The following is a 72,089-nucleotide window of genomic DNA, read 5'->3' on the forward strand; positions in this document are numbered from 1 at the left end:
ATGCATGTGCTTTCTGCTCCTACTTGCCATTATTATGAGAGAGGAACTATATCTCCACCTCTCTATGTTTCCAATATGATAAAATTGCAAGAAACTGCTTATACTATGCATTGGCCTTTACTAGGTGTGCATGAATTGTTCTTTTATGACATGCCAATGCGTAGGAAGAGAGTTAGACTTTTTTGTTGCATGATATATGTTACTTTGTGCTCACTACTAAATCACAAATCATTGTTAATTGAAATTGGCTTTGATATATATACCTTGGGATCCGGGTGGATCCATTACTTGAGCACTATATGCCTAGCTTAATGGCTTTAAAGAAAGCGCTGCCAGGGAGACAACCCGGAAGTTTTAGAGAGTCATTTATTTTGTTGAGTGCTTTTATATAGTTTAAAAACAAAAAAATAAAGAGGGGAACCTAAACTTTTCAAAAAGGAAAGTGAAAGTGAGAAAGACAAGCACTGTTGAAGTGGGAGAGCTCCTTGAACTTTGTTCATGCTCACGGAAACTTTGTGAATCTTGATTACAGAAACTTTTCAATAAAAATAATTATCCCCTTGTACAATTCCATTGTATAATAAAAATAATGTTCCAAGGTTTGACTTTAGGATGTTTACAATGCTTGTTGGTTTGTACGGTGCAGGACAGAAACTTTGGCTGTAGTGCGTGATTTTTAATTTTTTACTGAAACGTCAAATGGTTCGGATTCTTCTTGCACTGTCTTTCTATACAAATTGGTTATTTTTCCTAATTTTTGTAGAATTTTTCAAGTATCATAAGTATGGTGAATGTTCAGATTGTTACAGAATGTTCTGTTTTAGACAGATTCTGTTTTTGATGCATAGTTTGCTTGTTTTGATGAAACTATCAATTTATATCAGTGGATTAAGCCATGAAAAAGTTATAATACAGTAGACACAATGCCAAAAAAAATATGAATTGGTTTGCAACAGTACTTAGAGTAGTGATTTGCTTTATTATACTAACGGATCTTACCGAGTTTTCTGTTGAAGTTTTGTGTGGATGAAGTGTTCGATGATCGAGGAGGTCTCGATGTGAGAAGAAGGAAGAGAGGCAAGAGCTCAAGCTTGGGGATGCCCAGGGCACCCCAAGTAAATATTCAAGTAGACTCAAGCGTCTAAGCTTGGGGATGCCCCGGAAGGCATCCCCTCTTTCTTCAACAAGTATCGGTATGTTTTCGGATTTGTCTCGTTCATGCAATATGTGCAAATCTTGGAGCGTCTTTTGCATTTAGTTTTCATTTTTCTTTTACGCAACATGCTGGTATGAGATAGTCCTTGGTTGATTTATAGAATGCTCTTTGCACTTCACTTATATCTTTTGAGTATGGCTTTATAGAATGCTTCATGTGCTTCACTTATATCATTTGAAGTTTGGATTGCCTGTTTCTCTTCACATAGAAAACCGCCATTTGTAGAATGCTCTTTTTCTTCACTTATATTTGTTAGAGCGTGGGCATATCTTTTGTAGAAAGAATTAAACTTTCTTGCTTCACTTATATCTATTTAGAGAGATGACAGGAATTGGTCATTCACATGGTTAGTCATAAAATCCTACATAAAACTCGTAGATCACTGAATATGATATGTTTGATTCCTTGCAATAGTTTTGCGATATAAATATGGTGATATTAGAGTTGTGCTAGTTGAGTAATTGTGAAATTGAGGAATACTTGTGTTGAGGTTTGCAAGTCCCGTAGCATGCACGTATGGTGAACCGTTATGTAACGAAGTCGGGAAATATACTCGGGGGCCATAGTTTTCACTAGAGGCTTCTCTCTTGAAGAAAGCATATGGTGGATAAACAAATTACTATTGAGTAATTGATAGAAAAGCACATTGTTATGATGATATCTAAGGCAATGATAATGAATATAGGCATCATGTTCGTGACAAGTAGACCGACTCCTGCCTGCATCTACTATGATTACTCCACACATCGCTCACTATCCAGCATGCATCTAGTGTGTTAAGTTAATAAGAACGGAGTAATGCCTTAAGCAAGATGACATGATGATGTAGAGGGATAGATCCAAACAATATGTTAAAAACCCCATCTTTTTATCCTTAATGGCAACAATACAAATACGTGTCTCGCTACCCCTACTGTCACTGTGTGAGGACACCGCAAGATTGAACCCATCACAAAGCACCACTCCCATTGCAAGAAAGATCAACCTAGTTGGTCAAACCAAATCAATAGATTGGAGAGAAATATAAATCTATCTTAATCATGCATAAAAGAGTTCAGAGAAGACTCAAATAATATTCATAGATAATCTGATCATAAATCCACAATTCATCGGATCTCAGCAAACACACCGAAAAGAAGATTACATGGCTTGTCCGTTTTTTGATGTCATTGCTACGCTAGATCATTGCACATCCCGGTACATCGCCGGAGGCATTCATATAGAGTCATATCTTTGTTCTAGATATCGAGTTGTAATATTGAGTTGTAAGTAAATAAAAGTGTGATGATCATCATTATAAGAGCATTGCCCCAGTGAGGAAAGGATGATGGAGACTATGATTCCCCCACAAGTCGGGATGAGACTCCGGACGAAAAAAAAAGAAAGGCCAAAAAAAGAGAAGGCCCAAAAAAAGAAAAAAAGAAGAAGAGAAAGAAATAAAAAAAAGTGAGAGAAAAGAGAGAAGGGGCAATGTTACTATCCTTTTACCACACTTGTGCTTCAAAGTAGCACCATGTTCTTCATATAGAGAGTCTCTTGAGTTATCACTTTCATATACTAGTGGGAATCTTCATTATAGAACTTGGCTTGTATATTCCAACGATGGGCTTCCTCAAATGCCCTAGGTCTTCATGAGCAAGCAAGTTGGATGCACACCCACTTAGTTTCAGTTTGAGCTTTCATACACTTATAGCTCTAGTGCATCCGTTGCATGGCAATCCCTACTCCTCACATTGACATCAATTGATGGGCATCTCCATAGCCCGTTGATTAGCCGCGTCGATGTGAGACTTTCTTCTTTTTTGTCTTCTCTACATAACCCCCATCATCATATTCTATTCCACCTATAGTGCTATGTCCATGGCTCACGCTCGTGTATTGCGTGAAAGTTGAAAAGGTTTGAGAACATCAAAAGTATGAAACAATTGCTTGGCTTGTCATCGGGGTTGTGCATGATGTGAATATTTTTGTGTGGTGAAGATGGAGCATAGCCAGACTATATGATTTTGTAGGGATAACTTTCTTTGGCCATGTTATTTTGAAAAGACATGATTGCTTTATTAGTAGGCTTGAACTATTATTGTTTTTATGTCAAATGATAGACTATTGCTTTGAATCACTCGTATCTTAATATTCATGCCATGATTAGATACATGATCAAGATTATGCTAGATAGCATTCCACATCAAAAATTATCTTTTTTATCATTTACCTACTCGAGGACGAGCAGGAATTAAGTTTGGGGATGCTGATACGTCTCCGTCGTATCTATAATTTTTTATTGTTCCATGCCAATATTATGCAACTTTCATATACTTTTGGCAACTTTTTATACTATTTTTGGGACTAACATATTGATCCAGTGCCCAGTGCCAGTTCCTGTTTGTTGCATGTTTTATGTTTCGCAGAAACCCAATATCAAACGGAGTCCAAACGGGATAAAAACGGACGAAGAATTATTTTGGAATATTTATGATTTTTGGGAAGTAAAATCAACGCGAGATGGTGCCCGAGGGGGCCACGAGGCAGGGGGCGCGCCCTGGACCCTCGTGGGCACCCCGTAAGGCGGTTGACGCTCTTCTTTTTCCACAAGAAAGCTAATTTTATGAGAAAGATCTGGGCGAAAGATTGACCCCAATCGGAGTTACGGATCTCCGGATATAAAAGAAACGGTGCCAGGGCAGAATATGAGAACGCAGAAACAGAGAGAGACAGAGAGTCAGATCCAATCTCGGAGGGGCTCTCGCCCCTCCCACGCCATGGAGGCCAAGGACCCGAGGGGAAACCCTTCTCCCATCTAGGGAGGAGGTCAAGGAAGAAGAAGACGAAGGGCCCCCCTCTCCCCTTCTCTTCCGGTGGCGCCGGAACGCTGCCGTGGCCATCGTCATCACCGCAATCTTCACCAACAACTTCACCGCCATCATCACCAACTCTTCCCCCCTCTATGCAGCGGTGTAACCTCTCTCTTACCCGCTGTAATCTCTACTTAAACATGGTGCTCAACGCTATATATTATTTCCCAATAATGTATGGCTATCCTATGATGTTTGAGTAGATCCGTTTTGTCCTATGGGCTATTTGATGATCGAGATTGGTTTGAGTTGCATGTTTTATTATTGGTGCTGTCCTATGGTGCTCTCCGTGTCGCGCAAGCGCGAGGGATCCCCGCTGTAGGGTTTGCAATATGTTCATGATTTGCTTATGGTGGGTGGTGTGAGTGACAGAAGTACAGACCCGAGTAAGTAGGTTGTTTGCGTATGGGATAAAGAGGACTTGATGCTTTAATGCTATGGTTGGGTTTTACCTTAATGATCTTTAGTAGTTGCGGATGCTTGCTAGAGTTCCAATCATAAGTGCATATGATCCAAGTAGAGAAATTATGTTAGCTTATGCCTCTCCCTCAAATAAAATTGCAATAGTGACTACCGGTCTAGTTATCGATTGCCTAGGGACAAATAACTTTCTCGTGACAAAAAGCTCTTTACTAAAACTAATTTAGTTGTGTCTTTATCTAAACAGCCCCTAGCTTTTATTTACGCGCTCTTTATATTCTTGCAAACCTATCCAAAAACACCTACAAAGTACTTCTAGTTTTATACTTGTTCTAGGTAAAGCGAACGTCAAGTGTGCGTAGAGTTGTATCGGTGGTCGATAGAACTTGAGGGAATATTTGTTCTACCTTTAGCTCCTCGTTGGATTCGACACTCTTACTTATCGAAAGAGGCTACAATTGATCCCCTATACTTGTGGGTTATCAGTCATCATGGAAACTGGTCGTGGATAAATGCAGTCATAGTGATGAAAAGGAGATATTATGTATCTAGGTTAATCTAGTTGTTACAGAGCATGTCACAGCCAGATACCATTTAGAGACGGAAAGATACCATAATCATAATATGTTGTAGTCTGCTTGTCAAATACATAGGTACATCAGTTAGCAACGCATGGCTAAACGAATGAGCTTCACAAGTACAAATCCATTACAAACCAAAGCACTAACTGTAGAGTATGATTGTTCATAGACAATAAGGTGAGGCCATCCATGAATGGAAAAATGGAACACAACATTATAAGTAACAGGGCATATGAAAAGCGATGCTAAGATAGAAGAGGCCTTTCCATCCAACACGCGATGAAGACCAGTAATTAACATTTACTTTTTGGATTGGAGGACGATTCTTTGAACTGAAGATGAAAAAACAGAGGAGGAGCATTGACGATAGAAGTACCGATACAATTTTTGAAGCTTGTTTTTACGTGTAAGAACCAATTAGCATCAGTGAGCGGTTATAGCATGCAACTCATCAATCATATACATTGTTGTTTTCTTACCGAACAAACATCAAGTGGAAAAACTACAAACAATCTTCACTGTCCATCCCCGCGGCACATCATCATTCTTGGAACTAGAAATAAAGCAAGGTCTAAATTGGCAGTAATATGGTATGAAAAAGAATTAAATAGTACTCAAGTCCAGCAGATTATATAGCTTACACTAAGCAGAAAAATACACTCAAATGGGGTCATGCTTTCTACTCCACAATGCTTAGAACCGAGGGGAGTTAACAAATCAATAATGGTAAATAGGCTCAAAATTACAATTTGTTATTATCGTCGTTGGACGACCAAAATTAGCAACACAATCAGAGGGCCGTGTAGGCATCTACGTTTAATACCAAAAAAGGTAGGGGACGTGTAGGCATCTACTTTAATAACAGAAAAGGTAGACATTAAATATACAGAATCATGAGAATGTATGTTCTTACATTGAAAAGATGTTCATCGCCGTCATTGGAAGGAGGCACAAAGAGACACCTAATTTTCAGATGTATAACAGTATAAGCACATTTTACACTGACTATGATATAAGCAGAAATGGATCACACTATAGTCCGTTTACTACATGTTCTCAGTCCATCTACTATATAGTCCAGTTAATTACTGCATGCTCATTTCCTCTAAATGTGAATAAATATGTAACATTGAGAACATGATATATCTGTCTGGGATAACACATCTAAATCCTAGGTAGACATCCAGGTCTCCTATAAAATTAGGAATAATAAAAGCAGAAAATACCAAGATTACTATGATTTTGTTTAACTTGGGGCATCAAATGTTCATGCAAAAGATAAGATCATAATAGAAAGGATCAACATATTTCCAATAGAACTCACCTTCTAATTTTTTTGAGGATTCTTTCAGTACACAACATAAGCCTTCAAACATTTGAGCACATGATATATCTTGAAAACTGCAGCACCTTGTGCAAACCAACCTGCACAAAAGACACAATGCATTTTCTTTTCTTCAGAAACACCACTTTTGGCAATAGAAAACAAATTATAGTGGAACTAAATAAGAACACGTTGGCATTTTTTGGATTCTTGACATGGTAGCAAGGAAAAAGAACATGCTCGAGCAGGCAAATTAGAATTGGCACGATTCTAAGAAGCACAACACAAACTGATCAGCAGTATAATCTTATTGGCATCCCCGAGGTAGTACGCATGTATACCACTGCAAACTTATTGGCATTCTAAACTGCAGTTGACTCATACACCAAGTCACACATACAGAACTGCAAGTGTATTTTATTTTCATAGATAAACAAACTTAACTATCTCAGAAAGTACCAAAACATAAATGATCTCACTATCTTTATCTAGTCATACCAAATAAAAATCAATACCAAAACTAAATCAGAGTCAATAGATCTGGAGTATTCTCTCCGAAAAGGGCGTTCTACTGGACCATGAGACTTTCACAACAAAAACTATAGCAACTACTGTCAACCGATTAGTATTTTTATATACAGACCAAAGAACAACACTACAGAAATATGGAATCTATAAGTTGCCGATAGCTCGTGTTTACCTTGTTCATTGGTGGCACCATGGACTGGATTTTCCTTGTTCCTGTTGCCGGCGCGGTGGAGAAGAGCTCCCTCCATGTGCTCTTGGTCCAGTGCTCCAAATAGAAGACCCTGCAATACACATACAACTCAGCTGCGAGCGCCTAGCATAAGAGCATAGGCCAACCAATAAGGATGCCAACCAACAAGGGATGCCAACCAATAAGGATGCTTACTCCATTCTAGCACAGTTTAAGTATGAGCAAAAGAAAATACATAACTGAAACCCCATTATAGTACTGCTATCTTGTCTACATATAAGAAAGCAGTCAAAACAAAATGACCACATCCTGTACCTTGAAGCGAAGCAAAAGCCCTTCTATAAGATAACAACAATCACCAGACTGCAACTATCAGCAATACCCCTTGGCAACCTTAGACCAACACCCGAATTGCTTCCAAGATACAAACCATCGGAGTCATGAGAGATGATACATTATGTATGTGCCTGATATCTGAATGTTAGAATAGCAGGTAGACTTCCTTGTATCTATTTGGAGTGCCAAAACAGCAGGAATTTGTTAACTGGAAATCATATGAAGTTACATCATGACATTTATTTTAAGCACTCTTGCTTGCAGAAGTGGCAAAACATAATGGAATACCAATTTCAAACCCAATAAGGTTTAAAAAGTGTATGTCTAGTAACTAATAAAATAGATTACTAAAGAAAGGGATCGATTGTTAAAAGACTCGAAAGTAAAAAGAAGAAGAGACATGGCCATTTGAGGAATGATAGTACGTCTAATGGGGGCCATTTTTTAGTCTTTTCTCTAGCCGACAGCCTAATTGTATGGCTGTTGAAACCATTTAAAAAAATAAAGGCTAAGGAAGAAGTTTCAGCCTCAAAAGAACATGACGTTGCTACCAGCTAATAGATGACCATGGGATCTTGTATCATAGTTGTATTGTGATCTGGTCCTAAATATAGCCAACCAAATACTCACGTCCCCACAAGAAAGCATAATTGTTTAACTAAAACAAAAAGCTACATGCAAGCACATAGCAAGAGAAAAGGTTCGACATAATGACCAGCATTTGTATCAATCGGTCATATATACAATCATTTTGCCGCTATAAACAACATTGTAATGGTGGAGTAATCACCCGAGAAAATTTAAATTACAAACAAAATATCTAAGACTAAGCTCTAATCGGCAGCACGCCTTGGCGCGAGGGTGCCGGTTCCAACGATGTGCCCAAGCAAATAATGGTGAAGTTCGTAGAAAGCCAGGCTTAGCGTGTGGATTCAATCAGGATAACAAAATAAAAGAAGAAACATTCACACGTAATCAGAGCAAGACATCATCGATGGATACCAAAACTATAGAACAATACGTCTTCATAGCCGCCAGATGATAGTACAACACATTTGAAGGATGAAATGTTCATATACAGGGTAAATTAAAGGATGCAACGTTCATACACGGTAGATATTGTTGTTGGAGGAGTGAGCACTAGTAATCTGGATACGTGGTGGACAGGTCCTGTCGTCTTCAACATCAGTGTCAGAGAGAACGATGACACTCATCATGTTCTCACTGAGCCCGAGTCTCAGATGACACTCATCATGATCTACTTCCAAGTTTTCCTGATAAAGGCCCGCAAAGTGGCATACCATGCATGTAATAAAGGATTGGAGTTTAGCAAATTGATGGCTCTTATAAGCTATTACTCAAGTGAGAAAGCAGGGTTAATGAAAAGTGGCTGATATGCTATTTATCAATAGGAAGAAACATAAATACAGTGACACCCGGCTTAATATTAGCAATCTTGTTTCAAGAACAACGGTATGCAAAATTTACTTGCAATAAACTATTATAATATTATCACGTTTCTACCTTTGCATAAAGATTAAGTACCACATTCACAATTAGGGAATTATCGTCATAGCAGTTACTTCAATAGGGTGCATAGAACTCTACAAAAATATATTTCAAGGAGGGACCGATGCTAGTGGTACCTAGTCACATCATGTTCTGCCTAATAGAAGGAAGCAGCAAATTGCAATTACGTTTCGACAACCTTCCTGAATGAAACAAATAATGCATTCAAACAGCCCGATAAAGCAAACAATCTACATAGTAATTATCAACTCCAACTACCTACATGGACTGATATTTAACCACAGTAATGTTCACTTAAAATTCATAACCTAATTGACAGACAATGAATCAAAGACCGACAACTAATGGTATTATCAGCAATGAAGACTAAGAAACACATATTAAAACCATATACAGAGCGGAGCCGGCGAGACTGCTGGTGCCACCCGACAACCTCAAGGCTATCTACTTGTTGGATATGGCTCTCGACAATAGTTTCCGATGACACCAGACTCGTGCTAGCCAGACCTACACACATGGGCTCCTCTAACCAATGTAATCTGAAGTAGGACGACCAAACAGACAGACTAATATATTTTCCACTGCTATGATGGAACATTTAGATGATGGCTAATAACAGTGTGGCATTGTAGACATGTTTTAAAGTCAGATCAAATATGTTTTGTAGAGAAGAGTGCTCTAGCTAGAAATGAAGTGTCAAGCCACCTTCTGTTCAACATAAATAAAATAGAAACCCTAGTTTTGTGTATTCTACGTGATCACGGTACGAAGATAGATTCAGAGCAGCAACCGGTACATGATCTACCTTGCTTGCCGGGGATACGGTCGAACAGAGACCCCTGTGCGCTGGCCACTGGCATCTTGAGAAGAGCTCCTTCTGTGCGCCTGAGTTCAAGCATAACAGAAGAGACAAAGTAAACATACTTTTGGCGCATACTTCAACTATGCCTGGCATTAGCTTAAGATACACAAGAAACAGTATAACATTGAGAAGGAAGTTCTCTAGAAATGATTGCCTATGTCAAATTATGCCACATGTGACCTTTTGATTTACTACAACATTTAGCAATGCAAGATGTAGATTTTCCGGAAGATAATGGCTTGGGAGATACGTATTTAGGCATGGAACTTGCCTGACATGTTTACTAATAGAGTCAAGATCTATGCTTGGTGCCATCACTGTTATTTTTTTATGATTAATAGACCTTCTAGCAGATACATATTATCATGTCAAATTAACTTAATTCACAGAAGGCAAATAATTAACTCCGTCCCTTCACAAACCAGTCTAATCTTGTAATTCTCACAATCAAATCTGCAAGCATAATAGAGCAAAACTGAATCTCGCCTGGAACTAAAGCTCAGGGACGACATGTCCGTGCCGACGGCCACCTGTACTTGTAGCTGAAGTCAAGCTTCAGCAGCCGCCATTGACATGTTCGCAACGCGTTGCCACCGGCACTCACCCATTTGCTACACTACAGAACACACGAAGTGCCAAATAACTAACAAATTGCATCAACAGTCAGTCGGTCGGCAGGGAGATCATCACACTTTGGTATATTGCATTATGTAATGAGGGGGTAAGAGTTGAGAGATGCGTGAAACTTACACAATAAGAACATAACCTCCCCAACCACTCAGGCAATCACAATCAATAGAAGACAACAATGCTTGTGAGATTGTCTCAAATAGTTCTTCGGGTTCCTTTATCAAATAAATGATTAAAAAATTGTTATATTTACAGTACAAAACCTGACAGGGAAATTACTATAGCATTTTTCATGAGGAAATACATAAAAGAAATTAGCGAGTACACATCTCTCGAGCAAGGGAACATACCATGTCTGGTTTGTACATGGACCCACAAGCACCATATAATGATTCTGAAGCAGTATTAAAAACCACAAAAATCTTTTGCCAGTTCCCTGCATAAAGGAATCACTCTTGATCAGATTACCATCTATCTACAGATATAATAGCCACATGGGAAGCCAACATAGGGTTCACAAGAATCAATATTACATGAAGCACCGTGGATGGAAACGGTATATCAGCATACTGTCTACATTTAGAATACAACTTTGTACTACTTCAGTTCTGTGTTTTTGAAGAGCAAACATCACATTCTGTCAAAGTGCCAACGAACATAATAGCAAAAACAAAGCGGGAGGCAGATAAACCAATTACTCGAATGCATGAACTCCGACTCCAATTCGAGAGTACCGTAATTAATACCAATTAGAAAAGATTGGGTATCTTGAGAAATTCGGCAATCACCACATCCCAAACAAAACTTCCTACTATAGAAAAAATAGCACGGCTCGATGTATACTGTAAAGGAGAGGGCAGAGAGGAAGCAGCGGTTGGCTTACCTAGGACGTAGTAGAAGAAGAAGACGGAGAGGCAGGTGAGACAGTAGCAATCCTCTCATCTACCCTCTTCCCCTCTCATTCACACAGCAGCACCTGAACATGACCGCATCCAGGCATCAGATCCAAAAAAATCACCTTCATCTCTCACCAGATCCACCTACTTATCCAACAACAACAACAATCTAAAGGGGCACACCAAAGCACCAAAGCATCTCCAGCGGTACTCCTAACTATCATATGACTACTCATCCAACAATATCAATCAAAACGGGCACACCAAAGCACCTCTAGGGTACTCCTAATTATCATATGACCTCAAGACTGAACCTCTCCTTGACTTCAGAAAAAGAAATGTTTCTAGATCTAATGCTCCCTTGGACAGCAAACTAATAAAACAAGATAGCTCCAAAGAGCCCCTTCCTTGGAACCTAGCTAGAGTAGTAAACGAATAAAAAACCACAACTCCTTTACAAAAACCTAGCCTTCCTGCATGCAAAAAGGAACAAAACCACCAGAGTTCCTACCAATGTCCAGCCAAGAATAAAAGGCATATGTCCACACCCCACTAAAAACAAGCACAAATTCTATTGGCCCTTACCAGAATCAAGACAAAAAAGAAAAGAGTACAAAAAGCACATGGCCGTACATTTATACATCCAACCCTAGAATAGAGGAGTGAAAATAAGGAGGAGGAGAAGGGTTGAACCACTGATCCGTGAAGGCCAGATAGAAGGAGGCACCGGCGACAATGGACGAATCTGCAAGAAAAGAAAGACAAAAATCAGAGGCTTGCAACAGGCAGTGGCAAGCGCCAGGGAAGTAGATGTCCTTGTCGGCAGCGACGGCAGCAGCCCTTCTCCTGTTGAGGCGGACGCGGGGGAGAGCGCTCATCCTCCTGCCCGACCCCGATGTGGAGGAGGAGGAGGAGCGACCGACGATGGGCCGGGGAGGAGACGATAGGCTGCGTGAGGTCAAGGATGGGGGCCGGGGCGAGCGCCGTCGTGCTCCTCGTCCTCCTTTCGCTGCTGCTCGTCGGCCTGCTGCTGCTCCACGCCGCCGCCGCCGCCGTCGTGCTCCTCGTCCTCCCTCCGCCGCTGCTCGTCGTCGTTGGGAGGGGGGCTCTGTTGCGGCGGATCTGGTCGCCGACGGCGCGGTTCGAGGCAGCGGCGGTGATGTGCGCGGGAGGAGAGGAGGCGCGTGGGAGGGGAGAGGACGCGCGCGGGAGGAGAGAGGAGGCGGCGGCTAGGGTTCAACACAGAGCGGCTGCCCTTTAAAAACCTGCACGGGAAATGACCAAAATACCCTCGGTGGGGCACTGAATTAACACGCGGTGGCACAAAAAAGAGGGAACTATTTATTGTAGCAGTGTCCGTTTTCGATCCGGCGGCCCAGATCGTCCGGAAGGGAGATCTGACGGTCAAAATTGCATCAAAAAATCGATCCGACGGCTGACAGTGGCTAAGCTCTCGAGTTCTCCCTAGATACTTATTCCCTGATACATTTACGGGGTGAAACAGAAGCCTCACGGGTGATTTTTCGTGCCGCTCTTGTCCCTCCATAATTCCTCACCATTTACGGGGCAACTAAACTGCTCGTGTGGGGGCATACATGTTTGTAGGAAGATTTAGTTTGATATACAATAATGTATTAGACAGGACACCTGACCGAATATTGTATTTCCTTGTAATATGGGGAATGCAAAGACAGGAGTACTACGTTTCAATTTGTCAACTGAAAAAAAAGATTAGTTTCCATATTACTGCAAGATCTCACGAATTTGGGACAGGTACGGCTGAAAAAAATAGCAAGCAAATTGAGGGTGGTAACGAGTAGGATAAGAAAAGGGAAGTACCAAGTTGGTTGAGATTGCTCGAAGTTACTCTATGTATGTTATTTTTTGTTTTGAGGAAATGGGTAGGACAAGGAAAGGAAGCACCAATTTGGTTCAGATTATTCACGGTACTCTATGCACCTTTGTTTTTGTTTTTTTTGCGTCATCGATTGAGATTATTGAAAAAAATCTACAGATACCATGGAGACATGCAGAGAAGAACTCTCTGCGGTATTTTCGAACAAAAAGAACTCTCTTCAGTAAATGAAGTAAGTAAAGCGAAATACAAACATCGCAGCCCAACAAACATGGAAAAATAGCTGCCCCCAAAAACATGAAAACCAAAAGGTCCAAACGGCCCAACACATGTGTATCAATATAAAAAGAGCGAGTTGCGGAGATCCAATAAATCTCATCCGTTCAAGTTAGACTTGTCTAGAACTAAACATTTTCAGAACCATCTACTAACTAATATCATGCCTAATATCAGTGTCATCATTAACCAAATAATTATATCATATCTAATATTAACATGCAATTTATATCTTGCATAATATTGGTGAGCAATACAATTAATATCTTGTGTAATAATAAACGTGCATTGCACGAACACAATTACTAGTAAACCTAATGACATAGAAAGCGGCCCATGCAAAAAACGACGACGACGCGCTGGGATGCCCTAGGAAAAAGAATGTCATGCTTTAAATCAAACGATAAAAAATAGCAGTTCATTAACGAAATGATATTGGGCGAACGTCAGATTTCTAGCATGTTCCAACGAATGCTATGCCTGTCACCGGATCACCTGCACGGATCTTGGCACGAAGGACCTCGCTAGGTCATATTTGACAACTCATTCGCAACAAAGTGCCCACCGGATTGGTAGCTCGTAAAGCTTCCATCCAGGAAACCTGGATTCGAATCCCAGTTCCTCCTTTTAGGCCCCGTTCGGTATATAGGTCAGAAAAGCAAAAGAATATAAAAAAGTACATGAATGGAGTTGGTTGTATAGTGCAATCCCGCGTGTCCCAAAACAGACGAAAGGGGAAAAGGAGATGTGTTCGTTTCATTGGAAACCTTGTGTTGGTACTAAGTAATGCAACGATATATATTATTTTATTCATTGCATACCGGTTTAGCTTCTCTCACTGCCATGTGAAAGTATTTTTTTTATTCAGCTTGCATGGTGGCTGCCTCGGGCCCCGCCCAAAAAAGAAACCAGATTTACACAATCCTTAGGAATGACCACTATGAGCGAACCTTTCCATAGGGGTACTGTAGATGTTTCATTTGATCCTAACGCTGCCAAGGGAAATAAAACTATGGAATGGACATTCCTCTGGAAAAGTTTCAAAATCCTCTGAAGTGAACACAGCCTTATCATTTTCCATTTTACTTGGTGGAAAAGATATGCAATCTTATTGTTTTAGGTACATGACAATTTTTCAAAGAAAAAGTACATGGCATATTTATAATTTTTTGGAGTTGTCACATGGAATTGTTTAAACATTTTCTTATAAAGTTTTTCACATGTCAAGTTTGTCTTGTACACATGACAATTTTTAGAAACAAATTCTCATGATCCCATGACAAACCATATTGTTTTGTCTTCCAAACATGGCAATTCTAGGTCTTTTTTGTAATGTTACCATGGCCTTTGGGAATTTTTATCAATTATTTCATGGCAATTTTATTATTAAGAGCATGATAATTTTATTACTAAGAGCATGACAATTTTTCTTATTATGAGCATATAAATTTTATTAATTATACTCTTGGCAATTTTTCGCACCTTTTACAATTTGTTTTTCATCTTTGCACCATGGCATTTTAATTGGACTTATCTAGATAAAACATTTTTCTCTTGAAGTTCCCATTGGACCAATTATGATGTTTAACAAATTAGAGCATGCTAATTTTGGTTTTGGTATATAACATGTCACATTTTGTTTTTAAATATACCATGGTTAATTTCAAATTAGCATGCATCGGATTTTATTTTATTTTTCATGGTTTTTTTAGAACAAATGAGAGTACATCATGGCAATTTATGCACCAGATTTATTTACTTTTTCGTGAAGTTTTAAAAAATGACCTAATTAGGCTTAGCTCTTTTCCCATGGACACGTCATGTGCCATCTGAGGGTCACGTGGACAACCGCTGCAACGAACGTCGAAAAGGGAACACAATGGTTTGTTCGATCGCTCTTCCTGAGATGAACGAATCGTTCGCCCAGGTTCCTCCTAGGAGGTGTTTGGTTCGAACAATAGTGACGATAAAGGGACTCATATGAGGTTACAGTGGATAATGGGCGTAACTGATTCAGTTGCTATTTTGTTTGGTTCCGATCAGTAAATGTATCGATTTACTTCATAGCGTTTGTTTGTGCAATAAAACTTGAATACAACTGAAAAGTGGAGGGGAGATGGAGAACAACTAGAGAGCGGAAGAGAACGCCGGAGAAGAATAACATGTGGTCCGAAGAAGAAGCGGCACCGCGAGTAGAGAAGGGGATCGACGGGGGGCACCATTGTGGTGCTCCTAGCATGGCGCCACCGAGATCGGTTTTCCATCGCCACCCCCTGAGACGCTTGATTTGATGTAGAAGAATCGGGGCAGAGGTGATCGTTGGCAGAGGGATCGATCAATGGAACCGTGACGAAGCGGTAACGGGGTCTGTTTCCGATCTGGGATGGGCGGAATCGACCGAGACTTGAGGGTGTGATCTAGTTACCCCGTATTTGTTTACGAGCTGACCAAACCAAACACGATTAACGGTATCATAATGCAGTGTAATCAGATAACGATACAAATTGATCGAATCAAACACCTCCCTAAAGTTGACGATCGCTAGCTAGCTATTCGGGTCCTTCATCAAAGTAGATGTCTCTTCCAGACAGCGAGTCTGGCCACTTTCTTTTCTTTGGTATACTTTTTCCGCGTTGTAACCATCTCTCGTTTTCGAAAACGAAATGAAGCCCGTGATATATCTGTGTTGACCACGGCTACATCTTCAAAGTTCAAACGCAAATAGCCGTGGCCAGGGAAGACGTGGGCCCAACAATTGGCCGCCTAGCGGGCCCCACCCAGGCATCGCCTCGCACCACGCCGCCGTCTCGCCGTCCACGCCCGAAAATCCTCACCCGTCTCCCACTCCTGTCCCTCCCTAATTCCTCACCATTTCTCAGGCACACCCACGTCTACGTTCCCACTGCCATGTGGGCCGATCCACCTCCCCCCAGCCAATCATTTTCCAGTTCTATATACTACTGCTATAAAACAAACCTGCTATAAAACAAACCCGCTCTGGAATTATTCGTCCCCACTACGAGAAATCTTCTTTTCTGTTGAAAAGACACAACGAGAAATCTTCTCTCCCCCCCCCCCCCCTGCTCCACCTCGCACCAGGCAGCGCCACCAGCTGTGCGCGATCCCAACTGATCGCGCCATGGTAACGGCGGTGGCAGCCGTGCTGGAGCCTCCGTCACGGTCGCCGCTGCGGCGGCGGCACCGGCTGGCGAACGGGGCGGGTGCTACCACCGGCGACTTCGAGCTCCGGCACTGGCGCCCGGCCAAGAAGAGTAGCTCCTCCGGGATGAAGGGGCGGTGGGTGCCGCCGGAGATCGAGATCCCCAGCGGCGAGGAGGGGGGATACACCAGCCTCCGCGACATCATGTCGTCGCCCGAGTACGCCGCGGCCAAGCAGGCTCACTCCCCCGCGGACGGGGCCGGAGGCGGCGGGGACGTGCACATGATACGCCACCCGCTCGTGAAGCACGCGGCGTACGCGTACCTGCAGCTCACGCCATCCGCGCGGGAGGACCCCGGCAGGATGCGCCGCCGGAGGCGCGGCCCGCTCTGCCGCCTTGTCCTCGGCTGTCTCGGCTTTGTCGGGGCGTTCTTCACGCGGTGACCTGTCCGGCGTGAGCCTTACGGTTCTTGGTCAACTTTTTTTTGCCTTCCTTGCTTGTCTTTTCCAGTCCTTTTCTTGCTCTTTTCCCCGTGTCCGTGTATTTAGAACAGAAGAAGCAATTGACTTGTTCGAGTTTTGATCATGGTTGCAATTCATGTAAATATTTTGGTAGGATTAAGAACAAAAAGATGGTAGCAACGCCAACACATGGCTAGCTATTTTTTAGTCTACTATCTTGTTCGTCTTTTTCGGTTGTCATGAACTCGAAGATTTATGATGGCGAACCGAAGAACAGATTGTGCAGGAGAATACGAGATTCAACAATAGAAAGGAAAAGCAAATTCTATCATGCTCATCATACAGTGACACAAGTGTCAACTTCACATTGGATTTAATTTGCTATGTACTCTCCATTATATGTGCCTTCTTTCACTGTTTAATCCAATCTATGTACATGATCATCCCTTTCCCCTAGTACTTGCCTGGAGAACTACTTCTCCCGGCGCGTTAGTACTTGCCACTGTACTGTCGCCGGGCCGGCTTGGCGCCGGCCATGGAAGCGCGGATAACCTGGGCCACGGCGGCGGCGTCGAGATCGGCGGGGCCGCCGAAGATGGACTCCTGTGGAGGTGGCGACGGCGGCCGGCGTTTGGTGGCGAAGGGGCTCCACCCGGACGACTTCCTGTTCCTCTGGCGCACATGCAAAAGGTTGAAGAGATCAGAGATCAGAGAACTGATCATTGTCAAATAACATCGTCCCTAGTACTGCTAATGTTGCATCTTCAAGATTCGTGCACGCACATGCCCGATTGGTTGGTGGGGCACGAGTCTATCCTCAAGCTTGATGCTCTCGCGGAACGTGCGCGCGAGTCACGACGACGGCTTCCTATGTTGGCCGTCGCTGTCTGTCCTCTGGGCCCAGGTTTGGACAAAAGCAGTGAGAGCTGACAACGATCAGGGAGGTGATGTGCTTGGGCTAGATATGTCATCATCACGAGTTAAAAGATCGAGCACAAGAGGATGAGTAGCCTGCAGCCAGCGAAGCTGCGCACCCAATTTGGGTCTCGTTTATATCTTATTACTAATAAGAATACATAACAGAGGTGCTGCATCTAGTCTGATATACACCGCCAATTTTCATATTATTATGAAGTGCAGGTAGTGGGTTTCATACTCTTCTGGGTCACGGTTTTTCTCGATACAGTGAAGGAAGAGGAGGCGCCCTGGCCTGATAGTGCTCTGGCCTTGGTAGTTGGCACTGCCCATGGATGGAAATTTTTGCCAAAGTGGGTGCAATGAGAGAGGGGAAACTGTGAGGGGCTGGTCAAGCAGAAACGGGAATGTTAATTAATTGCCTAGCAATTTTGTTTGACGGTAGTTGGAATCACAACAGATCTGGAGTGGTGGAGGCTTTGTTGGTACATGATTTCTGACTGTACCAATAGATGAGGAACAGAGCAACTGATGAGGAATGAAAAATAGTTCAAACCAAGTACAAATGTACAATGGGCTATCCTACCTGCGTTATGCCACCATGCAAGAGATTAGATATGACTGTTTAGTTGACGTTTGTGTTGACGGAGTAGTCACTTGTGTAGTTACCTCTGAAACTGATGCTGCGGGTTCGTCAGAAACGACGTATCGCAGGACATCCATGAAGAAGGCCGTCCCTTTGTCAGCGAAGTTCTGAATGTAGAAGGTGAGCAGCTGCCCCGATCTGGCTCTCAGATGCAGCAGCCTCTGCTCGATGTTCGGCTCGTACTGCATCACCATGGGCCGGAGGAAGGTGTCGTACACAATGTCGCTGCCCTGAAGAAGGTCCATACAAGAAGAAGATGATGCAATTGTTGCTGTGTCTTGTTTTTCGGTTTTCTTGGGGGAAATGTTAAGGAATGGATGTGCTTCCTCACCTTTGTCTTGGGGTACCACAGGTACACAAAGAAAGCCAGCTTGATTTCTCCATACATTGGCATCCTGGCATCGACAAATTATAGCATGCGTGCACAGATGAGAAGGGAGCTTCAAAACAAAAAGGGGAAAAGATCTTGCAAATGGAATTGATTTAGCTCGCCATGAGATGAAGCTCTCGACGGCTATCACCATGGCCACTATGATCCTGAAAAGTGTCCACCAACTTAACTATTAGGAGGGCAACACATACTTAGATTCAGCATAAGAAGAGATGACAAGCTTAAGCACAAAAGTGCTGGCCAGTAAAGATGAAAATGGTTATTAAGATAATTTTCCATCAAAAACTATTTTCAAATCCGACAGTTTTGGTGATATGTTAAGACATTTTGACATCTGAACATCATCTGTTCTGAACCCAAGCCCGGGTTGTTAGGATATGCTATATGATATATTGTTGCTAATATACAATGGTATCAGTATAATCCTAATTCTTATAGTCGGATTGTCCAACCTTGTAAATATGGTTAAACGATTTGGTAAAAACTAAGCTATTAACTTGCAATATGTGGATGTTATCTTTGGTTATCGGATAGCACATATGCTTGTGAGTATTTTATTATTGACTATTGTATGTGTGTTTTGTGTGCATAAATATTAATGGACAGCTAATTGTTTATCTAACAGATAAATATTAGTAATCTGCTAGAGTGAGTGTTATAATTTTAGTTTAAATATGTTACTCCTACATCATTTATGTTTATTAGGCCTGCGTGTATCCCTAGATTGATAAGTTAACCATTATAATACAAGATATATCCTAAAATTTATACCACTAGAAAAATATACCATTTGAAGTTTCTCATGATGTATTTACTGGGATATATAAATTGTGCTACATTGCTCAAATTGTTAATCCAGGGATATGTGCGGGCCTAATAAACCAGGAAGGAGGTAATATAATTTTAGTTTATAATATGTTAATTTACATATACATTTGTATTTTGTGTACCTGTTCAAACTATGTGTCATGTATTTTTTTGGCAATATCTTTGTTTAGACGTACGTGTCTTGAATTGTTAACCGCTATTATTGTATAACATTTTGGTCTTTAATAATATGGTTTTTATTAATATTATATTCATCGCATCAGCATGTGGTATATGTTTGTTTCCAACCAAAGTCTCATCCAAGATCGTATCATGTCTGAATCCGACATAATACGATAGAGTTCAATATTCGGATCACATCCGACCACTATTTGTCCCGCTTCCAAATTCGAAAAGAATGTAAAATAGGATACAATTTAAGCTTATCCGATTGTAGTCACATTGGGTCCACCCATGCTAGCCAGTTTGTAGTGTATAACAATGCATTTAATAAAATAGCCCAACAAGTTTGGAAATATATTTTAGAGCATTACAGTTTACGGCACTAAGTACATCTCTAGCAGATTTCTTGGAAACACCATCATTTCTTAAAAACAGCCATTATACGGAAAATACTTACTCTCACAGATTAATTATTATGTTTCTTATCCTTTAAATTTTAAACCATATTCCTTACATTTAAGGAACATGAGGCACATTCCTTAAAAATTCATAGGATACTGACGAGTGGATTTCACTTATAGGCCCTGCTTGTCAGCGTGTGTGCACAAAATATAAGGATTACAATTTTTTTGGTATATTAGGAATGGACTATAAGGAATCTGTTCTAGCATCATTTCTTAAATATTCCATTTTTTATAGACTCTCCTTTCATGGTGCAAGCACAAACAATTTGTTGGGAAGGTCAAGCTAAAGGATATCTCCCAAATTTTGGGCTGAATGCATCACTCTGATGGAGAGGCCGGGGATGATCCTCCTTTTTTAATATAAAAAAGGCTCTTTATCTTCACTTTCACTGTTTTGTTGATGAGTTGGGGGTGCCATGGCCTGGTTTTGCCCCAACGTAGGAATGATTTTCCAAGCTTCTAACATAGTTTGGTCAACAGTTACTACTCTCTCCGTTTCGTAATTCTTGTCGTGGTTTTTGTTCAGCCCATTAGGCCATTTCACATTTTTCCGAATGTAGATTGATAGTGTCGAATGTTAAGTATGGGAAAGACTAAAGGCACAATCACACAGGTAGTAACATACAAACAAATCACATAATGTTAATTAGAAGAAGAGCACTACATGCAGAAACAACTTGGAACAGTGAGGCAACATATTACTCCCTCCGTTCCTAAATACTTGTCTTTCTAGGCATTTCAACAAATGACTACATACGGAGTAAAATGAGTGAATCTACACTCTAAAATATGTCTACATACATCCGTATGTGATATTTATTTGAAATGCCTAGAAAGACAAGTATTTAGGAACGGAGGGAGTATTATATATTTCTAGCTATTACTAACTCCACGTCCACATGATTTTAGGCACTTCTATCTTGCAACCGAACCATCAGAATTTTACCTGCACCCTAAGTAATCATTAGTTATTTCACTACAAGTTAGTAGTCCATTAGATGTGCCCCTTTATTGACTTTCCCAACTAGGCATGAATTTATAATTCCCGCAAAAAAGGCATGAATTTATTAAATTCCCGGAAAATAAAAAAGTGGATTATAATAATTGAGGATTGTCTAATCAACCTTTCGCTATTTTACTTTTTTTTAAAGGTGGGTTACCTCCGGGCTCTGCATCGCTATTTTAATGGTTTGGGTATCCACATTTCTGGCTATTTTTGCATGGCAAATTATAACATAATTTCAGGACTGTACAATTCAACAACTCTAAAACCTAGAATTCCAGCGGAATACACACACCACCTGCTTGGAACAGCGCATTGATATATGATCAGGTAGTACTATTACGCCTGTAGTCTCTAGAGAAACAGGGCTCAAATGTGGAGCAATATACTAGTGCGCACCTTTAACTGCACCTTTAGGAGTCTGTATCATCAGACTCCTAACATCCACCTAAAACTGCACCTTATCTAACACAAAATTAAAGTGATGCAGAAAAGAAAAGTTGGCATTATATCGCCGCACATGAACCTTTGCCGAGATACACATAAAAAAACAAGGCCATCAATAAAAAGGCTGAAAGAACGAGAACTAAAGTTACCATCATGCATTGCATGGTATCACATAAGTGGAAAGAAGAAGGAGAAAAGCAACGCAACCCATACAAGTTTTGCATCTCACGCTTCCTCGTCTGTTTTTTTTTCTTTCGAAGGAAAAAAATCAGTTCGACTCGACGAGCAGAGAGTAGAAGCACAAGCAGGTGAACAACAGAACAAGGCAACCAATCCATTTCTGAATTCTAATGGCGTTGGGTCGGTTGTAAGTTGGTTGACCAAACGTAGGAGAACGTACGTACCAGTATTGGCACCAGAAGCGGAGCATGTGCGCGTCGTTGGGCCGCGCCTCCACCGTCTTGAAGCACTCGAACGCCGGCATCGCGTACCCGAACAGCAGCCTGCAGCGTCAATGGCGTCCCCGGTTCGCCACGAGCCACGCGCACGACATCGAATCATTCATTCACATGCATTCCCCCATTGATCGAACGGTCCAACGGGTACGGCGAGAGCGATGGAACGGAGTAGCAGAGGACTTACAGGAGGACCCTGGAGAAGAACTCCCCCAGCATCTCGCCGGACTGGAGCGGGCAGGGTTTGCGGCGGCGGCGAGCGTCGGCCTCCGCCCTGAGCGCAGTAGCCGGCCGGAATCGGTGAGGTTCTCCAGATGGTGGGGATTTGCGTGGGGGATCGAGCGGCTGTTGCTTGCTGAAGAAGGGACGGGAGACTGAACTTGGAAGCAGAAGCCAGGAAGAAGAGACGCGACTGCGACCGCCTGCGACTGCGACTCTACTACGGGGCGAGGAGTTTTGCCGAGGCCGGGGCTCACGAATCCGCTGCAGGTGGGCCCGTGACGTGGCTTTTTAGTTTCACCGGTATATCCACCCGGACGCGTGTTCGCTCTGCACCGACGCTTCTGTGCACTTGTGTCAGTGGTGTTGTGGGGCCCTAGGAGTCTAGGAGATCGAGGTCGCGGTATCTTTTCTTGGTCATCGATGATGCTATCCGTTTCCCGTTTCGTTTACCTGTTCAACGGTTCAGCCTCCTCGTATAAATCCGTGCACGCGGGACGTCCGTGATCGTCCATTCACAAGTCATCCATGCCTCGCTGTTTTTTTTTTCTTTTTCTTTTTGACAGAGTACGTGCATTCCTCACTTTCATACTTTCGTCATTTCTATGTATTACTTTTTTCCATACACCTTCAGATCATCCATACGTACAGAGAGGAACTTCAAGTGATGTGAATTGCTAGATGTGGTCAGAAGGCTTTGGGAGTGAATAGCATAAAACTACCACTTTTCGCGTTATGGTTTCAAAAAACTACCGAAAATTTATTTATGACTGATACCTACCACTTTTGGACGTCGACTGTCTCAGAAAACCCAAATCGCCGAGTGCTTTGCAATTGATCGCGATTATGACAGTTGGGGCCCGCTCCTAAACAAACCGCTTGATTAGGAGCGGGCCCCAACTGTCATAATCCCGATCAATTGCAAATCACTCGGCGATTTGGGTTTTTTGAGACAGCCGATACTAAAAGTGGTAGGTATCAGTCACAAACAAATTTTCAGTAGTTTTTTGGAACCATAACGCGAAAAGTGGTAGTTTTATGCTATTCACTCAGGCTTTGGACATGAAGGTGGTGACCGCTAGGATATCTTGAAACCCCCATCAACTCTTAAACCGTCTTTACCTGCAACTTATATAGACGTTTTACACTAGATGTCCAACTGGATTCTATGCTCAATATCGAACCTAAATCAAGTGGCTTCAAATCCCTTAAGTGTGTGACCGTGTGCAATTCATCCCCTCACGGGTGACAAAAAGGAACAGCCCATGCGTTGTCCCGCAGGTGACTCGGGCGTTAGAATCGCCGCCGTCTCCAGCCCGTCCTCTGCCTCTTCCCCCCTTGCAGCCACCGACAGGGCTGCCAGGGCAAGCCCCTCGTGGTGGTCGGCAGCGGCGGGAGCTCTCCGGCACGTACATCTGCCTCTATAGGATCTCACCACCCGTGTGCGGCTCGCGCTGCCACCGGCATGGCCAGGCCTTCTCCACACCGCTCTTCCCTGGGCTAGGTGGAGTACGGTCTCGACGTCCAACCATGTGGATGTGGTCCGTGTCGTAAGCGTAGTTGGGTGCCTATCTCCTTACCGATCAGATGTCGTTTTCAAGTAGGACTCCACCAACAAGAACATATCCTAATTCAAGGTATTTACAGATTGTATCTCCGCCTTCAATCCGACCCCACAAGACTGTCTTGAACTCCAAGTCACCTTGCATCATCCAACCCGGCCTTCCTTTGTTCCATCGTGCACATGAAGTATTGAGTCGGTCCACGCCTTTGTCGAATTGAAATCATATGACCCTCAACAACAGGTGCATCCGAACCTGACACATGCACCCTGCACCAGAGACACAATCTTAACGTCACCAGGACTCCAAATCCTTGCTGCCTCGCACCTGGTCTCTGATTCGTTTGGGACGGTCCCTCTAGTTGAACCGATCGACCGAACTGTCCGCGCCACCTCAGTCCTCCCAACTTGCGCGCCAATTCATCCTAACCGATGGTGCTTGCCGATTAGATCGATCTCGATTTCAACCACCTCTTGTGATCATCGTCTAGCAGCCGCCCGACCGCCCCGTATCATCACGCCCGCGATCAATGCCGCCTTCGTTGATGATTTTCCGCTACCTCAAACAACTTGTACCGTAGCGCCCCGGGGAGGGGGGGGGACCCCCGCACCTCCCGTGTTATCACGCACGGCCAAGTAGGTGGCTTCTGTCTCCGCTCTGGGCCTAACGGCCCTCCGCTTAGTTCAGCTACGCTCCGACAGAAGCCCACCTTCATGCTTTGTTACAGGGTCTCCTCATCACATTTCATTGGATCATTTATTTTGATGTACTCCCTCCGTTCCTAAATATAAGTCTTTGTAAAGATTCTACTAGATGGACTACATACGAAGCAAAATAAATGAATCTATACTTAAAATGCATCTATATACATCCGTATGTGGTTTCTAGTGGAATCTCTACAAAGACTTATATTTAGGAACGGAGGAAGTATTACTTTATTTATAAAGTGGGACGAATCCTGTTTTGTGAAAGCTACACTAGATCCACAATACTTATGCTAGCTCACGAGGCAGGCCATCAACAACGCTTGATTGCTAGCTCACGACGCGGCATGCCTTCGATCTAAACCAAACGTGACGGCAAAGTCTATCCATTCACTTATCTAGTCCATGTTTTGGGGAGACACAAAGGAACGAAACGGAAGGCAAGATTCCAACAATGATTTTGGCGTGCGTCACTGCATCGAGCCATGCATCCAACGATCCACGGCACGTAGAGTCTGATCCAAGCAACTGAGACCCGGCGAGCACGCTCCTTTGCCATACAGTCAGTTTTTCAAAGAATTCACTCAAAAAAGGTTTCTCGGAGAATCCTAGTCCGTGGATGTTTTGTGCCTCCGGATTTTTTTTTAAACTTTTTTTTCTGGATTTACCTTTTTTTATTTTCTGTTCTCTTTTCTTTTTCAAACTCACAAAAAAAATTTGAAGTCCAGAATATTTTTAAAATCCATGAATACTTTTAAATTCATGAGTATTTTTACAATTCATGAACATTTTTTAATTCATATGTATTTAAATTGTGGACATTTTTAAATTTACAATTTCTTTTTAAAATCGTGTGTTTTATTTATTTTTCTTAATACAATTTCTCTGAAATAAATACGCAATCTGCTTTTTTAAATCTATTTTTTTTTTAGAAAATAGAAAAGGAGGAAAAAAAGCATGGTGCGGCCCCATCAAATAGGTACATTTTGCTCTCAATGAAAGCTTGCTACTCGGACCCAAAAAAACCATGTGCTGGGCCAACCCACGAGAGCGGTGCATGTTTGCTCACTCGGCCGCGCCCTACGCACACAAAATTTCTTTCCCTTGTGGATCTATCGATCCGTGGTTTCTTTCCCTTGTGGATCTATTGAGTGCAAGAATTCTTAAAGCGGTATATTACCTGGAGGTGGATTTCTTATTGGCAGAATTGGGCAATCATGCCTCTTAGTTATGGCGATCAGTGTTGGATGTACGGGTCACATTCAAAACAGGGCTTATCCAAAAAATTGGCACTGGGTCTACGACTCAAATTTGGGGTACGAATTGGATGCCACGACAGGAAAACATGAGGCTGATTGTATCCTTGGTTGCCTAGCCGCCACAGCTAGTGTCCGAGCTAATATATGAGGGCAACACATGATGGAATACTCAGTTAATTCAACAAGTTTTCGTGCCATATGACGCCTCCGCTATACTACAGATCCCAATTTGTAAGAGGGCCATAGAAGATTTCTGGGCATGGAATTTTGAGAAGAACAGATCCCAACATATATGATGATTGTGGCAATCAAGAAAGGCGCGAAGATTGGCTGGAAGAACGGGCCGGAGCTTCCAACATTTCGGTTTGGGAGAAGTCGTGGTCTTCCCTTTGGAATGTGATGGTGCCAGCCATGTAAGATAAAATCATTCCTATGGAGATTAGCCAAGAGTTACTTACCCACCAAGGATGTTCGCAAGGATAGAAACATGTCACACCATGATGAGTGCTTTGCATGTGAGGCGCTAGACTCTTGCAGGCACAACCTTCTTGAGTGTATAATGGCTCGACGTGTCTGGGTGTTAGTCGATCATGACATGGTGGGACATATGATAGCAACAACTAAAACATCTGTGTGAAGTTGGCTCTTCCTCACGTTGAAGGTATTAGGGCATGATTAATTTATACGTATGTCAATCACTTTATGGCAATATGGTACACACGGAGAAAGATAAACCATGAGGGGATCAATCAGAGTCCTTATGCTACTCATGCTTTTGTTGCGAAATTAATATCCGAGCTAGAATAGCTGAATGTTCTAGAGGAGCCAGATGTGATAACAAGTACACAACGAGATGGCACTCGGCGAAGATGGGTGCCTCCAACCGAAGGACGTGTTAAGATCAATGTTTACGCGGAAGTCTCCGTCAGCCACAACATTGGAACGGCAGCAGCTATATGTTGAGATCGGGATGGAGGATATCTTGGCTCTTTGATACTAGTCATCCAAGGCCTCGTCAACCCGGCCACGCTAGAGGACCTGACCTGCAGAAAAGCACTTGCTTTGGCCCAAGATTTATGCATGCAACATATTCAGGTGGCGTCACACTGCAAGCAGGTGGTCAGCCACATTCACCAAGGTGTGGGTGAAGATTATGGGTGTTGGGGACCGTAGTATTTCAAAAAAATTCCTACGATCACGCAAGATCTATTTAGGAGAAGCATAGCAACGAGCGGGAGAGTGTGTCCACGTACCCTCGTAGACCAAAAGCGGAAGCGTTTAATAATGCGGTTGATGTAGTCGAACGTCTTCACGATCCAACCGATCCAAGCACTGAACGTACGGCACATCCGTGTTCAGCACACGTTCAGCTCGATGACGTCCCTCGAGCTCTTGATCCAGTTGAGGCCGAGGGAGAGTTCCGTCAGCACAACGGCATGTCGACGATGGTGATGAAGTTACCGGCACAGGGCTTCGCCTAAGCACTACGACGATATGACCGAGGTGTGTAACTGTGAAGGGGGGCACCGCACACGGCTAAGAGAAGACTTGGTGTGTCTTTGGGGTGCCCCCCTCCCACGTATATAAAGGGGGGAAGGAGAGGTGGCCGGCCCAAGGGGGGCGCGCCATGGGGGGAGTCCTACTTGGACTCCCGGTCCAAGTAGGATTCGCCCCCCCCCTTTCCTATTCCCACTAGGAGAAGGAGGGAAGGAGGAGGAGGAGGAGGAGAGAAGGAAGGAGGGGGGCGCCGCCCCCTCCCCTTGTCCAATTCGGATTGGGCGCCACCTCCTGGCCAGCCCTCTCTCTTCTCCACTAAGGCCCATGAACTTCCCGGGGGGGGGGAGGGGGTTCCGATAACCCCTGGTACTCCGAAACTCATCCGAAACGACCCGAACCATTCCGGTGTCCGAATGTAACCTTCCAATATATGAATCTTTATGTCTCGACCATTTCGAGACTCCTCGTCATGTCCGTGATCTCATCCGGGACTCCGAACAAACTTCAGTCATCAAATCACATAACTCATAATACAAATCGTCATCGAACGTTAAGTGTGCGGACCCTACGGGTTCGAGAACTATGTAGACATGACCGAGACACATCTTCGGTCAATAACCAATAGCGAAACCTGGATGCTCATATTGTGTGACGCCCCTGATCCAATCGTACACTAATCATACACGCAAACGTGTACGATCAAGATCAGGGACTCACGGGAAGATATCACAACACAACTCTAAAAATAAATAACTCATACAAGCATCATAATACAAGCCAGGGGCCTCGAGGGCTCGAATACAAGTGCTTGATCATATACGAGTCAGCGAAAGCAACAATATCTGAGTACAGACATAAGTTAAACAAGTTGCCAAAAGATGGCTAGCACAAACTGCGATACAGATCGAAAGAGGCGCAGGCCTCCTGCCTGGGATCCTCCGAAACTACTCCTGATCACGACGGCCTACACGTAGTAGTAGGCACCCGCGGTGTAGTAGGAGTCGTCGTCGATGATACGTCCATTGTGCACCATGCTTTTATATTGATATTTATTGCATTATGGGCTGTTATTACACGTTATGCCACAATACTTATGCCTATTCTCTCTTATTTTACAAGGTTTACATAAAGAGGGAGAATGCCGGCAACTGGAATTCTGGGCTGGAAAAGGAGCAAATATTAGAGACCTATTCTGCACAGCTCCAAAAGTCCTGAAACTTCACGGGAGTCATTTTTGGAATTAATAAAAAATACTGAGAGAAGTAAATACCAGAGGGGGTCCACACCCTAGCCATGATGGTGGGGGCGCGCCCCCTGCCTCGTGGGCCCCCTGGCAGGCCTCCGGTGCCCATCTTCTGCTATATGAAGTCTTTCGTCCGAGAAAAAACCATAAGCAAGCTTTCGGGAAGAAACTCCACCGCCACTTGGCGGAACCAATCTAGGGCTTCGGTAGAGCTGTTCTTCCGGGGAAACTTCCCTCCGGGAGGGGGAAATCATCGCCATCGTCATCACCAACGATCCTCTCATCGGGAGGGGGTCAATCTCCATCAACATCTTCACCAGCACCATCTCCTCTCAAACCCTAGTTCATCTCTTGTATCCAATCTTTGTCCCAAAGCCTCAGATTGGCACCTGTGGGTCGCTAGTAGTGTTGATTACTCCTTGTAGTTGATGCTAGTTAGTTTATTTGGTGGAAGATCATATGTTCAGATCCATTATGCATATTAATACCCCTCTGATTATGAACATGAATATGATTTGTGAGTAGTTACGTTTGTTCCTGAGGACATGAGACAAGTCTTCTATTAGTAGTCATGTGAATTTGGTATTCGTTCGATATTTTGATGAGATGTATGTTGTCTTTCCTCTAGTGGTGTTATGTGAACGTCGACTACATGACACTTCACCATTGTTTGGGCCTAGAGGAAGGCATTGGGAGTAATAAGTAGATGGTGGGTTGCTAGAGTTACAGAAGCTTAAACCCTAGTTTATGTGTTGCTTCGTAAGGGGCTCATTTGGATCCATATGTCTCATGCTGTGGTTAGGTTTACCTTAATACTTATTTTGTAGTTGCGGATGTTTGCAATAGGAGTTAATCATAAGTGGGATGCTTGTCCAAGTTAGGACAGCACCCAAGCACCGGTCCACCCACATACCAAATTATCAAAATAACGAACGCGAATCATATGAGCGTGATGAAAACTAGCTTGACGATAATTCCCATGTGTCCTCGGGAGCGCTTTTCTCTATATAAGAGTTCGTCCAGGCTTGTCCTTTGCTACAAAAAGGATTGGGCCATCTTGCTGCACCTTATTTACTTTCATTACTTGTTACCCGTTACAAATCACCTTATCACAAAACTATCTGTTACTGATAATTTCAGTGCTTGCAGAGAATACCTTGCTGAAAACTACTTATCATTTCCTTCTGCTCCTCGTTGGGTTCGACACTCTTACTTATCGAAAGGACTACGATAGATCCCCTATACTTGTGGGTCATCAAGTCTCTTTTCTGGCGCCGTTGCTGGGGAGGGAAGCGCCTTTGATAGGTGGAATTTGGTAAGGAAAAATTTATATAGTGTGCTGAAATTTACTGTCACTTGTTACTATGGAAAACAATCCTTTGAGGGATTTGTTCGGGGTATTCACCCCGTCCGGAACCACAATTAGCTACCCCTCAACCTACTAAACCTACTGAAAATGTTTACTTTGAAATTCCTTCGGGTATGATAGAGAAACTGCTAGCTAATCCTTTTGCAGGAGATGGAACATTGCATCCCGATTTACACTTAATCTATGTGGATGAAGTTTGTGGATTATTTAAGCTTGCAGGTATGCCCGAGGATGTCATCAAGAAGAAGGTTTTCCCTTTATCTTTGAAGGGAGATGCATTGACATGGTTTAGGCTATGTGATGATATGGGATCATGGAACTACAAACGATTGAAATTGGAATTTCATCAGAAGTTTTATCCTATGCATCTTGTTCATCGTGATCGTAATTATATATATAATTTTTGGCCTCGCGAAGGAGAAAGCATCGCTCAAGCTTGGGGGAGGCTTAAGTCAATGTTATATTCATGCCCAAATCATGAGCTCTCAAGAGAAATGATTATTCAAAAAATTTATGCTCGGCTTTCTCTCAATAATCGCTCCATGCTCGATACTTCTTGTACTGGCTCTTTTATGATGAAGACTATTGAATTCAAATGGGATTTATTGGAAAGAATTAAACGCAACTCTGAAGATTGGGATCTCGACGAAGGTAAGGAGTCAGGTATAACACCTAAGTTTGATTGTGTTAAATCTTTTATGGATACCGATGTTTTCCGTGAATTTAGCACTAAATATGGACTTAACTCTGATATAGTAGCTTCTTTCTGTGAATCATTTACTACTCATGTTGATCTCCCTAAGGAGAAGTGGTTTAAATATAATCTTCCCATTGAAGTAAAAGTAGTTGCACCTATTAAAGTTGAAGAAAAGACTATCACTTATAATGATCCTATTGTTCCTACTGCTTATGTTGAGAAACCACCTTTCCCTGTTAGAATAAAGGATCATGCTAAAGCTTCAACTGTAGTCAACAAAAGTAATATTAGGACACACAAACCTCCTGAGCAAGTTAAAGTTGAACCTAAAATTGCTATGGTTAAAGATCTATTGGCTGATAATATCGATGGGCATGTTATTTATTTCTGTGAGGAAACTACTAGAATTGCTAAACCTGGTGCTAAAGATAAACATAGACCTGTTGTAGGCATGCCTGTTATTTCTGTTAAAATAGGAGATCATTGTTATCATGGCTTGTGTGATATGGGTGCTAGTGCTAGTGCAATACCTCATTCTTTATACGAAGAAATTATGCATGATATTGCACCTGCTGAGATAGAAGATATCGATGTTACCATTAAGCTTGCCAATAGAGATACTATTTCACTAATTGGGATTGTTAGAGATGTTTAAGTCTTGTGTGGGAAGGTTAAATTGAAGGAAATATGCCCTAGAGGCAATAATAAAGTATTATATATTTCTTTATATCATGATAAATGTTTATTATTCATGCTAGAATTGTATTAACCGGAAACATAATACATGTGTGAATACATAGACAAACAGAGTGTCACTAGTATGCCTCTACTTGACTAGCTCGTTAATCAAAGATGGTTATGTTTCCTAGCCATAGACATGAGTTGTCATTTGATTAACGGGATCACCTCATTAGGATAATGACGTGATTGACTTGACCCATTCCGTTAGCTTAGCACCCGATCGTTTAGTATTTTGCTATTGCTTTCTTCGTGACTTATACATGTTCCTATGACTACGAGATTATGCAACTGCCGTTTACCGGAGGAACACTTTGTGTGCTACCAAATGTCACAACGTAACTGGGTGATTATAAAGGTGCTCTACAGGTGTCTCCAAAGGTACTTGTTGGGTTGGCGTATTTCGAGATTAGGATTTGTCACTCCGATTATCGGAGAGGTATCTCTGGGCCCACTCGGTAATGCACATCACTATAAGCCTTGCAAGCATTGTGACTAATGAGTTAGTTGCGAGATGATGTATTACGGAACGAGTAAAGAGACTTGCCGGTAATGAGATTGAACTAGGTATCGAGATACCAACGATCGAATCTCGGGCAAGTAACATATCGATGACAAAGGGAACAACGTATGTTGTTATGCGGTCTGACCGATAAAGATCTTCGTAGAATATGTGGGAGCCAATATGGGCATCCAGGTCCCGCTATTGGTTATTGACCGGAGAGGTGTCTCGGTCATGTCTACATAGTTCTCGAACCCAAAGGGTCTGCACGCTTAAAGTTACGATGCCAGTTTTATTATGAGTTTATGTATGTTGATGTACCGAAGGAGTTCGGAGTCCCGGATGAGATCGGGGACATGACGAGGAGTCTCGAAATGGTCGAGACGTAAAGATCGATATATTGGATGACTATATTCGGACTTCGGAAAGGTTCCGAGTGATTCGGGTATTTTTCGGAGTACCGGAGAGTTACGGGAATACGTATTGGGCCTTATTGGGCCATACGGGAAAGAAGGAAAAGGGCCTCAAGGTTGGCCGCACCCCTCCCCTTGGTCTGGTCCGAATTGGACTAGGGAAGGGGGGCGCCCCCTAGCTTCCTTCTCTTTTTCCCTTCCTCTTTTCCTATTCCATATGGGAGGTGGAATCCTACTAGGACTAGGGAGTCCTAGTAGGACTCCACACTTGGTGCGCCCCCTCCTAGGGCCGGCCTCCTCCTCCCTTGCTCCTTTATATACGGGGGCAGGGGGCACCCCATGGACACACTTGATATACGATATTTTAGCCGTGTGCGGTGCCCCCCTCCACCAGATTACACCTCGATAATACCGTCGCGGAGCTTAGGCGAAGCCCTGCGTCGGTGGAACATCATCATCGTCACCACGCCGTCGTGCTGACGAAACTCTCCCTCAACACTCGGCTGGATCGGAGTTCGAAGGACGTCATCGAGCTGAACGTGTGTGGAACTTTGGAGGTGCCGTGCGTTCGGTACTTGATCGGTCGGATCGTGAAGACGTACGACTACATCAACCGCGTTGTGATAACGCTTCCGCTGTCGGTCTACGAGGGTACGTGGACAACACTCTCCCCTCTCGTTGCTATGCACACCATGATCTTGCGCGTGCGTAGGATTTTTTTTTGAAATTACTACGTTCCCCAACAGTGGCATCAGAGCCAGGTTTTATGCGTTGATGCTATGCACGAGTAGAACACAAGTGAGTTGTGGGCGATATAAGTCATACTGCTTACCAGCATGTCATACTTTGGTTCAGCGGTATTGTGAGATGAAGCGGCCCGGACCGACATTACGCGTACGCTTACGCGAGACTGGTTTCACCATTCGGAGCACTCATTGCTTAAAGGTGACTGGCGGGTGTCTGTCTCTCTCACTTTAGTTGAACCGAGTGTGGCTACGCCCGGTCCTTGCGAAGGTTAAAACAGCACCAACTTGACAAACTATCGTTGTGGTTTTGGTGCGTAGGTAAGAGCGGTTCTTGCTAAGCCCGTAGCAGCCACGTAAAACATGCAACAACAAAGTAGAGGACGTCTAACTTGTTTTTGCAGGGCATGTTGTGATGTGATATGGTCAAGACATGATGTGATATAATTTGTTGTATGAGATGAACATGTTTTGTAACCGAGTTATCGGCAACTGGCAGGAGCCATATGGTTGTCGCTTTATTGTATGAGATGCATTTGCCATGTAATAATTTTACTTTATCACTAAGCGGTAGCGATAGTCGTAAAAGCAATAAGTTGGCGAGACGACAACGATACTACGATGGAGATCAAGGCGTCGCGCCGGTGACGATGGTGATCATGACGGTGCTTCGTAGATGGAGATCACAAGCACGGTGCTTCGGAGATGGAGATCACAAGCACAAGATGATGATGGCCATATCATATCACTTATATTGATTGCATGTGATGTTAATCCTTTATGCATCTTATCTTACTTTGTTTGACGGTAGCATTATAAGATGATCTCTCACTAAAATTTCAAGATAAAAAGTGTTCTCCCTGAGTATGCACTGTTGCGAAAGTTCTTCGTGCTGAGACACCACGTGATGATCGGGTGTGATAGGCTCTACGTTCAAATACAACGGGTGCAAAATAGTTGCACACGCGGAATACTCAGGTTAAACTTGACGAGCCTAGCATATGCAGATATGGCCTCGGAACACAGAGACCGAAAGGTCGAGCGTGAATCATATAGTAGATATGATCAACATAGTGATGTTCACCATTGAAACTACTCCATCTCACGTGATGATCGGACATGTTTTAGTTGATATGGATCACGTGATCACTTAGATGATTAGAGGGATGTCTATCTAAGTGGGAGTTCTTAAGTAATATGATTAATTGAACTTAAATTTAGCATGAACTTAGTCCTGATAGTATTTTGCAAATTATGTTGTAGATCAATAGCTCGCGTTGTTGCTTCCCTGTGTTTATTTTTGATATGTTCCTAGAGAAAAATTATGTTGAAAAATGTTAGTAGCAAAAGATGCGGATTGGATCCGTGATCTGAGGATTATCCTCATTGCTACACAGAAGAATTATGTCCTTGATGCACCGCTAGGTGACAGACCTATTGCAGGAGCAGATGCAGACGTTATGAACGTTTGGCTAGCTCAATATGATGACTACTTGATAGTTTAGTGCTCCATGCTTAATGGCTTAGAATCGGGACTTCAAAGACGTTTTGAACGTCATGGACCATATGAGATGTTCCAGGAGTTGAAGTTAATATTTCAAGCAAATACCCGAGTTGAGAGATATGAAGTCTCCAACAAGTTCTATAGCTAAAAGATGGAGGAGAATCGCTCAACTAGTGAGCATGTGCTCAGATTGTCTGGGTACTACAATCGCTTGAATCAAGTGGGAGTTTATCTTCCAGATAAAATAGTGATTGACAGAATTCTCTAGTCACCATCACCAAGTTAGTAGAACTTCGTGATGAACTATAGTATGCAAGGGATGACGAAAGTAATTCCCGAGCTCTTCGTGATGCTGAAATCAACGAAGGTAGAAATCAAGAAAAAACATCAAGTGTTGATGGTTGACGAGACCACTAGTTTCAAGAAAAGGGCAAAGGGATAGAAGGGGAACTTCAAAAAGAACGGCAAACAAGTTGCTACTCAAGTGAAGAAGCCCAAGTCTGTACCTAAGCCTGAGACTAAGTGCTTCTACTGCAAAGGGGCTGGTCAACTGGAAGCGGAACTACCCCAACTATTTGGTGGATAAGAAGGATGGCAAAGTGAACAAAGGTATATTGGATATACATGTTATTGATGTGTACTTTACTAGTGTTTATAGCAACCCCTCGGTATTTGATACTGGTTCAGTTGCTAAGAGTAGTAACTCGAAACGGGAGTTGCAGAATAAACAGAGACTAGTAAAAGGCGAGGTGACGATGTTTGTTGGAAGTAGTTCCAAGATTGATATGATCATCATCGCACACTCCCTGTACTTTCGGGATTAGTGTTGAAACTAAATAAGTGTTATTTGGTGTTTGCGTTGAGCATGAATATGATTTGATCATGTTTATTGCAATACGGTTATTCATTTAAGTTAGAGAACAATTGTTGTTCTGTTTACATGAATAAAAAACCTTCTATGGTCATACACACCAACGAAATTGGTTTGTTGGATCTCGATCGTAGTGATGCACATATTCATAATATTGAAGCCAAAAGATGCAAAGTTAATAATGATAGTGCAACTTATTTGTGGCACTGCCGTTTAGGTCATATTGGTGTAAAGCGCATGAAGAAACTCCATACTGATGGGATTTTGGAATCAATTGATTATGAATCACTTGATGCTTGCGAACCATGCCTCATGGGCAAGATGACTAAAACGCCGTTCTCCGGAACTATGGAGAGAGCAACAGATTTGTTGGAAATCATACATACTGATGTATGCGATCCGATGAGTGTTGAGGCTCGTAGCGGGTATCATTAATTTCTGACCTTCACAGATGATTTGAGCAGATATGGGTATATCTACTTAATGAAACAGAAGTCTGAAACATTTGAAAAGTTCATATAATTTCAGAGTGAAGCGAAAATCATCGTAACAAGAAAATAAAGTTTCTACGATTTGATCGTGGAGAAGAGTATTTTAGTTACGAGTTTGGCCTTCAGTTAAAACAATGTGAAATAGTTTCACTACTCACGCCACCTGGAACACCACAGCATAATGGTGTGTCCGAACGTCATAAACGTACTTTATTGGATATAGTGCAATCTATGATGTCTCTTACCAATTTACCACTATCGTTTTGGGGTTATGCATTAGAGACAGCTACATTCACGTTAAATAGGGCACCATCAAAATCCGATGAGACGACGCCTTATGAACTGTGGTTTGGCAAGAAACCAAAGTTGTCGTTTCTTAAAGTTTGGGGTTGCGATGCTTATGTGAAAAAGTTTCATCCTGATAAGTTCAAACCCAAATCGGAGAAATGTGTCTTCATAGGATACCCAAAGGAGACAGTTGGGTACACCTTCTATCACAGATCCGAAGGCAAGACATTCGTTGCTTAGTATGGATCCTTTCTAGAGAAGGAGTTTCTCTCGAAAGAAGTGAGTGGGAGGAAAGTAGAACTTGATGAGGTAACTGTACCTGCTCCCTTATTGGAAAGTAGTTCATCACAGAAATCTGTTCCTGTGACTCCTACACCAATTAGTGAGGAAGTTAATGATGATGATCATGTAACTTCAGATCAAGTTACTACCAAACCTCGTAGGTAAACCAGAGTAAGATCCGCACCAGAGTGGTACGGTAATCCTGTTCTGGAGGTTATGTTACTAGACCATGACGAACCTACGAACTATGAAGAAGCGATGGTGAGCCCAGATTCCGCAAAATGGCTTGAGGCCATGAAATCTGAGATGGGATCCATGTATGAGAACAAAGTGTGGACTTTGGATGACTTGCCCGATGATCGGCAAGCCATAGAAAATAAATGGATCTTCAAGAGGAAGACGGACGCTGATAGTAGTGTCACTATCTACAAAGCTAGAATTGTCGCAAAAAGGTTTTCGACAAGTTCAAGATGTTGACTACGATGAGAGTTTCTCACTCGTATCTATGCTTAAGTCTGTCCGAATCATGTTAGCAATTGCCGCATTTTATGAAATCTGGCAAATGGATAAACAAAACTGCATTCCTTAATGGATTTATTAAAGAAGAGTTGTATATGATGCAACCAGAAGGTTTTGTCAATCCTAAAGGTGCTAACAAAATATGCAAGCTCCAGCGATCCATCTATGGACTGGTGCAAGCATCTCGGAGTTGGAATATACACTTTGATAAGTTGATCAAAGGATATAGTGTTATACAGACTTGCGGTGAAGCCTGTATTTACAAGAAAGTGAGTGGGAGCACTACAACATTTCTGATAAGTATATGTGAATGACATATTGTTGATCGGAAATAATGTAGAATTATTCTGCAAAGCATAAAGGAGTGTTTGAAAGGAGTTTTTCAAAAGAAAGACCTCGGTGAAGCTGCTTACATATTGAGCATCAAGATCTATAGAGATAGATCAAGACGCTTGATAAGTTTTTTCAATGAGTACATACCTTGACAAGATTTTGAAGTAGTTCAAAATAGAACAGTCAAAGAAAGAGTTCTTGCCTGTGTTACAAGGTGTGAAATTGAGTAAGACTCAAAGCCCGACCACGGCAGAAGATAGAAAGAGAATGAAAGTCATTCCCTATGCCTTGGCCATAGGTTCTATAAAGTATGCCATGCTGTGTACCAGATCTATTGTATACCCTACACTGATTTTGGCAAGGGAGTACAATAGTGATCTAGGAGTAGATCACTGGACAGCGGTCAAAATTATCCTTAGTGGAATAAGGATATGTTTCTCGATTATGGAAGTGACAAAAGGTTCGTCGTAAAGGGTTACGTCGATGCAAGTTTTGACACTAAATCTAGATGACTCTAAGTCTCGGTCTAGATACATATTGAAAGTGGGAGCAATTAGCTAGAGTAGCTCCGTGCAGAGCATTGTAGACATAGAAATTTGCAAAATACTTACGGATCTGAATGTGACAGACCCGTTGACTAAAATTATCTCACAATCAAAACATGATCACACCTTAGTACTCTTTGGGTGTTAATCACATAGCGATGTGAACTAGATTATTGACTCTAGTAAACCCTTTGGGTGTTGGTCACATAGAGATGTGAACTATGGGTGTTAATCACATGGTGATGTGAATTATTGATGTTAAATCACATGGCGATGTGAACTAGATTATTGACTCTAGTGCAAGTGGGAGACTGAAGGAAATATGCCCTAGAGGCAATAATAAAGTATTATATATTTCCTTATATCATGATAAATGTTTATTATTCATGCTAGAATTGTATTAACCGGAAACATAATACATGTGTGAATACATAGACAAACAGAGTGTCACTAGTATGCCTCTACTTGACTAGCTCGTTAATCAAAGATGGTTATGTTTCCTAGCCATAGACATGAGTTGTCATTTGATTAACGGGATCACCTCATTAGGAGAATGACGTGATTGACTTGACCCATTCCGTTAGCTTAGCACCCGATCGTTTAGTATGTTGCTATTGCTTTCTTCATGACTTATACATGTTCCTATGACTATGAGATTATGCAACTCCCGTTTACCGGAGGAACACTTTGTGTGCTACCAAACGTCACAACGTAAATGGGTGATTATAAAGGTGCTCTACAGGTGTCTCCAAAGGTACTTGTTGGGTTGGCGTATTTCGAGATTAGGATTTGTCACTCCGATTGTCGGAGAGGTATCTCTGGGCCCACTCGGTAATGCACATCACTATAAGCCTTGCAAGCATTGTGACTATTGAGTTAGTTGCGAGATGATGTATTACGGAACGAGTAAAGAGACTTGCCGGTAACGAGATTGAACTAGGTATCGAGATACCAACGATCGAATCTCGGGCAAGTAACATACCGATGACAAAGGGAACAACGTATGTTGTTATGCGGTCTGACCGATAAAGATCTTCGTAGAATATGTGGGAGCCAATATGGGCATCCAGGTCCCGCTATTGGTTATTGACCGGAGAGGTGTCTCGGTCATGTCTACATAGTTCTCGAACCCAAAGGGTCCGCACGCTTAAAGTTACGATGACAGTTTTATTATGAGTTTATGTATGTTGATGTACCGAAGGAGTTCGGAGTCCCGGATGAGATCGAGGACATGACGAGGAGTCTCGAAATGGTCGAGACATAAAGATCGATATATTGGATGACTATATTCGGACTTCGGAAAGGTTCCGAGTGATTCGGGTATTTTTCGGAGTACCGGAGAGTTACGGGAATACGTATTGGGCCTTATTGGGCCATACGGGAAAGAAGGAAAAGGGCCTCAAGGTTGGCCGCACCCCTCCCCTTGGTCTGGTCCGAATTGGACTAGGGAAGGGGGGCGCCCCCTTCCTTCCTTCTCTTTTTCCCTTCCTCTTTTCCTATTCCATATGGGAGGTGGAATCCTACTAGGACTAGGGAGTCCTAGTAGGACTCCACACTTGGTGCGCCCCCTCCTAGGGTCGGCCTCCTCCTCCCTTGCTCCTTTATATACGGGGGCAGGGGCACCCCATGGACACACTTGATATACGATATTTTAGCCGTGTGCGGTGCCCCCCTCCACCAGATTACACCTCGATAATACCGTCGCGGAGCTTAGCCGAAGCCCTGTGTCGGTGGAACATCATCATCGTCACCACACCGTTGTGCTGACGAAACTCTCCCTCAACACTCGGCTGGATCGGAGTTCGAGGGACGTCATCGAGCTGAACGTGTGTAGAACTTCGGAGGTGCCGTGCGTTCGGTACTTGATCGGTCGGATCTTGAAGACGTACGACTACATCAACCGCGCTGTGATAACGCTTCCGCTGTCGGTCTACGAGGGTACATGGACAACACTCTCCCCTCTCGTTGCTATGCATCACCATGCTCTTGCGTGTGCGTAGGATTTTTTTTTGAAATTACTACGTTCCCCAACATAAATATCCTACTGATTTTCTTGTTCTTGGTTCCCCACAAGATAGCTTTTGTCCTATTATATTTGGTAGACCCTTCTTGAACATGTTAATGCTAGGATAGACTGCGAAAAGGATGTTGTTACTATTGGTTTGGGGGATATGTCTCATGAGTTTAATTTTTCTAAATTTAGTAGACAACCCCGTGATGAGGAATTGCCTAGTAAAGATGAAATTATTGGTCTTGCTTCTATTGCCATGCCTCCTAGTGATCCTTTAGAACAATACTTGCTAGACCATGAAAATGATACGTTTATGAATGAAAGAAGGGAAATAGATGAAGTATTCTTTAAACAGGGACCTATTCTGAAACACAACTTGCCTGTTGAAATTCTAGGGGATCCTCCTCCACCCAAGGGTGATCCCGTGTTTGAGCTTAAACAATTACCTGATACTCTTAAATATGCTTATCTTGATGAAAAAAGATATATCCTGTTATTATTTGTGCTAACCTTTCAGAGAAGGAGGAAGAGAAATTATTGAAAACTCTAAAGAAGCACCGTGCTGCTATTGGATAAACTCTTGATGATCTTAAGGGCATTAGTCCCACTCTATGTCAACAAAAAATAAATTTGGAGAAAGACGCCAAACCAGTTATTGATCACCAACGACGGCTAAATTCTAAGATGAAAGAAGTGGTAAGAAAGGAAATACTAAAGCTCCTTGAGGCAGGTATAATTTATCCCGTTGCTGATAGTTAGTGGGTAAGTCCTGTCCATTGTGTCCTTAAGAAGGGAGGTATTACTGTCGTTCCTAATGATAAAGATGAATTGACCCCGCAAAGAATTATTACAGGTTATAGGATGGTAATTGATTTCCGCAAACTAAATAAAGCTACTAAAAAGATCATTACCCTTTGCCTTTTATTGATCAAATGATAGAAAGATTATCCAAACATACACATTTTTGCTTTCTAGATGGTTACTCTCGTTTCTCTCAAATACCTGTGTCGGCTGAGGATAAAGAAAAGACCACTTTTACTTGCCCTTTCGGTACTTTTGCTTATAGACGTATGCCTTTTGGTTTATGTAACGCACCTACTACCTTTCAAAGATGCATGATGGCTATATTCTCTGACTTTTGTGAAAAGATTTGTGAGGTTTTCATGGATGATTTCTCCGTTTATTTTCCCCTCTTTTGATGATTGCTTGAGCAACCTTGATCGAGTTTTGCAGAGATGTGAAGAAACTAATCTTGTCTTGAGATGGGAGAAATGCCACTTTATGGGTAATGAAGGCATTGTCTTGGGGCATAAAATTTCTGAAAGAGGCATTGAAGTTGATAAAGCTAAAGTTGATGCTATTGAAAAGATGCCATGTCCTAAGGACATCAAATGTATAAGAAGTTTTCTGGGTCATGCCGGTTTTTATAGGAGGTTCATTAAGGACTTCTCAAAAATTTATCGGCCTCTGACTAATCTATTACAAAAAGATATTCCTTTTGTCTTTGATGATGATTGTGTAGAGGCATTTGAAATACTTAAGAAAGCTTTGATTTCTGCACCTATTGTTCAGCCACCTGATTGGAATTTACCTTTTGAGATTATATGTGATGCTAGTGATTATGCTGTAGGTGCTGTTCTAGGGCAAAGAGTTGATAAGAAATTAAATGTTATTCAATATGCTAGTAAAACTCTAGACAATGCCTAGAGAAATTATGCTACTACTGAAAAAGAATTTTTAGTAGTTGTTTTTGCTTGTGATAAGTTCAGACCTTATATTGTTGATTCTAAAATAACTATTCACACTAATCATGCTGCTATTAAATACCTTATGGAAAAGAAAGATGCTAAGCCTAGACTTATTAGATGGGTTCTCTTGCTTCAAGAATTTGATTTACATATTATTGATAGAAAGGGAGCTGAGAACCCCATTGCAGACAACTTGTCTAGGTTAGAGAATTTTCTTGATGACCCACTACCTATTGATGATAGCTTTCCTGATGAACAATTGGCTGTCATAAATGCTTCTCGAACTGCTCCATGGTATGCTGATTATGCTAATTACATTGTTGCTAAATTTATACCACCTAGTTTCACATACCAGCAAAAGAAAAAGTTTTTCTATGATTTGAGACATTACTTTTGGGATGACCCACATCTTTATAAAGGAGTAGATGGTGTTATTAGACGTTGTGCACCTTAGCATGAACAGGAACAGATCCTACGCAAGTGTCACTCCGAGGCTTATGGAGGGCACCACGCTGGAGATAGAACTGCACATAAGGTATTGCAATCCGGTTTTTATTGGCCTACTCTCTTCAAGGATGCCCGTAAGTTTGTCTTGTCTTGTGATGAATGTCAAAGAATTGGTAATATTAGTAGACGTCAAGAAATGCCTATGAATTATTCACTTGTTATTGAACCATTAAATGTTTGGGGCTTTGATTACATGGGACCGTTTCCTTCCTCTAATGGGTATACACATATTTTAGTTGCTGTTGATTACGTTACTAAGTGGGTAGAAGCTATTTCAACTAGTAGAGCTGATCATAATACCTCTATTAAGATGCTTAAAGAAGTTATTTTTCTGAGGTTTGGAGTCCCTAGATATTTAATGACTGATGGTGGTTCACACTTTATTCATGGTGCTTTCCGTAAAATGCTTGCTAAGTATGATGTTAATCATAGAATTGCATCTCCATATCACCCACAGTCTAGTGGTCAAGTAGAATTGAGTAACAGAGAGCTCAAACTAATTTTGCAAAAGACTGTTAATAGATCTAGAAAGAATTGGTCCAAGAAACTTGATGATGCATTATGGGCCTATAGAACTACATATAAAAACCCTATGGGTATGTCTCCGTATAAAATGGTTTATGGAAAAGCATGTCACTTACCTCTCGAACTAGAACATAAGGCATATTGGGCTATTAAAGAGCTCAACTATGATTTCAAACTTGCCGGTGAAAAGAGGCTATTTGACATTAGCTCACTTGATGAATGGAGAACCCAAGCCTATGAGAATGCCAAGTTGTTTAAATAAAAAGTTAAAAGATGGCATGACAAAAGGATACAAAAGTGTGAGTTTAATGTAGGTGATTATGTGTTGCTATACAACTCTCATTTAAGATTTTTTGCAGGAAAACTTCTCTTAAATGGGAAGGTCCTTACGTTATCGAGGAGGTCTATCGTTCCGGTGCCATAAAAATCAACAACTTCGAAGGCACAAATCCGAAGGTGGTGAACGGTCAAAGAATCAAACATTATATCTCAGGTAATCCTATAAATGTTGAAACTAATGTTATTGAAACCGTAACCCCGGAGGAATACATAAGGGACACTTTCTAGAACGTTTCAGACTCCGAAAAGGAATAAGTACGTGGTACGGTAAGTAAACCGACTCCAAAACAGTTCTAATGGCAATTTTTCTCCGTTTTGGAATATTTAAGAAAATAGGAAAATAAGAAGTAGTCCGGGAAGGACACGAGGCTTCCACGAGGGTGGGAGGCGCGCCCTACCCCCCTGGGCGCGCCCCCTGCCTCGTGGGCTCCTCGTGCGCTCCCCGGACTCCGTTTTCTTGCACGATACTTCTTTTAGTCGGTAAAAATTCATTATATAATCTACCAAGGTTTTGACCACCGTACCACGCAAATATCCTCTGTTTTCGTTTCGATCTGTTTTTCTGACAGATCTAGGTCACCATGACGTCTCCAAGCACTCCCAAGGACAAGTTCTTCGAGAAGGTCATCAAACCCTACCTCGCGGAGGTGTTGCAACACCCTCAAACCATTGAGATGCGTGATGGGTTGCTGCACATCCGCGATGTTGAGGGACCAAGGAGGACCGGAAGCGTGGAGACAAGGCTTGAAGCAATGGAGCAACATGTCTTCAAGTGTCAGGAGATGGTGGTGCGTGGACTCGACACCAATCACATAATGATCACGGAGTTCACCAACAACCACAAGCTGGACGCCAAGGACATTGGGGAGGCCATCTTCAAGCTTCACGAGAAAATCGAGCACCTCCAAGCCCAGATCTATGACCTGCAAAACCAAAACTGTGAGTATGAATATAGATTCAAGAGGACGAGTTTGGCTGCAGATTTGAGGATTCCGGAGACTCGATCATATTTCTATGATGGTGAGCCTATGCCTTGGAAGATGGACGACAAGCCTACATCATCAACAACTCCATCATCACCACCCTTGAGGAAAGATATATAATCACATGGGTATGGGCACTCCCCTTGGCAACTGCCAAGCTTGGGGAGGTGCCCCGGTATCGTATCACCATCACACTCCTATCTTTATCGTTTTTCTTAGTTCGATTCTTTTAGTAATATCTTGATCTAGTAGAATAAAGTTTTAGTATGATTTAGTCTTGAGTTTTGCTTTATGATCCTTCTATGTAATCGAGTCCGTGAGTTATATATAATAAAGATTAGTGTTGAGTCGAGGGCTTGATTATTTTGCTATGATCTTGAGGGAATAATAGAGAAAAAAAGAAAAAGAAAGAATAAAAAGAAATAAAGAGATCATATTGATCTTATGGAGAGTAATGACTTCACATATAAAGAGTATGATGAATAAAAGTTGTTGAGAGTTGACAAACCCAGTTTTGGTTATCGTTGCAATTAATAGGAAGTAATAAAGAAAGAGAGGTTTTCACATATAAGTACACTATCTTGGACACCTTTTATGATTGTGAGCACTCATTAAAATATGACATGCTAAAGAGTTGATGTTGGACAAGGAAGACAACGTAATGGGTTATGTTTTCTTATAGCCGAAATAAAGTATATTGTCATGGATCATCCAACATGTTGAGCTTGCCTTTCCCTCTCATGCTAGCCAAATTCTTTGCACCAAGTAGAGATACTACTTGTGCTTCCGAATACCCTCAAAACCAGTTTTGCCATGAGTGTCCACCGTATCTACCTATGGATTGAGTAAGATCCTTCAAGTAAGTTTTCATCGGTGCAAGCAATAAAAATTGCTCTCTAAATATGTATGATTTATTAGTGTGGAGAAAATAAGCTTTATACGATCTTGTGATGTGGAAGAAATAAAAGCGACGGACTGCATAATAAAGGTGCATATCACAAGTGGCAATATAAAGTGACGTTCTTTTGCATTAAGATTTCGTGCATCCAACCATGAAAGCGCATGACAACCTCTGCTTCTCTCTGCGAAGGGCCTATCTTTTACTTTTGTCTTATTCCTTATGCAAGAGTCATGGTGATCTTCACCTTTCCTTTTTACATTTTATCCTTTGGCAAGCACATTATGTTGGAAAGATCTTGATATATATATCCAATTGGATGTAAGTTATCATAAACTATTATTGTTGACATTACCCTTGAGGTAAAAGGTTGGGAGGCAACACTATAAGCCCCTATCTTTCTCTGTGTCCGATTAAAACTCCATACCCATAAGTATTGCGTGAGTGTTAGCAATTGTGAAAGACTAAATGATAGTTGAGTATGTGGACTTGCTGAAAAGCTCTTATGTTGACTCTTTCTGATGTTATGATAAATTGCAATTGCTTCAATGACCGAGATTATAGTTTGTTAGTTCTCAATGAAGTTGCTTATTCATACTTTACATTGTGAATAGAATATTACTTGAGCATAAGAAATCATATGACAATATCCATATATGTTGCTGTTATAAGAATGATCATGATGCCCTCATGTCCGTATTTTATTTTATCGACACCTCTATCTCTAAACATGTGGACATATTTATCGTTATCGGCTTCCGCTTGAGGATAAGCGAGGTCTAAGCTTGGGGGAGTTGATACGTCCATTTTGCATCATGCTTTTATATTGATATTTATTGCATTATGGGCTGTTATTACACGTTATGCCACAATACTTATGCCTATTCTCTCTTATTTTACAAGGTTTACATGAAGAGGGAGAATGCCGGCAGCTGGAATTCTGGGCTGGAAAAGGAGCAAATATTAGAGACCTATTCTGCACAGCTCCAAAAGTCCTGAAACTTCACGGAAGTCATTTTTGGAATTAATAAAAAATACTGAGCGAAGTAAATACCAGAGGGGGTCCACACCCTAGCCAAGAGGGTGGGGGGCGCGCCATACCCCCTGGGCGCGCCCCCCTGCCTCGTGGGCCTCCCTGGCAGGCCTCCGGTGCCCATCTTCTGCTATATGAAGTCTTTCGTCCGAGAAAAAACCATAAGCAAGCTTTCGGGAAGAAATTCCGCCGCCACGAGGAGGAACCTTGGCGGAACCAATCTAGGGCTCCGGCAGAGCTGTTCTGCCGGGGAAACTTCCCTCCGGAAGGGGGAAATCATCGCCATCGTCATCACCAATGATCCTCTCATCGGGAGGGGGTCAATCTCCATCAACATATTCACCAGCACCATCTCCTCTCAAACCCTAGTTCATCTCTTGTATCCAATCTTTGTCCCAAAACCTCAGATTGGTACCTGTGGGTTGCTAGTAGTGTTGATTACTCCTTGTAGTTTATGCTAGTTGGTTTATTTGGTGGAAGATCATATGCTCAGATCCATTATGCATATTAATACCCCTCTGATTATGAACATGAATATGATTTCTGAGTAGTTATGTTTGTTCCTGAGGACATGGGAGAAGTCTTGCTATTAGTAGTCATGTGAATTTGGTATTTGTTCGATATTTTGATGAGATGTATGTTGTCTTTCCTCTAGTGGTATTATGTGAACGTCGACTACATGACACTTCACCATTGTTTGGGCCTAGAGGAAGGCATTGGGAAGTAATAAGTAGATGATGGGTTGCTAGAGTGACAGAAGCTTAAACCCTAGTTTATGCGTTGCTTCGTAAGGGGCTGATTTGGATCCATATGTCTCATGCTGTGGTTAGGTTTACCTTAATACTTATTTTGTAGTTGCGGATGCTTGCAATAGGAGTTAATCATAAGTGGGATGCTTGTCCAAGTTAGGACAGCACCCAAGCACCGGTCCACCCACGTACCAAATTATCAAAGTAACGAACGCGAATCATATGACCGTGATGAAAACTAGCTTGACGATAATTCCCATGTGTCCTCGGGAGCGCTTTTCTCTATATAAGAGTTCGTCCAGGCTTGTCCTTTGCTACAAAAAGGATTGGGACATCTTGCTGCACCTTATTTACTTTCATTACTTGTTATCCGTTACAAATTACCTTATCACAAAATTATCTGTTACCGATAATTTCAGTGCTTGCAGGGAATACCTTACTGAAAATCGCTTATCATTTCCTTCTGCTCCTCGTTGGGTTCGACACTCTTACTTATCGAAAGGACTACGATAGATCCCCTATACTTGTGGGTCATCAGTCGACGGTGGCGTCTGGCTCCTAGACTCCAGCATCTGGTTGCGACAACCGAGAAGAAAGGAAAGGGGGAAAAGGGGGAGCAAAGCAACCGTGAGTACTCATCCAAAGTATTCGCAAGCAAGGATCTACACTACATATGCATTGGTATCAATGAAAGGGGTAGTATATGTGGACTGAACTGCAGAATGTCAGAATAAGAGGGGGATAGCTAGTCCTATCGAAGACTACGCTTCTGGCAGCCTCCATCTTGAAGCAGTAGAAGAGAGTAGATGGTAAGTTAACCAAGTATCATCGCATAGCATAATCCTACCCGACGATCCTCTCCTCGTCGCCCTCTTAGAGAGCGATCACCGGGTTGTATCTGGCACTTGAAAGGATGTGCTTTATTAAGTATCCGGTTCTAGTTGTCATAAGGTCAAGGTACAACTCCGGGTCATCCTTTTATCGAGGATCACGGCTATTTGAATAGATAAACTTCCCTGCAGGAGTGCACCACATTACCCAACACGCTCGATCCCTCTGGCCGGACACACTTTCCTTGGTCATGCCCGGCCTCGGAAGATCAACACATCGCAGCCCCACCTAGGCACAACAAAGAGGTCAGCACGCCGGTCTAAATCCTAAGCGCGCAGGGGTCTGGGCCCATCGCCCATTGCACACCTGCACGTTGCGAGGGCGGCCGGTGAGCAGACCTACCAACCTCCATTACAAAGGAAGTTGCGTTACGCGGTCCAACCCGGCGCGGGTATAACGCCCACGATGCGGCTATATCTCCCACGTGTCGAGGCACGACTTTAAGGCATAACTGCATCGTGGTTTTGTTGCAAGAAGTGTCATCTTCACACAATCCCATGTAATGAACAAGAAAGGGATAAATAGAGGATCAATTAATTCATACATCAATCAGAGTACACACATAGTCCGACTACGGACAAATCCAAATGAAAAGAAGATAACCCCAAATGCTAGATCCCCCGATCGTCCCAACTGGGCTCCACTACTGATCATCAGGAAATGAAACATAGTAACGACCAAGGTCCTCGTCGAACTCCCACTTGAGTTCGGTAGCATCACCTGCACTGGTATCATCGGCACCTGCAATTGTTTTGGTAGTATCTGTGAGTCACGAGGACTCAGCAATCTCAAAACCCGCGAGATCAAGACTATTTAAGCTTATGGGTAGGATGAGGTAATGAGGTGGAGTTGCAGCAAGCGCTAAGCAAATATGGTGGCTAACATACGAGTACAAGAGTAAGATGAGAAACTACGCAACGGTCGTGAAGCTAGAAGTGATCAAGAAGTGATCCTGAAACTACTTACGTTCATACATAACCCAAACCATGTCCACTTCCCGGACTCCGCCGAAAAGTGACCATCACGGCTACACACGCGGTTGATGCATTTTAATTAAGTCAAGTGTCAAGTTCTCTACAACCGGATATTAACAAATTCCCATCTGCCACATAACCGTGGGCACGGCTCTCGAAAGTTTATACCCTGCAGGGGTGTCCCAACTTAGCCCATCACAAGCTCTCACGATCAACGAAGGATATTCCTTCTCCTGGAATAACCCGATCAGACTCGGAATCCCGGTTACAAGACATTTCGACAATGGTAAAACAAGACCAGCAAGACCGCCCGAATGTGCCGACAAATCCTGATAGGAGCTGCACATATCTCGTTCTCAGGGCACACCGGATAGGTCAAGCTACAAGTAAAATCAGCCCTCAAGTTTCCCCGAGGTGGCCCCGCAGGTTGCCCGGTTCAGACCAACACTCACAGGAGCACTGGCCCGGGGGGGGGGGGGTTAAAATAAAGATGACCCTCGGGTTTGCAACCCCTAGGGAAAAGTTATAGGTTGTTAGGCAAATGTAAAACCAAGGTTGGGCCTTGCCGGAGGAGTTTTATTCAAAGAGAACTGTCAAGGGGGTCCCATAACCCCAACCGCGTAAGGAACGCAAAATTAAGAAATATAACACCGGTATGACGGAAACTAAGGCGGCAAGAGTGGAACAAAACACCAGGCATAAGTCCGAGCCTTCCACCCTTTACCAAGTATATAGATGCATTAATAAAATAAGAGATATTGTGATATCCCAACATAAACATGTTCCAACATGGAGCAATCTTCAACTTCACCTGCAACTAACGACACTATAAGAAGGGCTGAGCAAAAGCGATAACATAGCCAAACAACGGTTTGCTAGGAAGGTGGGTTAGAAGCTTGACATGGCAATATGGGAGGCATGATAAACAAGTGGTAGGTAGCGCAACATAGCGATAGAACGAACAACTAGCAAGCAAAGATAGAAGTGGTATCAAGGGTAATGGTCATCTTGCCTGAAATCCCGCTAGGAAGAAGACCGAGTCCAAGAAGAAGACAAACGGACGTAGTCGAACAAATCCTCACAACTCCGGAATGAAACCGAAGCTAACGAGAGAAGCAAACTGGAAAGAAGCAAACAACATGGTAAACACACAAGCATAAACATGGCATGATGCACAAACAAGTATGATGCATGTCCGGTTTAAAAGCATGGCAAAGTGCAACAAACAATACTACAAGTTAAGTGGAGCTCAATACGCAACGAAACGCCACGTTCCATTATTTAGTTCGCTCTTGTTTATGAACAAGACAAGATTAAATGTTGATTAACATGGCAAGAGGTGAAACATAAGTAAACTATACATTTTAGGCAATTTAAATGAGGCCGGAAATAACAAACAACAATTCCGGGAAATCCCCATATGCATATTTTGAATTTAATGCAAACAACAATTTTAAACATTTAAATATTGCTATCATGATGCGGATGACATATGCAAGGTATATGCAATTTTATGAAAATGTTGACATGAGCATGTTATGAAGCATTTGTCACCATGGCGAAACGAAAAGGGTGCCACGGCAACGACAACGGAGGTGATGCCATGGCAACATTCCGATGATCCGACAACTCATCGAGATGTCGGTGCAAAAGAAAGTGTGGATGTACGGAACATGCAAAAGACGGTGGGGTGATCCCGGTTACCGGGTGTACCACGAGTTGGCGTCATGGCAAAAGGAGGAACGTGCAATGACAACTTGGAGACGGTGCAAACACGAGCATCTCGTACAACACACATGCATTCGTTCACGGGCAGTCGTCTCGGGGTTATACTTTCGAAGCGTGCGTTTTCGAAACGGATCAAGTTCGATGCGGTGTAGATGGAAGTAGACGTTCTCAGGACGGTCGTAGTGGTACACGGCGACGGTAGTGGAAGTAGTGGTTCACGTTTCGTAGATGTTCAAGGTCACGGCGAGGAACTTGACGTCCACGGAGTCTTCGAGGGTCGACGGTAGTGGTACACACGTCATCGGGGTACTTGTCGGATCCGAGAGGTACTTGGCAAAATGCACGTCGGCGGTAGTTGTACTCATATCATCGTGGAAGTAGCAGTACTTTTACGAAGAGGAACTTGACGAGCCCAACGTCTCCGAGGCGACGGTAGTTGTACACGGCAACCGTAGTTGAACTTGTAGGGCCGTCAATGTCGTGATACTTCGTGCAATGCACGGGATGGTAGCCCAACAATTGTCGGAGAGGGACTTGACGCATCAAAGGTCTTCGGTGCCACGGTACTTGGCGGGTCGTCATGTAGACGTAGTACTTCCGAAGAGGAACTTGGCGCGTCCAAAATCTTTGGGGATAGTCCTTGGACTTGGCGGTGGTCTCCTCGGGTCAACAGTGATGTGCAAGGGCCAGAACGACCGGCGGCTTGGGCTGCTCAAGGCCATGGAGATGACAGGCAGCAGGAGGCTGCTAGTGGAGGCAGAGCCACGACGAGGAGGTCCTGCTCCGGCAGCTGCAAGTGGTGGACGGACGCAGGCAGCGGCAAGGCTTCGGGCGCGAGGGAGAAGGAGCCGACGCGAGGTGGCTGACGGAGGAGAGCATCTCACGCGCGGGGAAGGAGGTTGAGGCTGGTGCGTCCTTGGGCACGAGGTGTCGGACGACGAGCTTGCTCCGGCGAGCTGGTCACCAGCGTGGGGGAGGCGGCCAGCGGGAACAAAGCAGCGGGGCGAAGCAGAGCCCATGGCGCAGCGGCAGATCGCGAGCGCGGGCGCGCGGATCCGGGGACGGGGAGGCCGGATCCGGCGGTGGCGAGCTCCCGCAGTGGTGCAGCCGCGGAAGATATGCGGGGAGGGAGAAGTTGAAGGACGGAGCAGGTCCGGCGAGGCAGCAGAGGGACGGCGGGAGCAGAGGAGCGGTCGAGCCAACGACTGGGAGCTTCGTGGTGGCGCCATGGCGGGGAGGCAATGGTGCTGGCAGCGGGGAGGAGGTCGGGCGCGGGGTCTCGCTTCTCTCTCTCTAGGTGACGGCGCACGGGAGAAGACGAGAGGGTGAGGGGATCGATCGGGAAGAGGGTTAGGGTTAGATAGCGAAATCACTAATCGAGGAGTACTCGTTGTAAAGATCACTTCAATCCCCCTGGTTGTGACAAGTGGCGCACATGCAGCGCGCCACTTGTCGTAATATGGGAGTTTTCTTTTTTTTTTTCTAGATCGTTTGTTCAAAACGTTTTATTTCTCAAACCGTGTGTCCAAATCTTGAACCGCTTTCAGAGTTGGATTCCTCGCATCGAGATCTTCAAAACTAGATCCCATGTTAATAGGTTTTGACGAACTTTTTTTTCACAAAAAACCGTATGAAAAAAACCGGACGAAAAAACCGAACCGGGAGCACGGGTTTTTCCCTTTCGGAAAGAGGCACGCCTGTGCCTCTCATAAAATCACAACCGTGCCTCTCGCGGAAGCAAAACTGTGACTCTCGCGGAAGGAAAGAAAAAAAGAAAATGTGTTTTCTTTTTCCGTTTCCGAGGAGGCACGGCTGTGACTCTCGTGAAAGCACAACCATGCCTCTTGCGGAAGCAAAACCGTGACTCTCGTGAAAGGAAAAAAAAATAGAAAAATGCGTTTTTTTCCTTTCCGAGAGGCACGGCCGTGACTCTCGCGACAGCACAAATGTGCCTCTCGCGGACGCAAAACCGTGACTTTCGCGAAAGAAAAAAACCAGAAAACGCGTTTTTTTCCTTTCCGAGAGGCATGGCCGTGACTCTCGCGAAAGCACACCCGTGCCTCTCGCGGAAGCAAAACCGTGACTCTCGCGAAAGAAAAAAAAACAGAAAACACATTTTTTCCCTTTCCGAGAGGCACGGCCGTGACTCTCGCGTAAGCAAAATTGTGCCTCTCGCGGAAGCAAAACCGTGACTCTCGCGAAAGAAAAAAAAACGCGGTTTTTCGCGCAAAATATATTTTTTTCCAAATTTTCTTTGATTGAAAAGCTAAGGAAGACCGATGGAAAATCAAAATGTCGAAAAAACCCGGAAAAAACCCGTTTAAAAAGCCGAAAACGCGTGCGGAAAAATAAAAAAATAATAAAACCCGGAGGAAGCGCCCAGAGCGCGACACGTGGCGAATGGCTGAGAACGCTGTGCACCTTTTTTGAAACACTTTACGAAAAAGAGAGAAGAAAAGGGTAAGGCGGGCCGGCCCAGGTGCGGAACAGGGGTGTGCGCCCGATTGCACAGACAACTGTAACAGACGCAAAGGGCGCCGTTTAGTAAATGCCCTGATGCACTCCACTTTACCACTCTACCGGATCTGTGCGAGTTAACCTATAAAAAACAGACCTTGGAGAGTAAACGATCAGTTCAGCAGAGCTAGACGGAAGTTATTCATACTCCTGGCCCTGCTGCCCAGGCCCACACAAGTGACCTCTAAGTAGTTGCTATTCGCAATTGCGAGATGAGTAGCTTCTTTACCCCCCCCCCCCCCCCCCAAACTACCGGTTATACAATAACCAATCTATGCCTTTTAGTGGAGATGGGTTGGACAAAATGATTTGGCACGGTAGATCTCCCTGGGCTACGGTAGATCAATTTTTTTCCTAGTTCTTGTTTTGATTTTCTGTACAAAGCTGTTAGTCCACTGTTTTAGAAAAAAAAACATTTTTTTTGTTGTTGGCAATTTTGATGAAATCAAAAAATATTCACGGACTTTGGAAAAAGGGTGCGACTTTGGAAAAACATCAGGAATGTTAAAAAAATGTTCACGGCTTTGAAAATTGTTTGCCAATTTTAAAAAGTTCACTAATTTTGAAATTGTTTATTTATTTTTAATAAGTTGATAAAATTTGGTAAAAGTTCCCCAATTAAAATATGGTCACAGATATGAAACTAATTCGTGTATTCAAAAAATTATGCACATTTGAGAATAATTCACAAGTTTGGAAACTGTTGTGGATTTGACAAAAATAGTGAATTTGAAAAAAATACGAATGTGGTAAAAGTTCAAGCAATTGAAAAAAATTAGTGGACTTGAAGAAAGTTCAGGAATTTGAAAAAAAAAAGTGAAACAAAATAATAAATATAAAAAACGAGAAATATGTAAAGGAAAAGAAAAAAAGAGAAGAGAAACAAAAAAAATTGGATGAAACCGGCCTAAAAACCCTAGAAACTTGACCCAAACCGGAGGAAACATTCTGAAGGTTCCCAAAAACCGATGAGAGAAGAACACCATATGCGCTGCCCAAGGTAGAAAAGGGTGTGTGCAATACGTACCATTAGAGCTATTTTGGCACTATAAGCGCCAAATAGCATCTGCCTAGCCAACAAGTTGCCTCCCACTTGTCAATACAAGCACACGTTTTTTAGTTTGAACACGCGGGAGCTTTTTTTAGGGAAAGCTAAGCTTTATTGATGATAATCCACATGGAGTGGGATACAATTCCGATCGTGGGGATTAGCCAACAAGACATGCGTCCCGGACCGAGGGAAAGAGAGTGCTTAGCTACACTATGGGCCTCGCCATTAACGGCTCGCCCTTCAAAAATAAAACTACATCTAAAACTAGTAGCTCGAAGTTTTATCTCTGTAATGATGGATCCATAAGGACCATGATTTCCTTTTCGTATATCTTCCACGACCTGTTTGCAGTCCGAGGAGATTACGAAGTCTTGTACTAGCAAATCTTCCGCAAGGGCCATTGCTTCCCTACACGCAATTGCTTCAAGGGTGGCGGGGTCTACCTGTCCATCAATCACCAGTGAGGAGCTCCCAAGGTAGTTGCCCTGTTCATCTCGTCACACAGCAGCGGCAGAACCACCCCGGTACCGCCGAACCGCGCCGTCCACATGAATTTTGGCAAAGCCCGTCGGAGGGGCCTTTGGCCTTGCATGTACCTGGCGAACTTCGGGGGGCCTGGCTGCGAAAATGTCGGCTTTCTCTCCTGAAGCATATCCAACTCCGCTATAATGGGCCAGCACAATACTATACTAACAGAGGAGTTTTTTCTCCCTATGGTTTTCTTATCAGTTTTATCACTGTTTGCAGCGGTTTGTTTCGTTTCCCCTGTTTTTATTTTTAATTTTTTTTCTTTGATTTTCACCGTGTTTTTTATGAGTTCTTCAAAAGAATTTACCTTTTTCTCCTTTTTATTCAACACATTTCAACATTTTTCATATACATCAGAAACAGTTTCTATACACATTTATAATTCTTGAAATACATGGTAACATATTCAATATATACTTTGCTGGATATCTGTTTTATAATACGTGTTGTAAATTACTACACATATTTTGTTTTATAAATGCTTAGTATTTTCCATATACATGAGTACCAATTTTTAATGAGAATTTTTTAAAATCATATAAACATGTATAAAAATGTCACCAATATATTTATGAAGGTTCTGAACATTTAATAAATGTAACATACATTTTTATGAATTAGGTGGACATTTTTTGTGTCGTATAAATATTTTTCTAAAATTCCATACATTTTCTGGAAACACCTTAACATTTTTAAAAATGTCATAAAAATTTCTGAATCCTATGCCAACGAACTTTTACACTGCATTAATATTTTTAAATTTTCAGGATTTTTTTGTTTTTAAAATATTATTAAAAATCGGTATATTTTTATTTGAATGTTTTAAAATATAATAAAGTCTAAAATATTAGAACTGAAAAATAAAAATATGTTAATGAAATTGATAAACTAAGTGTACTCCAACCGCAAAAAAAAAAACTAAGTCTACTCGGCCGCCCACTTAGTGCACTTCCTAAGGCGAGGCGTACCTCGGCCTCGCTATAAGCGAGACAAAGACGCACCCATACATACACCCAGTATGTGTTTGCATTCTCAGGAGCCCAAGGCATTTGTAAGTAACGGACTCAAGGTCAAAGCCGGCCCGGTCCATCCATGTACTGATGTACTCCAGTTGTGATAAAAACAAAGGTGCTGATGTACTCCACTGTACCACTCTACCGGATCTGTGCGAGTTAATCTAAAAAACAGAGCTTGCAGAGGAGTAATCGATTAGTTCAGCGGAGCCGATCGGAAGCATTCATACTCCTGGCCGTGCTGCACAGTCCCAGGACGATCTGATCCACCAATTACCCAGGTGAGCCAGCTAATCTATAGGGTGCCTCTGAGACAGGCTCCTGCATGCCGCATCCAATGCGAGTGACCAGTTAATACATCCGTCAGGTCACATTCACCCGCCCGTCTGCATTCCTGGCCATCTTTGCCTCTGCTAAGCATTTATCAGTTCGGCAGATGTGGTAATTTCCCCTTCAGTAAAGATTGAAGTTCCAGTGTAATTGGTCAGGCCAGCACGACGTCGAACTAGGGGCCGTTTCTCTTCTACCACTCCTGCCATTTCCGCTCCAAACAGGCTGCGGGTTAAAACTTTCAGATAAAACAAGCAGGAGCTACATCGGTTCAGGAACCCTAATCGCATACATCCCCGGCGAAGAATAAGCAAGAGCTTTTCACCATCCGAACCGTCATCCTGGGCGAATACTCATGCTGCAGATCCGTGGCAAAGCCGGAGGCATCAAAGTGGTGGTAGCTGAGAGTGGTAAAGAGTTTGAGCATTGAAGGCGCTGCACATAAGGTTGCATGCCATCACCCCCCCTGCACTGACAGCTTCATAATTTGCGGCAGCGCAGTAACAGTAGCAGTTGAGGCCAGGGCAGGGAAAGAGGGCCATCATTTCTGGCCAGAATTTGACTGCAGCTCAAACAATGAAAATAAACTCTGCATCTCTGCTCTGGTCTGCTGTGCTCGATTATCTCTATCGTCTCGTCCGGCCTAGATCTCATGCTCATACTCACGTATTCAGCCATAGCATGGAGGCAGGTGCAGGCTAGGCTGAACTGATGATGAGCGATGAGTGAAGCGAGTTATATTGTCAGGAGATGTCATCGTTTCAGGCTCGTGTAGACCAGCGGATGCCAGACGGCTGGCTAGCTAGCTAGCTCGCGCCATGTCTAGCAGCTGGGCATTTTACTTTTTTTTAAAGGAGGATAAGCTCCGGCCTCTGCATTAGTCGATGCATGTCACTGAATGGTCACGGAATAGCTAGCTGTAAAAACGCGAGCTGCCTGAAGGAAGCCGGTCAATTTTCTTTCAGAATACTACAGAAAATCAACCAAGAAACCATCAAAACAGGACCAAATTCATGAAGAGATCATAGAATAACTAAGTTTGCAGATATGTAATATCTTTCCATCATGCTCCAAACGTCACGTACTCCTACACGGTATGAACGAGGAAGAATCCCCTCCGCTGGTCCTGCTTGCCTGCACGAAGCACAAAGCGAGCGAATGACGGGTCCGATCCGGTTTTCCCTCCGAGAATGTCCACCGGTTTGCACGCCGCGCATACGTACGGAGAGGTCGGGTCGGCGCTCGAGGGAATAAGCACGCACCCAAACCCTGCACGCCCGCAGACCGACCGCAATCATCATCATCTAGCATCAGCCCGGGCCAGCTCCCGACAGAGGCGAGGCAAAAAAAAAAGCATCCATGATTTACTTCAGAAAGGCTCATAACACGCCATTGCTTATTCTTCGATAATGATCCACAAGGCCAGGCCATGCATGCATTGCTGAGAAGCTCTGCAGCTGGCTTATTTTTAGCGAAGCGTGACCTGATGTGATTTCATGAAGGTCACTGCTTGCTTCCTGACGATCGGACTAACTGTCAAGGGGGCATGCATTATAATTAATCTGGCATGCTGGTCGATGTTGTGGGTTACCACTCCATCATCTGCATCGTTGGTAATTATGCATGTGTCGTCGAGTTTGGCGGCAATGGCCGGTTGCCTGCTTCTTTGAGCCATCAGCCACGCGATCATCGCACCGATCTGTCATGTGCATTACACCCGACATGGTGATTGCTCCAAAAGAGCTAGATCCATTTGCACGTAGCTCGCATCGCATGTTTCTGCAGAGAGAAATAGCTGCGGGGAAAAGTTACCCTCCTGCGGAGATAACCTAATCACTAATGTCTTTGAGCCAGATCCTTTCGTTTTGAGATTTCTTCTCGATTTACCTTTGGGAAATGTTATTTCAAAAAAAAAAATTTGGACATGTTAAGCGGGAACGTTTCCTGGGGGAGGGGCCCCATAGAACGCATGCACCACGTAGCGTTCCTTCAAGGAACCGCTCTAAAAAAACATCGGTTCTATAGCAGTTTTTTAAGAAAAGGTCATTATAGCTAGCTTTATTGAAATTCAAATAGGATTACATCGTCTATGAGTTTGCTGACAAGAATGTGGAGGCTCGTCAAACCAACTATACAAAGTCTTATTACAATAACAAAAATAAGCTAGTACATGAGCCGCTTGATTACAAGATCGATAACAATGCTTAAATATAACATTCCCAATCAAATTGCTAGTGTTCAGACATTGTGCGAAGTTTTACCTCTTATTTTTCGTCTTGGTTTGGCTTTTACGGTGGCAATAGAACCGTCGGTCGTCCAAAATGATGGTGGGCCTGGGCCGGTGGCTGGTTGGCCCAGTTGGTACTGTGAGCTGCAGCAGTGATGTGAGGCAAATTTGACAAATTTGACCTATAGACGAAATCAAATCACAAAATGAACTATCCGTGAAACTATTTCACGCGGCTGACCTTTTTGTGTGACGCCCGACACGAAGGCGCCACACTACACTGTGCAACGCCTCACAGATAGGCGCTACACAGCCAGCGTCGCACCCGTATGATCAGAAAATTACTAAGTCAGTGTGCAGCGCCTGAGAGCTAGGCGCCACACTATACAGTGTAGCGCCTAGCTCCCAGGCGCTGCACGGGCCACGGGTCAGCCGCGTGAAATAGTTTCACGGACAGTTTATTCTGTGATTTGATTTTGTCTATGGGTCAAATTTATCAAATTTGCCGTGATGTGATGATGAGGTTGAGGTAGCGTGAAGCCAAGAAGCTGAAACGGAACCACCTCTGCCGCTGCCTGAATCAGATGAATGCAATGCCGGCAACAGACCACTGACAGTCTGAAACGTTTTGACTGCTTGTCCAACGTCCCATTCTTTACGCACCTCACAGTGCGCCCCGTACGTACGTACATACCGGGGAATTATGCGTGTACGATCCCTGTATGGCGCCTTCTGGTACATCTGGAGTTCCCCGGCGATGAACGGGCTGATTTTCAAACGAGGTAGTCAGAGCAAAGGGTCGTCAAAAGCCAGCATTTTTTATATATTTTTGAGACTATCTGGTCTGTGAATAAACACAAAATCGTTAAAGCGCGTATTTTTGCATTTGCTTAAAATTTGTAGTTTCAATTTAAGCCATTCACACCCCTCCTCCCCCCTGCATCTTTTTTTAAGCCATTCAAAAATCGACTAAACATAAACACGACAATTTAATTAGAAATAGCTAGTTCTTATATTAGTGGCCAAAATTCGTCGTTTACATACATTTTACGACTTGAAATGTAGTTAAGCGACGGTTTCAAGAAATGCTATGTCACTATTTGAATCGCTACCAACTACTAGCGCTAGCTACTCCTCCGTCGGACGCCATCTAGTCCTTTGTCGTCGTCCTTCTCCTTCTCCTTGTCTTTGTCAATGTCGTTGAGGTAGTCGTGTTTGTCGTCGCCGTTGAGTGGTAGATCGAGCCTCGAGCGACAGGCACACTCTTCCTTGACTTTGGCCTCCTCGGGTGGTTAATCTGCCATTGCTCCTCCATGTTGTCAGTTGCGAGGCCAAAGCGCTCGCGGCGGTGCTCCTCCGCTTCGTGGCCAGAGAGCTTGAGAACGACCCCGATTGGGTCCTCGGGCTCAGGCTTGGCTCGACGGGGACATGGGTGAAAGGGGCAACAACGCCCTCGTCCTCCTCGGAAAAGGAGTTGTCCCAGGCACGTAGCGCGAATGGGGGTGCGCCATCGACGGGGACGACATCTGTGACGGAGACGATGGAGCCCTAGGCGCCATCGAGCCCGCCGTGACGGGAGACAATATCGCCATAGCAGTTGCCAAATCCCGCGCGCCTAACGCCATCGACAGGCACCCACAAGGATAGGTGGCTCCGCCAACGCACGGCTTTTGTGATGGCAGGTTATTGCCGACAAGGATGTTGAACTAGTATTGTGTTGTCCTGCACGACGGCTTTGTCATGGCGAGGTGGGTTGGGGATGAGGTGGTGGCTAGTGGAGGAAGATGAGGCGACTAGGGTTAGGGTGTGACGACGACGCCTTACCACTGGGATTTTAGAGCCGAGAAGGGCGAGTGGCTCGTCAGAAGATGATGTGCCATGGTGGGTGTCTGAGGGAATGGGCGCACCAACTCATGTGGAGGGTGCTTGGCAGTCACGTACCCCCCGCGTCGACGGTCTTCATTTTTTGGTGGCGGGTATGCGGGTAGCAACGCTTCTTCAAACACCGGCTATAGCACAAACATGAAGAAAATGAAACTTCACTTGTGCCACGACAGTTGGGTTTGGAGTGCATTCCAAACCTGGACTCCCCACTCTTCAAATACAGAGGATAGGAGTTCATTTCGGAGCGAGTTCCATAAAATATAGCAATCCTGGTAGGAACAGTGCCAGTCGCTCGCGCTCCCATCTCGCCCTCGCGTAGGGACCGCCGCCACCAGCGGCTGATCTCCCTCCTTCGGCCACCTTCGGCCCAACCAAGCACAGATCTGGGACCCTCCCGACGTCCTCTCTCCATCCATCCCGAAGCCCGGTGCCGTCTTCACCGGCTCCCCCCTCCCCCCGCGGAGGAGCTCGAGTCGGGCCCTCCTCCTCTCCCGGTCCCGCTCATGTGCGGTCGCGCCAGGCCGCACCGGGGCGCCCCTGCGGGCTCAAGCAAGCCACCCCGCGCCTCCCCCTCATCTCGCCGTCGCCGGAGGCGTTGCCGGGCAAAGCCCCGGCGGCGGGACCCCTTGGTCGCCGTTCTCGAGCGCGGGGCCGATGCTGCTTCGCTGCTACAGGCGGTGATGCTTGTAGCCGTGGCATGAAGCCGGAGCGGCGTCTTCAGGGCGGGTGGTGCGTAGCGTCGGCACCAATCTCTGGTGGTGCGTCGGATCAAGGCCTAAGGGTCCGATCTGGGTCGCCCCCTGATTGTTTGTGGTCGTGCGCTGCGGCTGCCTTCTCCGATGCTGCTCCGACCGGCGATGTGGGGGCCTATTGGTGTGCTCGAATAAAGGCGGCGGTCCTAGGGTTCCTCTTGCGCCAAGAAGAAGATTTGCCTGACATTTGTCCTTCCTGATCTGGCTGGAGTGGCGGGTTCCGAAAGGCTTCGCCGACGAACTCCCATGGGCGTGTTATGCCTGGAGATTGCTGGATCGGATGGAATCCGGTCGTGCTCATTGGTTCTCCATTAAGGAGCGGCGGCGCGAAGCTCTGCTATCTGTTGCCATCAGGAGATATGTTTAGCTCCATGGTGATGTCAGAGGCGGAGAATGTCATGGAAGCCGAGATTGGAGGACTAGTAATGGTGATTTGAGTCTATGGCGTTGAGGAACTTTCTTGGAGTTTCGGGATTCTTAGCAGTGGTATGTAAGTGGGGGCGACAACACATGTGAAGTTCAAAGTTTCATTCAGGGTGAAAATTCAAGGTCTGGCCTTAATTTGTTGTGCCTGACAATGGTCTTGTTGAAGGCATTGTTTTGAGAGCGGGGGTAATCTCCACGGTGAAAACCCAAGATCTACGATCGAACGACGACGGCGTTGGTGCACTGTTTCCTCCTTGGAGGCGTTGTTTTTGGAGAACCTGGACATCAGGTGTTGTCTTGGTGGTGGTTATGCTGTTGCTGCAAGGCCTGAAACACTGTAGCGGGACTTTTTTTTTAGTTTCATCTTTTTTGGCTGTGTGCATCTGTCATGTCATTAGGGCATTGCGTTGTTGCAGAGGCTGGGTGTAATTGGTATCTTCACGATATTAATATATACTCTTTATCAAAAAATAAAATATAGCAATCAAGGCGCATATGGCGACTCTACTAGCTTGTTTTTATGGTCTTTGCCATACTAGTGGTTATTGCGCATCTGCTACGCTTGCTGTAAGTCGATTAGTAGTATACCGCATGGATTAGCTGCAATAGTGAGCCATGATTGGCTTGTAACTGTAAACCAGGCGGAGGAATTCTCCCCCAATTTTAAGGAAAACCTGTTTCAGGCGCTCGCGGCGTTCTCAGGGGGGCGGCACGAGCGAACCCTAGCCACCGCCGCCCCGTCCCTCGCCTTTGCAGCCCGCGGCCTGGCCGCTGCAGGAGGAGGCCGACGGGTGAAGCCCGCCTCGGAGGACGGCAGCGGCAAGGCACTCTTCTCCTCGCGGCGGCGCGTTGCCCTGGACGGCGTGGCCCGCTTGCGGCATGGTGGCGGAAGCCGGCGCGGTGGATCCGGCGGTGAACCTCTCGTCAGCGCGGCGAGGAGGTTTTGCGTGGCTGACCGGGGTCACGCGCGAGGGATTCAGGTCGTCTGGATCGATCTCGCGTTGGCGCCTTCGTCTTCAGCCGACGCGGTCAGGGCGGCGACCCTGGCATGCGGCGGCGTTCGTTTCCCCCATGGCCGGTAGGTTGAGTCCCTGGCTTGCCTGGCCGGGTGTTGGGTGGCGGCGGTGGCTGCGAATCTGGCGTCCCGGCCAGATCCGTCATGGTTCGGCTATGGCCGGCCGGCGGCGCGTGATGGGGCCGGGGTGGGGCGGCCGGAGGTCCTCAACCAGCTTTTCAATGTCACCATACGTCTACATGGCGAGGGTGTGCTCGGATCCAGTCAGCGGCGAGATCGTGGTGGCGCTACTTCCGGTGAAAATCGCGCCGACTTCGGTCATGGCGGACGATGACGGCGTCTCCGACGCCCCCTGTTGAGGCATCGTCGTTGCAAACTGCCTCAACATGATCGGGATGTTTCGAGGGAAACCCTAAATCTAGGTCTACCGGATCGGACGATAACAGCGTGTTCGATGTCGTGCTCCCTCCTGAGGGCATTGTTTTGGAGCAGGAGCTGGCTGGAGGGGACGAGGAGGAGCGGTGTTTCATTTATCGCAAGGCCGACGACGGGTCCCGGCGGCATGGCGTTGCGGAGTTTCGACGACGGGCACGTGTGGACGGATACGTGCAGGATGGTGGCGTTGTCTTGTGCTGTGGTGGCGTCGACAGCAGCTAGACCGGGCAAGGTAGATGCAGCAGTACAATACTGAAGATGGAGTGGTGGCAGGTGGCTGCGGCGGCCTCATACTCGACAGGTGTCCTGGTTGAGGAGTGCGCCGGATTGGTGGGTGCCCCATACCCGGCAGGCGTCCTGGTTGGGACCTCAGGTTTTAGATGTTAGGTTTGACTGTGAGGTTTGTTTGGTATTAGACCCAGACTATCAGCATCCCTTCATCAACTGGATAGGAGTAGCGACAGATGTTGTCTAGACGGTGGCTTTAGTCTTACTGGTGTATGACTTTGTCAAGCCTTGCGTGAATAATTAATAAAGTGGTTGCATGCATCGTCCAGATGTAGAGGCCGGGGGTTCTCCTCCATTTTTTTTAAAAATGATTGGACATGTGTTCGGAATTAATTACTGCTACAGTGCATGAAGTTCAGGACTAGATTCGGTTCCACCCTTCCCTCTTGGATCCCAGTGGAATTCCTGTATGCCCCCTTGCATTGTCATGACCGGCCCCTCTGGGTCATGTTCTACTCCGAGTAGTTTTAGGACGTGTAAGTTCTATCTTAGAAGTGTGCTTCCTGTTATCCTTATAGGGAAATTTATTGAACATGTCACAAATTTAAATTATGTCTGAAATTACCATCTACATAATGTAAATGTAATAAAAGTTTACAATTCTTGTTTGAATTTACATCAATGTTTACAAGAAAAAAATTCTATTGAAAAAGATAGTTGTCGTCATAACCACATGTAATCTTAGGGGTAAAGACATAGATAACATCCTAAATTATTGAAGACTATGGAAAAAACTAGACTGTATGTTCCCGTGTTAAGTCTCCAAGCGGTTGCACCCATAGGCCATATACTCCCTTCCGCATGACTGAGTAACAACCACGTATGGATTCATCCAGACGTCCGGAAAATGACTTGCAAAAAATTGTGATGTTGTTTCAATTAAATTTAACGTTATTCTGACAGTTCCAAATGGCCCAATGTAATGCACACACTCCGACTCAAATATGTGGCGCTATCTTAGGCTCTACCCCATTTAACCATGTCTGAAATAAACCGAAGTTGCTATTAGGAGGACATACATTAAACGACACATGTATTGTACGCCACAATGACCTGGCTAGCGGCCATTTGATAAAAAGATGTTTGATTGGTTCGTCTTGATCACAAAAACAACACCGTTTACTACCCTCTCAAATACGTTTTGCCAAGTTGTTCTTAGTCAAGATATTTTTCTCGTGCAGAAACCAAATAAAGATGTTTACTTTTAAAGGCACCTTAATTTTACAAATTTGGTGGGACTTTGGGATTGGACGAGTGTTAATCAAATCTACATACATAGATTTTACTAAGAATAAGCCTGACACAAAAAGTTTCCAGTGCAGAGTATCTGGCTCATCAGAGAAGTTGACAGAAGATGTAGCCATCTATCCTACCATTCCCCAACAAGTACCTGCCTGACCTGAATATTTAACGCGGAACCTAGTATTGTACTTACGAAAGCGTTCCATTGTACTCATTTCGTTCCTGTATATAGTTCGTATTAAAATCTTTAAAAAGACTTATATTCAGGAACAAAGGGAGTACAATGTTATAAAGTGTTAGATACCGCAAGGCCAACGGCGCCTCCCCTAGCATGTATCTTCTCAGAGAAACATTGTTTTAAAATAGTATTACTTGATGAGAAACATTGTTCTGAAATGTAAGCATAACATTGTTTTGAAATAGTATTACTGAGCTAATACATATAGACTTGAAATGGCAAAGAAAATACATGTTGTAAATATTGCATAATATATTTTCATGCAATTTAGAGTAACCAGAGGGTCATCGGTTATAGGCAGAAGAAAGAAGGAAAATTTGCATCCATACATGAATGGTGTTTGCTCGGTGATAGACACAACTGTTCGCTAATGATGGTTCTTAATCTAATGAAAACAGTTCACTAATTAGCATGTGTTAATGAACGAATCAACGTGTGCAAAATAATGCTAACAAGTTGTGCCTGACTCCGGCGAGGGCGATGATGGAGGCGCGTCTTCGGCTCGCTTCAGTGCTTGTAGCCGTCGCTAGATGGTCTATGAATCTGGATATAATTTTTATTATTTCTGATGTCCATTGTACTGCCACGATTGGAATAAATAGATCAACAATTTCCCGGAAAAAAAATCGATGTGCGCAAAATAATACTAACAAAAATAGTAGCTGCTCAACCAGGCCGAGACCAATGAGAATATGTGATGTGTGAGAAACCATCAACCCGGATGGATGGCCTGCCGCGCGTCACCCGTGTCGCCATCGAGCGAGACTACATTTGTCAAAATACGTTTTCCAATCCAAATACACGTATGCATGCGATGTAACATAAATGTCAAGCAATCAGCAGGTTGGTTATTTTTTTATCAAACGGCCATGAAAATGTTGCCTTCCCTATAAAAAAGGAATTGCACAACATTTTGGGGTACGAAACAAAGCGTTTTTCATCATGTCAGGCGACTTCTAAGGCGCTTAGGGTTTCCGCTGATCCGCCGTCGGGAGTCAATTGCAAGAAACCACCACATTTGTGGCTAGGTTTGTAGGAAGCCACCAACTTGTTAATCCGTTGCAGAAAACACCGGAAAAATTGTTAAGTCATTGCAAAAAGCGCTGATCGGATGGTTTGGCCCATTTAATCTCTTTCTTACAAGTAGGGCCAGATTGACTTAACAAAAAAAACACATACACCCCTAGATAAAAAAACAAAGCAATCAGACCCTCCCCGTGGAACACCGACGCTGAAGCCGAGCACGTACTGCTTCCGGGCGATGGTGCCGCCGGGGTGTGGCAGGATGCAGGCCTGCAGGTCCTTGCCGCCGGGGACGCGGACCTCCACGGAGGTGTCCCCACGCATGAACGCCTTGTGCAGCGCCTTGTGGAGCCCCGCGCGGCCGCCCTTGAAGGGCGCGTCCAGCGAAGCTGCGCCGGAGCCCAGCCCGACGCGGACCGACTCCACCACGTCGCCCTCCTGCACCACAACCCCGCCGTCGCCCTCTTGCACCACAACCCCGCCGTCGCCCCACTCCTCCGCCTTGGAACTCCCCGCCACGCACTCTAGCGCCACCACCGCCGCCGCCTCCCGCTTCCTCCGCCCCTCCTCCTGCTCCATGGCACGCTAGTCCCCCTCAATCAGTCGAGCGACGATGCTCACCACGCGCGCGTTGCCACTTTGTGCCGGCGCCGACAGCCAAGTGGTGCGGGCGGTAGGGGAGCAGTCACCTGCCGCCCGTGAGGTCCGCGGGGATCTTCATCTTCCACCGGAGGGAGTGGACCAGGAGATGGAGACGGGCAGGGGCTCGGCGCGCACACTCCGATGCTCCTCGGTGTCCTCCTGCTCTGAAGCGCTGCAACTCCACCAGCTGGGGTCCTCCTCCATCCTCATCCTCCCGGCCCGGAGCAGAGCGGCGGCGGATGGCAGCACCGCGGCGGCGGCGCGTAGTGGATAGGGCGTCGGTGTTCCACGGAGGAGGATCTGATTGCTTTTGTTTTTTAATCCAGGGGTGTATGTGTTATTTTTTTGCTAAGTCAATTCCTTACAATCTGGCCTCACTTGTAAGAAAGAGATTAAATGGGTCAAATCATCCGATCAATGCTTTTTGCAACGACTTAACAAATTTTTCGGTGTTTTCTGCAACGGATTAACGAGTTGGTGGTTTCCTGCAAACCTAGCCGCAAATATGGTGGTTTCTTGCAATTGACTCTCGCCGCCGGCCACGTCCTCCCTGTCCCATGTCGGCGTCGGTGTTGGTCTCTGTCTCTCTTTCCAGTATGAGTTTGATGGCTGAAGAAGTTCACATGAAATAGGATCGGTCTTCTACTTTGTTCAATTTTTTGGTCGGATCAATAACTTGGTCGTGAGAGCTTGAAGTTTAGAGTCGGTGCTTTTAACCTTTCCTGAAAGGTGTTCTATCTAATTTGTCGTCCCCTAACAATTGAAAGCTGGGGGTTTTTGTCCTCCGGCGGCGTGGCTGAACGAGAGTGTTTTCAATCTCCGGCGGCGTTGCCGAACAAGAGTGTTTTCTATCCTCCAGCGGCACGGCCGACCGGGAGTGTGTTCTGTCCTTTGGCGGCGCCACCGACCAAGATTTTTTTCCTGTCCTCCGACGACCGATGCGTGATTTCGGTGGCCTCCGAGGGTACACCCCAAGACAGGTCGGGAGCAATGAAAACATTGGCGTGGAATTGCCGTCGAATGCTCTCGTCCACGGCAGTTCGAGAGCTCTTAGACTTCCAAGGGCAGCTGAGGGCTGATGTGGTATTTTTGTTTGAATCACATCTGAATAAAGCGAAGGTAATTGAGTTAAAAAGCAAGTTAGGTTTTGATTTACTTAATATAGTGGAAAGTGATGGCCGATCTTGTGGCCTTGTCATGTTTTACAACCTTATTAATGATGTGGTGCTAAACTTCTCGTCGCAAAATTTCATTGATGGACTTGTAATGAACTATAGCTCTGTGGCATGGCGGTTCACACGGTTTTATGGAGAGCCAAGCTGGGAATTGAAACATTAATCTTGGACAACTATAAGAGATCCGAACAAAGATGCCACAAGACCTTGGATGATTATCAGGGATTTCAACGCGATCCTAGTGTCCAGCAAGGACGAGGGAGGTAACGTGAGGCCTCATCAGCACATGCAAAATTTTAGAGATTGCATAGAAGAATGTAAGTTGCATGAGATCATGTTCTTGGGAGATCCACTCACCAAGAGCCGTGGTATGATTAGAGAGCGACTGGACCGGGCCTTTTCCAATGATGAATGGAATAGTAAGTACCCTTTTGCCGCGGTAATTCATGAACATCACATACATTCAGAGCACAGGCCACTGGTGTCGGATACAAGTTACTTTCAAATAGGCGCAACGTTCAAGTGGAGAACACAGGTTCGAGGCTTACTGGTTACACGAGGAAACAGTTCGAGAGATTGTTACTTCGGCATGGCAACGTGCTAATGCTACTGGTATTGGATCGAACCTTGCAGCTCATACAAAGGCGGTCAGAGGATGGGTTGCTCTCTTATGACAAGTGTCAAGTTATCCCGAAGCAGCCAACCAACAAGTGGTTGTGGGGGGCATCTATTTATAACCAAGGGGCAACCAGACATGAATTGTCATAAATGCCCTTCTCTAATTTGACCGTTGCCAGGATATGGATCCACTTGACAGCTGGCACGCGGCGCAGGACGGTCGGAATTTGATCTCTCAAATTCGTCGGGGCACTTCATTTCTTCACTTTTAGGTAGAACACGCTGGCGAACTCCTAACTCCTCAACGTGATCAAATTCGCCAGCGACCAGATGAACTTTGTCACTGTCACATGCAAATGTGTCAGCTGTACTGGAGATTTCCAAAGGCTTCACTCGAAGTGGCTTTTGTGTATGTGTTAGAATAGGTTTGAGCATCACTTTGGAAATGTGAAATATGTTTCACCTAGACCCCCTTTGACAGTACGTTTTTTCCTATGACTCAAAGAAGAAGAAAAGAAACTATGAAAACAAAGTCTTCAAGCTTCAAAGTCTTCACGTCAATTTCTTCAAAGGCCGTACCAATTTCATCACCAAATTCTTCACTTGAAGAAATACATTTTTAGGGGTCGTCTTCCATGTATTAAACCAAATCTTCTGAGACTCTGTCTCGTGTGTATACTCACGAACACATTAGTTCTTCAACCTATTTGTCGTCAATACTCCAAAACCACTAAGGGGGCACTTGATGCACTTACAATCTCCCCCTTTTTGGTGATTGATGAAAATTGGTTACATTTCAACCGGAGTATAAATAATTGAAGTGTAAGTACAGAGTTGGAAGAAATTGGTTGCAAGATATTGAGGAACTACCCTTGAAGATGTGCATATGAGGAATTTGCTTTGGATTGCAAATGCACATAGCAAGTTGAATTTCTGGAGATCTCCCCCTATATCTTGGGAACCAATCATGCATGATCATAAGATATCTGAAGAATATGAATGCATGATGAAAATTGGTGTCTGACGAAATTGTGCATGCATGAGTAGATATATTGAAGAATAAATCATGCGCATCAAATGAAGCATAAGAGTCAGACAACCAACAGTTATTAAGTTACAACTCATCAAGAGCACAACCAGAAAAGTTCAAGAGTTGCAACTTAAGCAAAAATAACCCATATAACGACCCGCTTGAAGACTGACTGAAACTTCTTCCCCTTTGTCATCAAATGATCAAAAGGTGAGAAATTTGAGAAATTACGCGATCTTCATGGCATCTTTAAAACTGAAGCACTACTTTCAAGCTCAGTCATAGTAGCGTCCGAGATACCCCTTAGTGATATAATAAATAATAGGGATGTGATAACCCACAAGTATAGGGGATCGTTTGTAGCCTTCTTCGATAAATAAGAGTGTCGAACCGAACGAGGAGGTAAAGGTAGAACAAATATTTCCTCAAGTTTTATCGACCACCGATACAACTCTATGCACACTTGATGTTTGCTTTACCGAAAACAAGTATGAAACTATTTTGCAAGAATAAAACTACGAGTACTTTGCGAGAATATAAACTACAAATAAATTGCAAGGTAATAAAAGTGGATAGCTTTAGTCAACAAGAAAGTCATTTGTCCCTAGGCAATCGATAACAAGACCGGTAATCATTCTTGCAATTTTACATGAGGGAGAGTCATGAGCTAACATACTTTCTCTACTTGGATCATATGCACTTATGATTGGACCCCTAGCAAGCACCCGCAACTACTAAAGATCATTAAGGTCGTGAAACCCAACCATAGCATTAAGTATCAAGTCCTCTTTACTCCCATACGACATAACCCACTTATCCGCGTTTAGGCTGCTGTCACCCCCGCAACACCGACAATAAATAAACCATGCACATATTGCAACATCCTACAACGGGGGACCCTCCATTTGCGCGACACAGAGGGCACCATAGGACAACACCATAAATAAAATATACAATCATACCAACCAAGATCATGATTAACCCATAGGACAAAACGGATCTACTCAAACATCATAGGATAACCATAGATCATTGTGAAATAATATATGGAGTTGTGCACCATTTTTAAGTAGAGATTACTGTGGGGAGAAGGGAGGTTACACCGCTGCATAGAGGGGAAGAAAGTTGGTGTTGACGGTAGCAAGATTGTTGATGAAGATCGCCGTCACGATCCTTGCCCCGGCGGCACTTCGGCGTCACCGGGAGAGAGGGGGAGAGAGCTCCCGTCCTTCTTCTTCTTCCTTGGCCTCACCCATAGATGGGAGGATAGTTCCCCCTCTGGTCCATGGCCTCCATGGCGGCAGAGGGGCAGGAACCCCTCCGAAATTGGATCTCCCTCTCTGTTCTCTTCCGTTTCCCGTTCCCCAGATCTGGCCCTTCACCGTTTCATAAATTACCGGAGATCCGTAACTCCGATTGCGCTGGAATTTTTACAATTTTTTTTCCATAAATTATCTTTCTTGAGCCATAAGAAGGGCCCCAACCGACTTTCAAGGAGGGCATAAGATACCTGGGCGCGCTAGGGGGTGCCCAACGCACCTTGGTGGGTTGTGGTCACTGTAGGCCCCCGTTTGCGTTGATTCCAAGTCCCAAAAATCACATATATTCCAAAATAATTCTCCATAAATTTTTATCGCGTTTCGACTTCGTTTGATATGGATCAATATGTTAGTCCAAATAAATCATTGCACATTTTTATCGCGAAACAAAAAACATGCAACAAACAGGAACTTGCACTGGGCAGTGGATCAATATGTTACTCCAAATAAATCATATAAAATGTTGCCAAAAGTGTATAAAAGATGTATAATATTGGCATGAAACAATAAAAAATTATAGATATGACGGAGATGTATCAGCATCCCCAAGCTTAATTCCTGCTCGTCCTCGAGTAGGTAAATGATAAAAAAGATATTTTTTGATGTGGAATGCTACCTAGCATAAACTTGATCATATGTCTAATCATGGCATGAATATTAAGACACGAGTGATTCAAAGCAATACTCTATAATTTGACATAAAGAAATCAATACTCAGGGATCCCAACAAACAATCCTATCTTTCAAAATATCAACGCTAAATAAAGCTATCTCTACAAAAATCATATAGTCTTGTCATGCTCTGTCTTCTTAACACAAAGTATTTATCATGCACAACGCCGATGACAAGCCGAGCAATTGGTTCATACTTTTTAACGCGCTTCAGCTTTTTCAACCCTCACGCAATACATGAGCGCAAGCCATGAATAGAGCACTATGGGTGGAATAGAGTATGATGATAGGGGTAAATATAGAGAAGACAGAAAAGTAAGAAAGTCTCACATCGACGTGGCTAACCAACGGGCCATGGAGATGCCCATCAATTGATATCAACGTGAGGAGTAGGGATTGTCATGCAACGGATGCACTAAGAGCTATAAGTGTATGAAAGCTCAATATGAAAACTAAGTGGGTGTGGATCCAACTTGCTTGCTCATGAAGACCTCGCGAATTTGAGGAAGCCTATCATCGGAATATACAAGCCAAGTTCTATAATAAAAAAATCCCACTAGTATATGAAAGTGACTAAATAGGAGACTCTCTATATGAAAAACATGGTGCTACTTTGAAGCACAAGTGTGGTAAAGGATAGTAACACTGCCCCTTCTCTCTTTGTTTTTTTTCTTTTTTTTTTCTTTTTCTCTCTCTCATTGTCCGGAGTCTCATCCCGACTTGTGGGGCAATCATAGTCTCCATCATCCTTTCCTCACCGGGGCAATGCTCTAATAATGAATAATGATGGTCATCACACTTCTATTTACTTATAACTCAAAAGAAATAAAAATTACAACTCGATACCTATAACAAAGTATGACTCTATATGAATGCCTCTGGTAGTGTACCAGGATGTGCAATGATCTAGCATAACAACGATATCAAAAAACGGACAAGCCATGTAAATATCATGCTGGCTATCTTACGATCATGCAAAGTAATATGCCAATGAATGCTCAAGTCATCAAAACGGAGGCACTGGAAGTTGCATGGCTATGTATCTCGGAATGGCTATGGAAAGGCCATAA

The 72,089-nt window shown here is 43.9% G+C and overlaps 2 protein-coding genes and 1 long non-coding RNA gene across 4 annotated transcripts; 1 reads left to right on the plus strand and 2 right to left on the minus strand.

Annotated features, from left to right (window-relative positions):
• Positions 1-5,232: 5,232 nt before the first annotated feature.
• Positions 5,233-9,894, minus strand: LOC123099715 (uncharacterized). The gene is made up of 6 exons (XR_006448218.1): positions 9,783-9,894; positions 7,427-8,721; positions 7,094-7,202; positions 6,394-6,494; positions 5,983-6,031; positions 5,233-5,622 (listed from the first exon to the last, which is right to left on the minus strand). It is a non-coding gene; the product is annotated as an uncharacterized lncRNA (long non-coding RNA).
• A 6,650-nt stretch (positions 9,895-16,544) lies between these two features.
• On the plus strand, positions 16,545-17,389 carry LOC123096451 (uncharacterized). The gene has a single exon (XM_044518196.1). The coding sequence runs from the start codon at positions 16,636-16,638 to the stop codon at positions 17,098-17,100; it is 465 nt and encodes a 154-aa protein (XP_044374131.1). The 5' UTR covers positions 16,545-16,635; the 3' UTR covers positions 17,101-17,389.
• A 37-nt stretch (positions 17,390-17,426) lies between these two features.
• LOC123096450 (putative HVA22-like protein g) lies at positions 17,427-22,865 on the minus strand. 2 transcript variants are annotated; one of them, XM_044518194.1, is made up of 6 exons: positions 22,617-22,865; positions 22,379-22,477; positions 19,172-19,216; positions 19,011-19,074; positions 18,703-18,909; positions 17,427-17,790 (listed from the first exon to the last, which is right to left on the minus strand). In XM_044518194.1, the coding sequence occupies exons 1-6, from the start codon at positions 22,646-22,648 to the stop codon at positions 17,608-17,610; spliced, it is 630 nt and encodes a 209-aa protein (XP_044374129.1). In that variant the 5' UTR covers positions 22,649-22,865; the 3' UTR covers positions 17,427-17,607. The 2 variants fall into 2 exon arrangements, with proteins under 2 accessions (XP_044374129.1, XP_044374130.1); XM_044518195.1 differs by lacking the exon at positions 19,172-19,216.
• Positions 22,866-72,089: the final 49,224 nt, after the last annotated feature.

This window comes from Triticum aestivum, chromosome 4D (assembly GCF_018294505.1).
Source record: "Triticum aestivum cultivar Chinese Spring chromosome 4D, IWGSC CS RefSeq v2.1, whole genome shotgun sequence".
NCBI lineage: Eukaryota > Viridiplantae > Streptophyta > Magnoliopsida > Poales > Poaceae > Triticum > Triticum aestivum.

What these genes read in the sequence shown, in the direction of transcription:
- LOC123096451 (XM_044518196.1), top strand. Translation starts at nt 16,636, where the DNA reads ATGGTAACGGCGGTGGCAGCCGTGCTGGAGCCTCCGTCACGGTCGCCG.
- LOC123096450 (XM_044518194.1), bottom strand. Translation starts at nt 22,648, where the DNA reads ATGCTGGGGGAGTTCTTCTCCAGGGTCCTCCT. An exon ending in CGCTTCTGGTGCCAATACTG is followed by an intron (nt 19,217 to 22,378) that starts GTACGTACGTTC and finishes GACACTTTTCAG; the next exon opens with GATCATAGTGGCCATGGTGA. An exon ending in TGTGGTACCCCAAGACAAAG is followed by an intron (nt 18,910 to 19,010) that starts GTGAGGAAGCAC and finishes GACCTTCTTCAG; the next exon opens with GGCAGCGACATTGTGTACGA.